This window comes from Heloderma suspectum, chromosome 6 (genome assembly GCF_057233095.1).
Source record: "Heloderma suspectum isolate Gila_16-S chromosome 6, 16-S_ref, whole genome shotgun sequence".
NCBI lineage: Eukaryota > Metazoa > Chordata > Lepidosauria > Squamata > Helodermatidae > Heloderma > Heloderma suspectum.
In genome coordinates, this window is record NC_139463.1 from 107,487,852 (window position 1) to 107,559,393 (window position 71,542).

The following is a 71,542-nucleotide window of genomic DNA, read 5'->3' on the forward strand; positions in this document are numbered from 1 at the left end:
TCCCCGATTAGTAGATGATAGGTCACTGGATGAAACCTCCTTCCCCTCTGAGTCCTCCTCTGAGTCATAGGGGGGAATCTAAGCCAGAGAACATGTGGATGGAAATTGATGTGTGGAAATGGAGGTAGTCTCAGAAGAGATGCGGAGACCTCCAAGACGTATAGTCTCAGGCAACTTTAACATGCATGCCAAGGCTGCCTTGTGTGGAGTGGTTCAGAACTTCATGGCCACCATGACAGCCATGGGCCTGTCACAAATAATATCTGGCCCAATACATGTGGCGGTGCACACATTGGGTTTGGTCATCTAAACTGGGATGGAAGAAAATGATATGTGGGTAGGGGATCTTATGATGACTCTAGGGATGTGGGAGAAATCCTCCACGGACCCCAATGAGGCTGGATTCAATGAGGCTGAATCCGGCCCTCTGAAGTCCATGCAGGATCGGAACTCCTACCTCCACCTCCCCTGTGAAGTCCTTGCCAGGGGATCCTGCCTGCTGCCAGCTCTGAAGCCCCAGCGATATGGCCACCATTGCTGTATCACTGGCTGGAATGACAAACTGCGCACAGAAATGGCGTCCAGCACAGCGGACTCCATTTGCGTCCATGCTCTTTGACGTGATAGGGAACGTAAATCTTTACGTAGCCTATCGCATGAAGGAACAGGGATGCAAAAGGCGTATAATCACTCCTAAATGTGCTCAGCCAAACAATAGAGTCATATTGGCTCCTTGGCATTCTGAGGAGCTGGGAAACAGCAAGGTCAATAAGTAGAATGCAGCTGGTGTAAAAACTGAAGCAAACATGACTAAAAATATGACCCTTTTAGGGCCTACTCCATGGATGTGACTTTGGTGTGTAGGGCGGAGTTTATTTCTTCCCCATCACTGTGTCTGCACAACATTTGCCAATAGAGCTGTTTCAGGTGGTCAGGAGTCTGCTTCGTATAGTTCAACACACACACACACACACACACAGAGGCCCATTGTGTTGCATTTGTAGATTGTAGATACAATTATTTATTGTATCTACAATATTTATTGTAGATAGTTTTGTAGATTTGTAGATACAATTATTTATATTTTCTCCAACTTGGATACCACCATTCTGAAAGAAATGGAGATGGATGTAGCCATGGCACCCGCTCGTCCTGTAGCTATGGATACTTCTCAGCTTGTGCAAGCTGCTTCGAGGACTGAGGCCTATCACTTGTCCTTTAGGTCTTTGCTCTTGCTGGCTAGACAGGTCTTCCAGGGCTGGGCGTACAACATGAATATCAGGAGTGGTCAATGCCTCATTAAGGGATACATAGTTACCGCATTCCTAAAGGAGGCAGTAGTAAAACCGCTGTTGAAAAAGCCCTGTCTAGATCCCTAGGCTATGAAGAATGATCACCCAGTTTTGAATCTACCATTTCTGAGCAAGATCTTGGAATGGATGGCTTCATGTGAGGGCCAGTGAGGTTTAGATGACACTGATTATTGAAATACATTCCAATCTAGCTTCCAGCCTCGTTTCAGAACAGTGTCTTTAGCTCCAGGGACCATAAGTTCTAGTAGCAGGGCTCAGTTAAAAGGTTGCCAATTTCAAAGGCAGGGAGAGATCTTAGAGCATCTTTATTAGTCAGTACTGGGATAGATGCACTAATGGGCTGACTCAGCTGAAGGCAGATTCAGGTGAGCTCGACCAGGCTAGGGATGTAGAATGGACTTCCACCATCCACCTTCTCTCCACTGGTCCTATGCCAATCTGTATCTATTCAGACAGTTAGACCAAGTCTCCAATCGACTGCTTCACCCCAACAGAGGTTTGTATCTTTCCTGCCCCAAGATTAAGCAGGGCAAGCCCTATATGGGGATAGGACCAACACATTTTATTTCCTTCTACTGGGACTTGAGGACTTGGAGAAAACAGATGATGTGCCCTGTAATTTTTAAAATGAATGTGTTAGGCACTGCTGATGTTGGAAGCCCCACAGGTAATCAGAGGTCCCCATGGGGAAAAAACAACAACTGATACCTCAAACAACCCATCTCTACTGTTAGATGTGACATTCAGTCTATAAAGACTCCTGTCTGAACAACTTGCTCCACCATTATCTGGGAGATTAAGTTGAGGCAGGCACAGCTCTGTCAACTGAAGCTTTTCTGTATCTTCTGCCAGGACTGATATTGATGATGATGGCAATAAGTGATCATGAACGGGTCCGGTTGGAGCTTTGTCCAAATCTGTCCATGTTCCATCTGATTTTGCTGCTGCTACTGTTATATTATTCTTCGAGCAGGAGTTTGAACTCCAGCTCCATACATAGCTGGAGGTCAACAGTCCAATCTCATTCATATAAACCTTCAGATGAGATGTTCATTGGCCAGTTTGTGTCCATGGCACTTGCTAACACTGTTATACAGGAGTTTATAAAACACCCAACTTATTCCACTGCAAGAAATGCTTAGTAAGTTCTTTCTTTCTTTCTTAATTCCTTCCTTCCTTCCTTCCTTCCTTTTACTCTCTCATATGAAAAGTTCTGTACAGGACCCAGTCATCATTCTTCACTTCAAAAATAAATTGCTACTGTTAAGCACCATCTTTTCTCTTTCTTCACTCTTCTTTTCTTTTTGAAGCCAGGATGGTGTTCATTCAGACTAATATTCTTCCACTCTACCCTGTACAACCAGAACAATTAGCAGGTCAAGGTTAGATCTGGTTCTTCCTTAAACTTTTCTATATCTCAACTGATGAAAATGTTTTTTGAGCTGTCTTGGGAGCAGAGGTCAGACATTCATCCATGTGGGAAGAATCCTTAAGTGCACACCCAAACTGTCCTAGATAGTACTTTTCTTTTCTGCAGGAGCACTGTTGGATGTGGGGTGGGCAAAACCTCCAGAGGTTGCCCTACCCCGCACTCGCCACTGCCGAATTTGCTGCATCCAAAATTATGGCATTTTTGCAGAGGAACAAGATGTGTTTCCCTGCATGTGCCTTGTTTCCAAGCAGAATCGTGTTCCCAAGAGCATGATTCATCTTGCAAACAAGCATGCTCCGTTGTGCCTTATTTCCCTGCAAATTACTTCAATTTCAGCAGTCTTGGAAGGGGAACACAGTCACATGCAGCCTGTATCCTGTGTGTTCACTAACCCCTGATTTAGGTAGAAACATAGTTACTTAGATGTTATGGAGCCAATGGCAGGATTCTTTTTGCTTTCTTTCTTTCTTTCTTTCTTTCTTTTTTTAAAGAAATCATGGTCAATTCAGACCTCCAGAGTCATCTGTCAATCTCTCCAAAGGCTGCCAGGGGTAACAAAAGAAAAAGCAACCCACCTACCCCTACCCATACACACACATGCAGACCCTCAGACCAAAAGAAACACACATCATTATTTTCCGTATTAATATGTAATTCATTAATGCAAAAGGAAAAATGGAGAAGATTCCGAAAGGAAAAAAGAAAGCAGAGTTCTACACTCTGTTTTACTATTTTAAAAGCCGTAAATGGCTGCAGTTAGGTTAAACTAAGACCTTTATGGCCACAAATGGCATAGTGGACGCCATTTGCTACTGCAACCCATCAGCCCAGCCAGTGATGCAGCAATAGCGGCCGCATCACTGGTGCTCTGGAGTCAGCTGGCGGGGATTATCCGGCTGGTGAGGATTCTTCCAGGAAGCAGAGGTAAGTCTTCTGATCCTCCACGTGCTCCGGAGGCCAGGGTCTTCTGAATCCAGCCTCATTGGGGTCCGTGGAGGATTTCTCCCCCATCCCTATCGTTAATGTTATTTATTATCCCATCATCGAACAGATGGTTCTTCATCCAGTTGCTTTGTTCCTGAGGTGCTTCTCTGACAATTCAGGGACTGTCATAGATCCTGAGTGTGGAAACCGCATTTCCTGGTCTTGAAGCCCTCATCAATTCTCCTCATGGGCACCTCCCCTCAGGGAATGGTGCCTCTCCTCGGACTCAGTGCCTGAGAACCAAAACCTTGCCTAATATAGCCTATTATAGCCTAATCAAAACAGGAGCCTGACATGCACAATGGGGTGATTTGTCTATCTCCGCACCCGATTAGTTTTGCCCCTGAGCTGCTAAGCATCTGTGGATCCTTTCCCGGCTCTCTTGACAGACCAGACAGCTCCCTCCCTCATAATAGCCATCAAACTGCACTTTTATTAAAGAGGGTCTCTGTTAACACTGCATTGTGGAGTAAGTGATCTTGGTTGGTAATGAACTGAGGGGGGGGGGACTGATTTGGGGAGGGTTATATTGGGCAGGATATTAATTTGTGGAAATAAATGATGATAGTACATTTGAGGTGATATGGGAGTCATGGAAGGGCAGGGATGTCTGAGAATTTCAACTCAGTTTGCACATCACTCAAAATGCCCTGTTGGTAGCTCTGAATGCAAACAGGAGTGCATGTCCTCTGAAAATGTTCACAGATTCCTGAACTTGTGCTTGCATTCACAAAATGTGCACTTGTAAAAAAATGCCTGTGTAAAAATGGGAAACTCTTGGTGAATGCACAACTTGAAAAATGCACAACTTCTGAAAAATGCACAACTTTCACCATTGAAATAAACAACAACAACAACAAATGGTCACAAATAAGAAGGGGAACAAGCTAAATCAAACTTGCAAGCAAAGTTTGGAGAATTTCAGTTTGGGGGCATCCCTGGGTCCTCCATCCCGACTGAAGGGGAAATGAATTGTTTTGAAGAGGAACAGTTTTGGGGTGCAAATGGAAGAATTTGGATTTTGATGGCTTGCCTTTGTAAAATTTAAATTCTTGTAAATCAGAATGTTCATATATGCATATAAATCAGCATATGCCAATTGTATGCAATACTTCTTCTCTGTGCTTGATCTTCTGGGTACCTAGCAATACCCCTGGAGACAAGCTGGGAGGAAAAGAGAGGTGGATGAGAAAGATTCCCAGGAGTTCACTCATTGGGCAGAAAGAGAGTGGGGCATTGGAAGAGCAAGGTGAGAAAAACTGACCTTTACTCTGCAAATTAGCCACATGGATCTAGTTATTAATTTCATTGTATGTTATGCTATATCTGCAAAGAGAGCTTCAGCTATTGGGCAGTACAGAAATGAAATGAAATGAAATGAATACATAAATACATAAAATTTCAGAGATACATTATATCTTCACAACAGTCCAGTACACTGCATTTGGTAGAGATTTTGGGGGTGTCTCCATGACAATGGAAGGAGAAGGAAGGAGTGGCTTACCCGCATTTTTCATGGAGCTGGTTTTGGTCCGGGCAGGGATCCACGAGTGCTTTGCGCCATTCGAAGTCATCTCAGAGAATATACTTCTGGGGGGCAGGGGGCTGGGGTGACTGTCATCTGATGGGCAGGGGCTGCTCAACCAATAAGAGAGGCTTCCCCCCTCCAGGTTTTCCCCCTCTTTCTTCTTCCTATTGTTTTGCTGATTATGCTTTATACTGATTTGGATTTTTATTCTGGTTGTATTAGTTATGGATTTCTTTATGCTGTGTGAAAGTCTGTGGTGAGAAGCAATGAATGAATGTTGTTTTTGTTAGGTATTATTATTATAATCTTCCTATTTAGTTAGATGAGTGAATCATAGTTCAAGATGCAACATACTTGATTTAATAATATATAACACTCTCATTGCAGCATGATCCCTAAAAACTACCAGCATGTGCTTGCCTTTACTTTTGCCATTCATGAGATCAAAAAGAATGTCGAATTTTTACCCAACGCCACACTCGATTCCAAGATTTATGACAGTGCATTTGATCCAGGGCGAAACTGCTGGGCCACTCTGGATCTTCTCTTCACAGGACAGAGGAATCCCATCAATTATAACTGTGGCAGGAAAGAGAAATTGATGGCTGTCGTTGGAGCACTCACCTCTCAAAACTCCATCCAGATGGCCGACATCTTCAATGCCTACAAGATGCCACAGGTATGTGTTCATGGTGAGATTAACGTCAGCACAGGGCAAGCTCCTGCTTGTATCAAAACTGGCTCCCTTCTGATCCTCCTGCCCCTGCTGCTGTAGTGGTAGCACAGCAGTGGGGCAGGAAGATGAGAGGGGACTGTTGCTCCCCTCTCATCCTCCATTGTGCGCACGGCAGGCAGCTGCTGTGTGTGAGACTTCCCTTCTCCTTCCACGGCCTGCACAGAAATGGCTGCTTCTCCCCCTCCTGGGGCCCAGGAAGAGGAGAAGGAGCCCTCGCACATGGTGGCAGTAGTACTCGCGGCAGGTCATGGAGGTGGAAACTCCTGCTGGTGCTGTCTGCTCCCTGCCGCAACCACCATGCGCAAACCCCTCACACTCTCCTTTCTGGTGTCGGGAGGGAGAGCACAAGAAGTTGGCACATGGGGGCGGCAGTGCTGCTGACATTGGCAGGGGGCGGCAGTGCAAATCCCTGCCACTCCTATCCACTGCTGCCACCATGTGCAAACGGCTCCTTCTCCCCCTCATCAGTCCTGGGAGGGGGAGAAGGAGCCATTTGTGCGCAGTGCCCATTTGCGCACAGGAGCAGTTTGCACACAGCGCATCTGGTGGGGAGCCTGTGGCTTGGCTCACTAAAGCAAGCTGAGCCAGGGCCTCGGGGGGAAGCCATCGAACCCCAAGAGGGCTTGATTTCCCCATGCTGGACACCCCTAAATGGGAATAGCAATGCTGAGCTACTCTGCAGGGCTGGAGTAACCCACACTCAGTTACAACCATGACTCCTGTAATATAGATGTAATAATGATGAACTTTATGAGCATTGCAATGCCAGTTAAAGAAAAATACTGTTTACAAACTCAGAAAAATATTAATTAATTATTAAGAGCTGAGTTCGAAAGAGCATGAACAGCTGTCCTTCCTCCAACATTTTATTTTGGGGGCGGGGGTAGACACACTACAGAGCTACACTAAAAGCCTGGATTTCCACATTGATCTTTTGAGGCAGTAATCACTTTTCCACAAGGAAAGACCCACCAAAAGGCTTTCCAATGAACCAGGAAGTCAATTCTGCAGACAGAGGGTGTGTCAGATGCTGCTATGACTTCATTCATTGGTTCAAACCAATGAAAGGTGGGAGGTGCTACATTTGCTTACAAACCAAAAGGGCAGAGAAGTGTCTATGCATATCGCAGGTTCTACAAGAGCAAGAGGCTTAGTTTTTAAAAACATGAAAGCTGGGAATCTGGAGATTATGGGTCATCGGGGTGGGCAGCGTCTGCCCCCCGCTGGCCCTTCCTGTGGATGCCCATGAAAGCTAGTTGCTTCAACATCCTGTTTAGAATCTACTCGCAGCCAGAGTATTGATAACACCAGGCGAGCTTGCTAAGAAATTTAAGATTAGACTGTTAGAGACCACAATGTTTAAGAGTAGATTATTATATTGAGTGAGGTCAAGATGTTGGCAAAGGTTTGGATGGAGTCAGTTTGAGTCAAGAACGATGTGATAGTTTTCTCCATCCTGAAGGTATTGTATCATTCCCATTAGCTCAGCTATGGCGCCTTTGATCCAGCACTGAGGGACAAAACTCGCTTTCCTTCTTTCTACCGGATGGTCCCAAGTGAAGGTCCTCAGTATGTCGGGATTGTTCAGCTACTCAAGCATTTCAGATGGAACTGGATCGGCCTCATTATTTCAGAGGATGACAGTGGGGAAACCTTCCTCCGAACGCTGAGACCAAGGCTCTTGGAGAACAATCTTTGCATTGCTTGGATGCAAATGATCCCAACAGTGACAAAATTTTTACCACATGAAATACTTCTACAAAAATTGAGACCAATTCAGTCAACTCTCACACTGAGTGAAATCAGTGTGATTCTTGTATATGGAGACAATCAGTCTCTGGAAGCTTTACGGCTAGTTTTATACTCTGAGGAAATTGGTTGTATGAATCCAACAGAGAGAGTGTGGATCATGACAGCTGAATGGGATTTCACTGCTTTAGCACCTGGGGGTAAATTCACCACTAAATCTTTCAATGGCACCTTGTCCTTCACCCTCCATACAAACGTGGTGCCAGGATTTCAAGATTTCGTGGAGATGATCAATCCTTTCCAGTCCACTTTTTATTTCATCCATCAGTTCTGGGCCAGTGCGTTTATCTGTTCCTTCCCTATGTATAATCTTTATGTCGCAAACAAGGGAAACTGCACTGGGAAGGAGAAGCTGGGGAGCCTCCCTGGATCTATGTTTGAAACAGGGATGTCTGGCCAGAGCTACAATATCTACAATGCTGTCTATGCTGTAGCACATGCTCTCCATGCCATGGATTCATCAAGAGACACGTACAAAACAACGGGAGATGGAAGAACATGGGATCTCCAGAAACTTCAGCCATGGCAGGTCATTGCACCTCCAGGATTGAAATGGCAAAACAGTATAATATACCATACCAGAATTAACTCAAAATACAAGAAAAGCAAAATCATAAATAAATTAGAAAAAGGACAACTACATTGGCAGGCTTAATTTCTTAGACCATGACTGAAAAGGGATGTCCAGCCCCTTTGAAACCCATGAAAGCTGTGTTCTGGCTGGAAGCGGCTGTGGCAGTCAGTAGGATTCCGATATAAGCTGTGCTTGTATGTCCATTATGGACTTGCACAGTCATGTCCAGAAAGTGAACCTGTTGTGTGGACTGGCTGAGATTTTGTCGTAAACAGTGCTTTTGCTGGTTTCCTCAGTTTGGGCAGGGGGCAGGAAGCATTGTATGCAAAACCCCAATCCAGGGTCACAACTAGGGATGGACGAAAGTCCCTTGCCTGTTCTCGAAGCTTGCTTCGCGGTGTGGGGGAGGCGCTTCAGTTCTCCCCCCAAATTTCAGGTAAGGGGGGGGAGGCGCCCCATCCCTCGCCTGCAAAATTCAGGCCGTGTAGAAGTGCCCCGTCTACGCAAATAGCGTTCCCTTATTTTCGCCATAGTCTACATAAATTTTTACGTAGACTAGACGTGCCAAAATAAGGAACGCAAATGGCGGCGCCCATGGGCTGCCGCCATTTGCGTACGTGCGTTTTTTGTGTTTTTTTTCAAAGTCACCCGTTATAGGCTACGTGACGATTTACGTAGCCTATCGCGGCTGACTTTGGAAATCTAGCCGTGATAGGCTACGTTACTCGTTACGTAGCCTATCACGGGGATGGTTTGTTTTTTTTTTTACTTTCCTTTTTTTTTTTTTTGCAATGGCGGCAGTGTCAGCCAGTCGGGAGACCGGCTGCCGCTCCCGCCCCCCACGAACCGCCGCCGAACCGCTGCCAGGACCCGCCGCCGAGATGGACATTCGGCTACGGTAAGTCCCATCCCGGGGGGGGGGCGGCGGGGCGGTGGAGAATTTCCCCACCAATTTCGGGGGGCCGAATGCATTGGCACTCGGCCCCCCGAAGTTTCGGGGAGAAATTCTCCCCCATCCCTAGTCACAACCCTCTGAAGGAGTCCATTCAGAATTCCTATTGTAGCATATTAGGATTCTTGTTTTGTATATTGTGGAGACCACAGGTGTTCTGAGAGTTATTCGGTTTGTGTTGGTGCTCTGATAGTTGACATCTTTCTTCCTACCTTGGATAGACATTTTAAAATGTTGGGAAAGTACAAACTCTTGTAGATTCATTTTTGGTAGTAATGATTCAGTGGCTAATAGGTAGTTAAAATCAGGTTTGCATAGCAGTGATATTAACCAGTTCCTTGCTTTTTGACCCCATTCCTTTTTTTTCTCCTTCCGTTTAGCTTCACTGGTTTCTCAGAAACACCCATTTTAACAACAGTGCTGGTGAAGAAATATTTTTCAATGATAATGGGGACCTGGCAGGGGGATATGATCTCATCAACTTGGTCACCTTCCCCAATGAATCCTTTCAGAGAGTCCAAGTTGGATGGATGGACCCCCAGGCTCCTGCAGGGAAAGAGTTCATTGTGAATGGAAGTGCTATAATGTGGAATCATAAATTCAGGCAGGTAAGCACAGTGATCAACATCGCCACCATATTTTATGCACATACTCTGGATATTGGCCTCAGGATCTTCTGCATTGGGATTTAGCAGCAAAACCTGGTGTCAAGGTTCATCTTATGACCTGGACCCCCAGAGCAACTCCTTCAGGATCTCTTGCCTCCCTAAGAGGCCCACCTTCCTTCTTTGCAACTTCCCTTTCCCAGTAACATGGGGTTTAAGCTGTAGACGTGGGGTGACTGACACTGTAGAACAGGAGTTTAAACACAACAGCTTACGAGTAGATTTAAAGCAAACAAATTACATCCAAAGGTATTTACACAATAGAGCTGAGTGATACAAACGGCATTAAAAGAGAATAAAAGTGGCAAAACACAAGTTCCTTTACCTTAGCTGTACTTAGACTTCTCCAGGCTGCTTCTTCCTGCTCCCTCTTCAGTCTCTGGTCTCCCAGACTCTGCTTCTACTGGCTCCTCACTCTCTTTTTATACCCCCTCCCTCAAAATCAAATGTATTGTTTCAACCATGAAGAAACGAAACTTCAGTGGAGAAATGAAACTGACACCTGACTGGAGAAATGAAACTAGTCCTCTCAGGGTTACCCCTCCCAACAGAAAACCCCAGACCTCTAGGCCTGACCTGGCTTCCTTTTCCCTCTGTAGGCCTCAGACCTTTGCACCTGGGCACAGCTAATATGATGGAGATCAGCTACTCAGCCTCTCCCTGCTGTTCCCCCCTTCCCACTTTTCTTTGGTACATGATCATCAGATGATGTATTCAATAAGCTTTCCAGGAGGGTGAAATATATGTAGGACCACAGGTCTCAAGATTGTCTGCTTCCTGTTTAGGACTGAGCAAATCTGTCTGTTTTGCTTTCTTTGTTTGTGTAAATCTCAAGGTCTTTCTCTCCCAATATGAGCTTCATGAATTGTAGTAAAGTCTTATCAAAAATTAACTGAAACAAAATTCTCACCCATCTACACCCACCAGATTGAATCAGCACAAGTATTCCCAGCATAAAGAGGATCATGACGTGCCTGCTTGCCGTATAGCTGCTTAGAGTAGCGATGGGCAAACTCACCAGTTCTTGGCTGACACACCCCTTACTAGGCCCCCACCAGCTGCCTAACCCTACTCGCCACACACGGCGAGCTCCTGAGCGGTCCATGGGCAGGTGGTGAGAGGCTCATGGCCACCCACTCCCTTATTGACCTGCCATTTTGAGTAAAATTGGCAGCTGGGCCTTTTCCATAAATAACCATTTACGCAAATGGTGGCCATAAGGTGGCCATTTACACAACATTACAGGTGTCAATGGTCCATTGACGCCTGTAACGTTGAGTAAATGGCCACTTTATGGCCACCATTTGCATAGATGGTTATTTACGAAAAAGGCCCAGCTGCCATTTTAACGCAAAATGACAGCTTGGTGAGGGAGCGGGTGGCCACGCACTTGCCTGACTGAGTTGGGCAGGCAAGGGCATCCACGGACCGGTGTTGGGGGGGGGCAAGCCAGTGAAAAATTGCTGAGCTTCAAACCCCCACCAGAACCCCTACCACCCCTAGTTTAAAATGTGGAGGAGAAGAAGGTGGCAACCCAATTAAGCACTAACATGGTTGAAGACATCGGGATTCATATCCAGACTTTTAAGAGCTCAGGACTCAGATCCCTGGGCTTGGGTGGGGAGTTTGCCAGTTTGGGTTCCTCCCCCATTTCATTTTTTAAAAATCTTAAATCCTTTTTGTCCTGAATATGGAGATCTTTGCAAAGTTTGAGAAGTTTTTCAAGTTTTTCTGATGTATTTACTATTTTATTATGTTTATGATACGGTAATCTATCCAACTGACTAAACTAATGATACAGTTCCCAGAGGCTGTACTTTTCCGTAATACTACCGTCTGATTGCACTGCTTTTTTCTCTCTCTCTCTGCACCAATGGGAAATTAGAAATCAATGGTAGGACTGCATGAATCTGATGAAGTGGACTTGTTAGTCTCTCACTCTGTAGAAGACTCTCTCTTTTGTTAACCACAAGAGACTATCAAGGCTACATTCACTAGAAACTAGGGATGGCAGAGGATTCCACAATGGATCTCGGTGAGGCCGAATGCCAGAAGGCCCCCTGAAATCTGTGGCAGAACGGCCTGCCACCTCCCCGCCCCCCCCCACTGATCCCCCCCCAGCACGAGACTTACCTGGGGCAGATCTTCTGGGCAGTGGTGGCGGCGGCGGCGGCGGCTAGTCTTCCGACCAGCTGCTGCTGCCACCATTTGTCTTGTAAAAAAACACACACCAAAAAAAGACAAAAAACACAAAAAACCACAAAAAAATAGGACGCGCTACGCTATTTTCATTCCCCTTTATTTTCACCATCATACTCTACATAAATATTTATGTAGATTAAGTGGGCAAAAATAAGGAACGCAAATGGCGGCGGCCATAGCCGCCACCATTTGGGTAGGGGTGCACGAAAGTCACTTACCTGGTCTCGCAGGTTTTCACAGTGGGGGGGAGGCGCTTTGCTGCTCTCCCCGCGAAGTTCAGGCCAGGGGGGGAGGCTTCCCGCCTCGCCCGGCCAAAATTCAGGCCGGGGGGGGAGGCTTCCCGCCTCGCCCGGCTGAAATTCAGGCCGGGGAGGAGGCGCCTCTCCTCGCCCAGCCGCGAAATACAAAGTTAAAAAAAAAAACGCCCCCGTGATAGGCTACGTTAATCGTCACTTAGCCTATCACGGCTAGATTTGCAAAGTCAGCTGTGATAGGCTACGTAAATTGTCACGTAGCCTATCACAGGTGACTTTAAAAAAAAAAAAGCACGTACGCAAATGGCGGCCCCCATAGGGAGCCGCCTTTCACGTTCCTTATTTGGTCGCCGTAGTCTACGTAATCTTTTTGTAGACTACAGCGACCAAATAAGGAACGTAAATGGCGGCCCCCTATGGGGGCCGCCATTAGATGTACGTGCTTTTTTTTTTTTTTTTTAAAGTCACCTGTGATAGGCTACGTTACAATTTACGTAGCCTGTCACGGCTGACTTTGCAAATCTAGCCGTGATAGGCTACGTTAATCGTCATGTAGCCTATCACGGGGGCGTTTTTTTTTCTTTTATTGGAATGGCGGCGGCGGCAGCCGGTCGAAAGATCGGCTGCCGCCCCCGCCCCTGACGAAGACCCGACGAACCGCCGCTGGGACCCGCCACCGGGAGGGACATTCGGGAAAGGTATGTCCCATCCCGGGGGTGGCGGGGGGGCAGAGAATTTCTCCCCGAAACTTCTTTGGGGGCCGAAGACGGCGCTCGGCCCCCCGAAGTTTCAGGGAGCAATTCTCCTCCATCCCTACATTTGGGTACGCAGTTTTTTGTTTTTGTTTTTACCCAGAGCCCTCTGCGGCCGGAAATGCGGCTGCGGACGGCTCTGGCCCAGCTGGGCCTGTCTGGCTGCTCCGCAAAGCTGCTACAGAGCACAGCCTACAGCGGAAGATTCCGGGGGGGAGGAACGGATCCTCCCCCCCTGGTGAGGATTCCGGGGGCAGGGACGGAACGCCTCCCCCCCACCATCAACATAATCCACAAAAGGTAAGTGACTTCCGTACATCCCTACTAGGAACTGATATATCTATTCCTGCTGTTTTTCCTTTTGCTGTAGTCTTCCGAACTTGGGTCCCTCCAGACGTTTTGTACTTCAGCTCCCATCATCTCTGACCATTGGCTAGAGTGGCTGCAGCTGATGGGAGCTGTAGGTCAAAACATCTGGGAGGACTAAGGTTAGGGAAGGCTGCATTGGGTGGGTGGTAGTGTGGATTGGGTCCAGTTAGTCGAATCCTTCCCAACTCCCCAAAAGCGAGTGTAGGAGAATGAGCAGGAATGAAATATCTGAGCTGTTCCTAGGGGTGGACGAAAGTCACTTACCTTTTCTCACAGCTTGTTCGCGGTGGGGGGGAGCGCTTCGCTGCTCCCCCCGCGAAATTCAGGCCGGGGGGGAGGCTTCCCGCCTCGCCCGGCTGAAATTCAGGCCGGGGAGGAGGCTTGCAGCCTCGCCCGGCCGCGAACGCAGAAGTAAAAAGAAAAAAAGAAAAACGCCCCCTGATAGGCTACATGACGATTCACGTAGCCTATCACGGCTAGATCTGCAAAGTCAGCTGTGATAGGCTACGTGAATCGTCACGTAGCCTATGACGGGGGACTTAAAAAAAAAAAAGGGGGACTTAAAAAAAAAAATAGCATTGCCCTTATTTTCGCCGTAGTCTACGTAAACATTTACATAGACTACAGCGACCAAATAAGGAACGGGAATGGCGGCTCCCTATGGGGGCCGCCAGTATCCGTACACACTTTTTTTTTTTTTTTTAAGTCACCCGTGATAGGCTATGTGACGATTGACGTAGCCTATCACGGCTGACTTTGCAAATCTAGCCGTGATAGGCTACGTGAATCGTCACGTAGCCTATCAGGGGACTTTTTTTTTTCTTTTATTGCAATGGCGGCGGCGGCAGCCCCGCCCCGCTCGAACACCCGACGAACCACCAGCTGGACCCGCCGCCGGGAGGGACATTCAGGGAAGGTAAGTCCTGTCCCGCGGGGGTGGGGGGGGCGGGGGGGTGCAGAGGATTTCTCCCGAAACTTGTTCGGGGGGCTGAACACGTTGGCGCTCGGCCCCCCGAAGTTTCGGGGAGAAATTCTCCGCCATCCCTACTGTTCACCCAATTGAGACAGTGGACAAGCAGTCTGTGGCAATGGCAGCAAGAAGCACCTTCATGAATGGACTGTGGTAAGCATTGTGCCTTTCTGATGCATTAATGTCTTGCCACATGCCCAAAGATGCTGACCTGACCAAAGTCCTGCGATCTTACCATTTTCTGAAGAAAAAGGGATGTAGGTGAGGATTGCATCTATCAGGAAAAGTTACTTTCATGCCAAATGGCTTTCCTTCTGCTTTCCATTAGACGCTGCCCACTTCCACCTGTGTCGAGAGCTGCCACCCGGGACAGAGCAGGTTCGTCCAGCAGGGGAAGCAAGTGTGTTGCTATGATTGTGTTGAGTGCCCCCAAGGGAGGATTTCCATTCAGATGGGTAAGTGAAGGAATCCCGAATGATTTGAAAATAACCCAGAAGTTTGTATTTCAGGTACATTTTAATTCCTATCATGGTTCTCTAAATAGGAATATATGAGTGTGTTTACTATGAACAGGGGTGGACAAAGGAAGAAGAAACTTTGTTCTATGAGCTCCCGTTAAACAATTCCAGCTAAATACAGGGAATCTTTGTGTTCTTTGGCCACTTACACATCTGAATTCTAGAGATAATCACACAAAAATTGAAAAGTTTCAGATTCATATGTATTTTAATTCCTACCCCTTTTCTTGAAAGACAAATATATTCCTGTGTTGAGTATGAACAGGGGTAGGAAGAGGAAATGCTGACAGAACCATTATCACTGATGCTGAAGAAAGAGGATTTGTTAAATGAGGTCAAATTAAGAGACCGCCGCTAAACACAGAGAATATGTTTTAATGTAAGGTTTTTGCTCAACACTTTCAGATGCAGACCAATGTGAGAAGTGCCAAGAAGATCAGTATCCAAACAAGAATCAGGACCAATGTATTCTTAAAGTCATAAGCTACCTATCTTATGAGGAGCCTTTGGGGGCAGTTCTCACCTCCTTGGCTCTTTTCATTTCTGTGATCACACTTTTGGTGTTGTGGACCTTCATTCGGCACCAAAATACACCCATTGTCAAAGCCAACAACTGGAGCATCACCTGTATCTTGGTCTCCTCCCTGCTGTTCTGCTTTCTCTGCTCCTTCTTATTCATTGGCCGGCCTGGGAAGGTGACCTGCCTTCTGAGGCAAACAGTGTTTGGCCTCATCTTCTCCATTGCTGTTGCTTGCGTGTTAGCAAAAACCATCACTGTGGTTTTGGCCTTTGTAGCTACAAAGCCTGGAAACAGGATGAGGAAATGGGTGGGGAAGAGACTTCCTGTATCAGTGATATTGTCTCTCTCTCTTATTCAAGCTGGCATTTGTTTTGTGTGGCTGGCAACTTCTCCCCCCTTCCCAGAGTTGGACATGCACTCCCAGGTCGACGCGATCCTAGTTCAGTGCAATGAAGGCTCAGCCCTCATGTTCTACATTGTCCTGGGCTACATGGGGTTTCTGGCCCTCATCAGCTTCACGGTGGCTTTCCTTGCCAGGAAGTTGCCTGATACTTTCAATGAAGCCAAGCTGATCAGTTTCAGCATGTTGGTCTTCTGCAGTGTTTGGGTGTCCTTTGTGCCAACCTACCTGAGCACCAAGGGGAAATACATGGTGGCCGTGGAGGTCTTCTCCATCTTGGCCTCCAGTGCTGGCTTACTGGGTTGCATCTTCCTCCCGAAACGCTACATTATTATATTCAGGCCTGAACTGAACACCAAGGAGCAATTAGTCAGGAAAAAAGAATAGTCCCAATTTGGGGGAGAAGTGACATCACCCTTGATTTGATTTCAGAGTGTTTTTGTCTTGAGCTATTTCCCAACCTGGTGTCACTAAAGTGGGGATAACACTGCTCCCCCACATTTTCAATACCAGTGGTGTCCTTTGAAGTTGGTGGGGGCCGTTTTGGTGATTTTCACGGGTGGTATTCAAACTCTATCCATTTCTGGCTCGTGGTGACTACCATTATCTAAGATCCATGTTAAGTGGCCTTGCAGACCAGTTGGCGCATGGATTGTTGAGGATTTCAGCATGGAGATGGGAGGATAACTGACAGGGGGTTGTTTGTTTGGGCTTGAAGTCATCTGTGGCTGACGATTAAGAGGGTTGGGATTTGTGGTACAAATCAAAGAATATCTGGTTTGGACCTTTCTTCTGCCATGAATTCACAAGGTCACCTTAGGCAAGCCACTCTTGCTTAGCCTCCATCTCCCCCCCACCCTTCCATCTGCAGTATGGGGGATAACAATACTGACATAGCTTATATATGGTTGTTGTAAGGATTACAACTAGGTCATTCACACAGAACACTTTTGAACCCCTAAAAGCTGGGCAAATGTTATGTATTACTGTTAAGGTCAGCAGAATGCCATGAGTTCCTTCCCAATACAGTGGGGAAGTTTTGTTCAGTGAGGATAATAACCAGACACTGAAACTGAGCCTTTTAGGGAGAAATCTTAAGCCCCCGAAGCATTGTCTGAGGGCCCATAGGATAGCTGGGATTCCCCCGTCTGAGGAGACTCTGACCTCAGAAATGGGAGTTGGACATCCCTCCCTGTGCTGCCCTGTCACAGCTGATCCAGGAGCCTGCCTTCGCTTGCCCTTGCTCATGTCCTCCCAGGCTCACCCTGACCTGTCTGGCAAGGGCCCGCATAATGCCTCTAGTATTGCACATGTTACACTTTCCTGGTCTCAAACTGCACATACTTAAATATGCACATTTTTAAGCCCCCTTTTTCACAAAAAAAGGATGGCAAAATGGTGGGCACTCACCAGACAGTCCTGGAGTGAGTGCGGGCGACTCATCAAGCTTGCAGGGGCAGCGTTTCAGCAGGCGCCCTGTGAACCTGAGCCGGGGTGGGTTCCTACATGCCTACCTGCAAAGGAGATTGGTTTCTTATGGATGTTTGCAGGTCCTTTACATGACGTTGTCAACCTCCAGTGCCTCTTCTGTGCTTCTGACCATTTGGTGTGGAGAATGTGGATATGCAGACATTTTTCTGCCTCTCTCAAAATACTAGAACCTGGGGTATCCCATGAAGCTGATTGGAGGAGATTCAGGAGAGATCACAGAAAATACTTCTTCATACAGCGCATAGATACACTATGAAATCCGCTACCTCAAGATGTAGTGATGGCCACCAATTTGGATGGCTTTAAGAGGGGATTAGATAAAAACCTGGAGGAGGAGGCTATCAATGGCTCCTCATCCTGATGTCTATGTGCTACCTCCAATGCCAGAGGCAGTAAGCTTATGCTTCTGAACTGTGATGCTGGAGGAAAATTCTGAGAGTGCCTTGGGCTGCAAGAAGATCAAACCAGTCCACACTCCAGGAAATAAAGACAGACTGCTCACTTGAGGGAATGATATTACAGGCAGAACTGAAGTACTTTGGCCACATAATGAGAAGACAGAAAACCCTGGAGAAGATGCTGATGCAAGGGACAGTGGAAGACAAAAGGAAGAGGGGCCGAACAAGAGCAAGATGGATGGATGATATTCTGGAGGTGACGGACTCCACCTTGGGGGAGCTGGGGGTGGCGATGGCCAACAGGAAGCTCTGGCGTGGGCTGGTCCATGAAGTCAGGAAGAGGCGGAAGCGACTGACCGAATAAACAACAACAAAGCTTATGTATACCAGTTGCTGGGGATCATGGGCAGGGTGGTGGTGTTGCACTCATGTCCTGCTTGTGGCTTTCCTGTGGGCAGCTGGTTGGCCACTGTGTGAACAGAAAGCTGGACTAGATGGACCCTTGGTCTGATCCAGAGTGGCTCTTCTTATGTTCTTATTTCTCTACCAAATGCACGAGGAGAAAGAATGCCCACAGCTGCTTATTCGCTGATATTTCTCCTTGATACCTTTCCTCCAGACTGACTCCTCCAGCCTTGGCTAGTTAACTCTGTTGAAGGCTCTCTGGAGTTTGCTCTTCAAGGGGCAATGTAGGAAGAGGATTCGGTCTCTTCTCTCCCCAACAAATGGGGAGAGCAGTAAGGCATATCTGATGCTTTCAAATAATAAAAGACAGTGTATGACTTTGCTTTACTTTCTTTTATGAATTTCTCCCATATTTTGTTTTGTCATTGATGAAGTAAACTATTAATAACAGAAATTGATGCATTTTGATTTTATTCTGCTGATTTGCTTATGTGTGTGTGGCCACTTTGGTTTGGGCAGGAGTTGGTTTTGATTTTTCAGAACTGGAAGAGACCATCTAGGCCATCATGTCCAACCCACTGCTCAGTGCAAGGATCCAAGAGGCTGTCTCCACCAGTGATTTACTCCAAGCCAGCTGTGTGTTGAGGTTCTTAGGGATACATGACATCATGGCCATCCAGCAGCCACCCTGAAGTTATCAGGGAAGAGCTGGATTTCCTGTGTCAGCTTAAAGTCCGATTCTTTTCCTTGTCAGGTTCTCCTCAGTATAGTTGCTGTGTGCCCCAAACCCCACCTTTACCTCAGATTAAGGATGGACGAAAGTCCCTTACCTGGTCCCGCAGCTTGCTTTGCGGTGGGGGGGAGGCACTTTGGTTCTCCCCCGAAGTTCTTGGCGGGGGGGAGGCAACCCACCCCTCCAAGCCGAAATTCAGGCCGGGGGGGAGGCGCCCCATCCCTCGCTGCCGAAATTCAGGCCAGGGGGGAGCACCCCGTCTCCCCAGCTGCGAAATAAAAAAGTAAATTAAAAAAAAAACACGTGATAGGCTACGTAACGATTTACGTAGCCTATCACGGCTAGATTTTCAAAGTCAGCCGTGATAGGCTACGTAAATCTTTACATAGCCTATCACGGGTGACTTTGGAAAAAAAAAACCCGTATGCAAATGGCGGCGCCCATGGGCACCACCATTTGCATTCCTTGTTTGGGCAGGGGTAGTCTACGTAAAGATTTACGTAGACTACGGCAAAAATGAGGGTTGCAAATAGCGTTGCCCTTATTTTCGCCATAGTCTACGTAAATCTTTATGTAGACTACCCGTGCCCAAATAAGGAATGCAAATGCAGTTTGCAAAACAGACGCAGCAGCTGGCCGTGGCTGGAACTCCAGCTGCGGACAGCCCTGGTCAGCGGCTCCGCAGAGCTGCCACTGAGCAGAGCCGGCCCAGGGAGGATGCCAGGGGGAGGGTCAGAGCACCTCCCCTCCACCGCGAATCAAAGCTGGAAAAAGGTAAGTGACTTTCGTACATCCGTTTTGACTACGCTAAAGCCTTTGATTGTGTGAATCGATTGGTTCAAAATTAGGAAAGGAGCATGACTAGAGATGGCCCCCCGAAATCTGTGGTGGAACGGCCTGTCCCCCCGCCCCCCCGCGGATCCTCCCCGGGATCGAGACTTACCTGGGGCGTATATTCCGGGTGGCGGCGGCAGCGGCAGGAGCGGCAACGGCTGGTCTTGGAGTTTAAATTTAACCCTTTAAAGGAGAAAGAAGAAGAAAAATTATTTTCCTTTGTTCTTTTCCTTTCTTTTCCTTTTCGTTATTGTTGTGTCCTCATAAGAATACTGCATTGTTGGGAAATTGTAGTTATTGATCAGGTTGTTGGTATTGTTTATTTCATTTATAAAGACAAAATAAATAAAAACTATTTAAAAGGGGGGGGTTCACAAGGTAAAGCCACTGTCTGAAGTAGATCTGGGAAAGTACAAGTTCAGAAGCCCACACAGGACTGCAAATACTGACCCAAGGGCTCAGGCTCAGGACCAGGGAAAGCGAACCTGCAGCCAAGGTAAAGAGGGCAGGCCACCAAATAGGGCATCAAATATTGCCTGCCCTAAGAAGAAGAGAAATAAGATGGAACAGCAGAACAGAGAAATCCTTAGGTAAGATATACTTTAAAGATGTGTTTCCTTTAATACATGAAAGAAAGAAAGAAAGAAAGAAAGAAAGAAAGAAAGAAAGAAAGAAAGAAAGAAAGGAGTTTTACTCTGAAAATATTGACACACAACACAGGTGCTGGGGCAGATACCTGGAACCTCAGGTCAAAAGCTACCAGGTACCTCCATGTTTTCATTATAGAGAAAGGAACTCAGAAGGAAACATAAGATTTGGGTTGCAAGTAATACTCCCTGCCTTCTGGAAACATGCAGAGGTATATAGCAATTCATCACTTCCTTAATTTAAAAAAAATATATATCACCCTCTTCCTCCCCCCCTTTTCCAAGACATCCAGTGGGGACAATTGTTTGGTTTTGTTTTTAAAGTGGTGATCTGTGGTTTGAACTGTGTTGCAATCTGCCCTGGAATCTATTACGATTAAGGGTGGTATATGAAGATTGCTAGCTCTTCCCCTCACTAAATACCGCATGTAAGCAAGCCAAGTTCAGCCATGAAGGGAGGAGAAGCAGGATTGGAGTTGGCATAAGGAAACCAAAGTGGCCACTGTCTGCTGGAATGTTTAGAGAGACCTCGTTACATCACACAGGCAGAGCCCAATGCTCAAACAGAGGAGAATAGTTTCTTATTAGTAGTAAGGAAATGTAGCCATAGCATTCTTCATTGTACAAAGTGTTCTCCAGTTCTCCTTTCCCCAACTAAAGCCGTTTGCATCTTGCTCCTAACTTACTTAAGTGCAGGAAGTTTATGGAGGAATTATGTCCCACTAAAAAGACAGCTTCGGCTATTGGGCGGTATAGAAATGAAATAAATAAATAAATTAAATAAATAAATAAAAACAACACAAGGTTCTTTTCTGTGTAACCAGCTTTCCTCAGATCCAGATGCCAGCACTGAAATGGCCTTTCCACCCTTCGGAGTCAGCTTTTAGCAGCTCTGTGCTTGCGCTGAAAATGGGCAAACAAAAGAGAGCATGGAGAGAAAAAAGGAGAAGGGAGGGAGTAGGCACGTCTCCTTAGAGGAACAGACTGAGCAATACTTTATTCATTCCAGATGCCTTCAAACCCATTTCAGTCCGACTTTTCTGCTGACAAGGAAATACAAAGTACAGCAGAGGCTGGGAGGAGGGGAGGAGGAGAGACCACTCTTCTTCCTTCTTGTCTCTGCCCTCACCCCCTCGGTGCAACCTCAGATTATTATTATTAGTATTATTATTATTATTATTATTATTATTAAATTTATTAATTGCCCATCTGGCTGGTCACCCAGCCACTCTGGGCGATGTACAACATACAATAAAACAGCTTAAAACAATAAAATTCTACAATAAAAACATTTCTAAAATACCCTAACCCACCCCAAATGCCTGCCTGAACAACCACATTTTTAATGCACGATGGAAGCTAATTAAAGAGGGGGCATGACCGAGTTCCTTAGGGAGGGAGTTCCACAGAGTGGGGGCCACCACAGAGAAGGCCCTCTCCCTCGTCCCCACCAGTCTAGCTGTCTTGGCTGATGGGACAGAGAGAAGGCCATCCGAGGCTGATCTTGTTGAGCGGCCTGTCTGGTGCTGCTGGAGGCACTCCTTGAGATAGACTGGGCCGGAACCATGCAGGGTTTTAAAGGTCAAAACCAACACCTTGAATTTGGCCTGGAAAACAACTGGTAACCAGTGCAACTCCTTCAGCACTGGAGTGATGTGATCTCGCCGGCGGCTGCCTTTAATCAGGCGAGCCGCCGCGTTCTGTACCAGCTGCAGCTTCCGAACCGTCTTCCAGGGTAACCCCAAGTAGAGTGGATTACAGTAGTCTAAACAAGAGGAGACCAGGGCATGTACTACCGATGGGAGAAGATGGTCGGGAAGGAAGGGGAGCAGCCGCCATATCAGATGGAGTTGATACAGCGCTGTCCGGCTCACAGCTGAAACCTGAGTCTCCATGGACAGCTGGGAGTCCAAAATGACCCCCAGGCTGCAGACCTGGTCTTTCAAGGGTAGCCGTACCCCATTCAACACCAGGTCAACATCCCCTAGCCTCTTTTTGTCTTCCACCAAAAGTACCTCGGTCTTGTCAGGGTTCAGCTTCAGCTTATTCCTCCCCATCCAGCCACTCACCGTCTCCAGACATTTGGACAGGGATTCTATGGCCAACCTTGGTGAAGATTTGAATGAGAGGTAGAGCTGCGTGTTATCCGCATATTGATGACACTGCACCTCAAACCTCCTGATGATAGCCTCCAGCAGCTTCACATAGATGTTAAATAGCATCGGGGAGAGGATGGAACCCTGTGGCACCCCACAAGTGAGTGGCCAAGGGTCTGAACACTCCTCTCCTAGTGCCACCCTCCGGTACCTACCGGAGATGAAGGACCGGAACCACCGCAATATGGTGTCTCCAATGCCCAACCCCTCCAGGCAGTCCAGGAGGATACCATGGTCAACGGTATCAAAAGCCGCTGAGAGGTTGAGGAGAAGAAGGAAGGAGCATTCACCCCTATCCAGAGCCCTCCTCATATCATCTACCAAGGCGACCCAGGCCGTTTCTGTCCCATGCCCAAGCCTGAAGCCCGACTGAAATGGGTCTAGATAATCAGTTTCTTCCAAGTGTGCCTTCAACTGCACCGCCACCACCCGCTCAATCACCTTGCCCAAGAATGGCAGATTTGTAGGGATGGCGGAGAATTTCTCCCTGAAACTTCGGGGGGCCGAGCGCCAACGTGTTCGGCCCCCCGAACAAGTTTTGGGGAGAAATCCTCCGCACCCCTCTGCACCCCGCACCCCCCCCCCCGGGACGGGACTTACCTTCCCTGAATGTCCCTCCCGGCGGTGGGTCCGGCTGGCGGTTCGTCGGGTGTTCGAGCGGGGCGGCCATTGCAATAAAAGAAAAAAAAAACATCCCCTGATAGGCTACGTGACGATTCACGTAGCCTATCACGGCTAGATTTGCAAAGTCAGCCGTGATAGGCTACGTCAATCGTCACGTAGCCTATCACGGGTGACTTAAAAAAAAAAAAAAAGTTTGTACGGATAATGGTGGCCCCCATAGGGAGCCACCATTCCCATTCCTTATTTGGTCTCTGTAGTCTACGTAAATGTTTACATAGACTACGGCGAAAATAAGGGCAACGCTATGGATTGGAGTTGGAGCAGCAGCCTCGGCCAGCCAGGTCTCCGTAATACATGCCAGGTCTGCACCCTCATCCAGGATCATGTCATGGATGAGGGAGGTTTTCTGGGTAACAGACCTGGCATTGCAGAGCAGCAAACGAAGGCCAGAAGATGGGGTCACACCTCCCGCAACCATCCTTTGGCTCTGGACAGGCCCGGAGCAGGGGACAGATATTACACATCTCTCCTTGTTCCCCTTACCTGGCATGGCCTGCCCCTAGCGCTCCGCCAGTGCCTGCTGCCCAGCCTCGGTATGTTCTGTCCCCCAACACTCCCCCCACTGCCTCCATCAGGTGGACACATGCCCACTCGCTCCCACCTATCAAGCAGGCTACCCACCCTGAAACACACAACAAAATCCCCCCAAAAAAAACAAAACAAACAAACAAAACAATTAAAATCCCCTTAAAAATAATGCCAGGCAGGAGTCCATGATAGGGAAGGCCTGGTGGTGGTGGTGGTGGTGGTGGCGGCCGTAGCAGCGGCCGTGGCAGCAACAGCAGCAGGCCCACCTCTTCCCCGATGGTGGCTTCTCCTGCAGGCCCTGGCTCTCCCAGGCCACCTCAGCCAGCCAGCTTATGTAGCCCCTCCAGGGAGGGGCAGGTGGAACAGCACAGCTGGCTCAGTACCTGGGGGCCTGGTCCTGCAGAGACTGGCGGTCTGCCAGTCAGAAGTCTACAGGGAAGGCCTGGTGGTGGCGGTGGCGGCGGCGGCAGCAGCAGCAGCAGCAGCAGGCCCAGCAGCAGCAGGCACGCCTCTTCCCTGGTGGTGGTGGTGGCTTCTCCTGCAGGCCCTGGCTCTCAGAAGATGCCTCAGAACGGTGCCTCATGCCTAGATCTACTCTTGTGCAACTGGGTCATCTTATCCATGTTTACTCAGGATTCAACTGCATTGAACAACACGCCATGTACTTCTGACTAAAAGTGAATCCAGTCAGCTATTGGGGCTTCTGAGAAATAGGAGGGGAGTACTAGCATGTTTGGGACAGCTCCAGGTTTTGCAGACGTACAACAAACCTTTCGGGGGCAAAACAATGTAGGGATGTCAGAGAATTCTGCCACGGACTGAAATGGGATTGAACACCCTTCAGTCCGTGCCACGGAATCCTCTGCGGAACCACGAGGTCCTGCGGAGCCAGCAGTCATACGGCTTTTTTTTCATCGTCTGCAAAGAGTCGCAAAATTTTCATAAATAAAAACGCAGTGTAGTATATTCCAATAATAAATACGTAAGGTTAAATGAATTGTGCTCACTGCCTTGTTTGCGGGTGTTCTTTTTAAACTGAAATCCTCTGTCTCCGTTTTCTTTCAGCCAAAACACTTCTTCTTCCTAGGGGCTTCCCAAAAGAAGGCTGTCTTAGGTGTGCCTGAGCAATAAACTCTTTGTTTAAAGCAACGCTGTTTTAAAGAAAGAAAAAACCTTTTAAAATGACCATGCCACACCCGGACCGGCAAGAAGGCATAGGAATGTGAATTTTCAGGGATGTAGACTCATAAACTGGGGGTCTTCCTGGTAAAAAGAGATGGTTGGAGATGGTGGCATTCATATCTGATGCACATACTGGAATATGGACCTCAGAGGAACAGGTGGTTTGTCTTGTCTTTTCTTGAGCTGATATACAGAGATTCGGAGACAGGGAGGAATCCAGAAGTACAACAGGAACCAGCAGCCGTTTCATAGAATTTATGGTCATGGCAAGTACATCTTGTCATTCCATGTGTTCCACACGGCTGTGATTCATCGCCATCACCTGCTGGCATGTTCTGAGGCTTGGCATCTCCTCCAGGACATCCAGCCACATTTGTGTGTAAGATCCCATGGTGTCCAGCTGGTCTACCTGTATATTAAGCACCTGTGTCTAAAGGATACTCTCAGAAACATACCAGCAGAAGGAGACACTTGGCCCACTACTCTGTGTGACAGAATTAAATTACGTCTGGTAAGAGGAAGGTTTCTTGTGCAAAGGTGTGAACTCTCTCCAACATTCTATTGAGGAGAATAACAGGTGGAAACGCATTGCGCTTCTCGTTCCTAAACTATTTTGCATCCTGAGAACCTGTTTCTCACCTTTGTAACTTACTTTGGATGCTCATCTCCCTCCGCTTTTTCCTTTATTAACATACAGACAGGATGGTGTGTTTGAGCTGAGTGGTTAAGAGCCTTTTTTGTATTTCCATTTAAAAAATGTGATCAAACAAACAACAACAAAGATCAGTTGAACCCTGATGACCACTTCATCATTAGGTTTAGTCAAGAGTCTAGTCCAGGGGTGTAAAGAAATGCTGTTGGTTCAAGGGCTGAATTCAATTTTGGAGAAGTTCTTTTGTTCCAGTGATGAGTGAGGTCTAAAGCAAAAGGGATGCAGCCCAAAGCACAAAACTACCAGCATACTTTAGCTTGCAATGCTTACTGCCAGTAAGTAAATCCTAGGAGAGGCATTTCAAGTTTTTAGAATGGGGAAAAATGTGCAAAAGGCTGGAAACGAACAAACCATCTGTGGTGGGGGGATTGGTGGTGTTGGCCAGGTGAAGGCTCAGCTTGGGGCTCCAGGAGTGCTGGATTTGTTTGGTTTTAATTTTTGTGAACCGCCCAGAGAGCTTCGGCTATTGGGTGGCATAGAAATGAAATAAATAAATAAATAAATAAATAAATAAATAAATTGTTGACCAAATATCCCATTCAGCAGTTGGTCTGGTTTGTCTTTTCCTGTTAAGAGTGCTAAGCCAAAATCCTAAATAAGTGACCACAGCATTGATAGTTGGAGGTTGGTTGGAGTGGTATCAGTTGAACTCCTTACCAACCTGGGACAATTCCATCTCCTAACAAAGGCCACCTCAGTGACTGTTGTGAAGGTAAGACAATGTAATTAGGCCATTTTGAGCTTATTGGAGGAAGGATGGGATATATATGTGATAAATAAGTAGTGCAATATGTTGGTGGGGAAAACAAGTAATGAATTCTACCCCCCCCCATACACACACACACACACACATGATTTTCTTTTTCATTTGTTCAGAGATAATTAGGAAGAGACACAGCGAGCCATGGCTGCAAAGAGGCTTTGTCTATTATGGCTGCTACTGGTGTTCACTTGGATGATGGTAGGGATGGAAGCTTTCCATGGTTATGAATACTTCAAACTACATCATGTCGATTTTCCAAAGACAAATGCCCGGAATGACAATGTCTACTGCAGGATGATTCTGACGAAGAGATGCATTGCCTTTGGAATCTTTCACACGTACATCATTCATGCCTCAGAAGAGCAGCTTCAAGACATCTGCACCATGGATGGCAAACCAGTCACTAGGGACCATCAAAACTCATCTCCCCTTTCACGGACTTCCTGTTACGATGGCTCATGACCTCACTTTCTCTGGTGAAGGCATCACTGGAATAATTGAAGTTCGGTGTAAGAATGGAAAACCAGTTGGATTTCTGAGATTTCGTAGATTTGTTCGGCTCCCAAGTCGCTGAATGTCTCAGGCAAAAACGTAGGCCTAGGTTGTAAAAGATCTGGAATGTTAATGAATTTAGATCTGCCTTAGATGACCTTCAGTCTAACTAGAGATTAAAATGTCCACCCTGCTCCCATTGGGCTTCCCTCCTCCCTCCTCTGATCCTTCGCCTCACTTTGCATGATTTCCTTGCTTGCTACTTTTCCTGCTGTACGGCTGCAGCTGCTTCTTGACATCCTGCTGCCTTTCTGGCTCTCCCCATGGTGACTCAGATAAGCATACCTGGAACACTCTGATCAGCTTGTGAAAACACACCTGACAATTACATCACTACCTCCAGCCTAGATTGCATAGCTCAAGGGGGTGGGGAAAGAAGTTGGTGTCTGCATAATTTAGCAACCACATCTGGACATTTGGGCTACAATCCTGTCACCATAAGTTTAGTTTCCCTATGTGCATTTTAAAATTATATTGCTTGTCTTTGGCTGGAGGAGGCTTCAGTTATATGAGGCCTCACCTCCAGTGGGACTGCCCAGTCATGGATTTGCCACTGCAAGAAGAACTAGGCCTCTATGTAAATACGGCAATTTCTTGTAGTTCTTGAGATAACAGACCTTCTAGGATGTGTGACAAAGGAACTCTCGTTGCATTGTGTTCAGGGGTGGAAACAGCAGTTGTGGTCCTGCACCCCTCTATGTAGTCTGCTGATATTGTCCTGCCTTGGCTCAAAGTTCCCAGGGGAGCCACCCTGAAGCAGTTGCACTTACTGGAAGGACAAGGCAGAGTCAGGTCCAGCTATGCAGGATGGCAGGACAGGGTCTTTCAGCACCCTGGCCAGATCTATGCTGGCTGGAACTCACTAAGGAACAGCTGTTGTCTCAGCAACATGCAGAGGCCTTCTGAAACCATCTGGACCTGTGTTAACTCTGCCTGCTCTAAGGAGCGGTCTGCTTATTAAAGGACCATTTTCTGATTCTGCAGCTGCTGGCTCCTACTGGCAATGAGGACTGTATTGGAGGGGTGCCCTCTGAATCTGTGTAGTGTACTAAAGGTACATCCTCTGGCCTGGAAGATCCCCGATTAGTAGATGAGAGGTAACTGGATGAAACCTCCTTCCCCTCTGAGTCCTCCTGTGAGTCATAGGGGGGAATCTAAGCCAGAGAACATGTGGATTAGGGATGTACGAAAGTGACTTACCTTTCTGCGGATTATGTTGAAGGTGGGGGGGAGGCGCTCCGTTTCTCCCCCCCAGAATCCTCGCCGGCCGGCTGTGCTCCGCCGCTGGCTGCTCAAACATCCAGCCGCTGGCTAGCAGGGACAGAAATGGCAGCGGCCGTAGCCACCGCCATTTCCGTCCCTGCAGTCAGCCGTGATAGGCTACGTAAATGTTTACATAGCCTATCATGACTGATTTAAAACAAAAAACAAAAACGCGCATACGCAAATTGCGGCAGCCATGGCCACCGCCATTTGCATTCTTTATTTTAGCACATCTTCTTCTACGTAAACATTTACGTAGACTAAGACGGCAAAAATAAGGGGAACGCAAATAGCGTAGCATCTACGCTATTTGCGTTCCCCTTATTTTCACCGTCTTAGTCTATGTAAATGTTTATGTAGACTAAGATGTGCCAAAATAAGGAACGCAAATGGCGGCGGCTGTGGCCACCGCCATTTGGGTACGCGCATTTTTTTTTTTTAAGTCAGCCGTCGTAGGCTACGTAAATCTTTCATGGTGTTTTTTTTTAAATCTAGCCGTGATAGGCTACAGAAATCTTTACGTAGCCTATTACATGGTTGTTTTATTAAACCTGGAAATGGTTTAATAAAACAAACGCAGCCGCCCCCACCAGAAAGTTCCGCCCCAGGTAAGTCTCATCCTGGGGGTGGAGGTGGTGGCGGGCCGTTCCGCCACCAATTTCGGGGGGGCCGAATGCACTGGCATTCGGCCTCCCCAAGATCCGTGGTGGAACTTTCATACATCCCTAATGTGGATGGAAATCGATGTGTGGAAATGGAGGTAGTCTCAGAGGAGATGTAGAGACCTCCAAGACTTATAGACTCAGACAACTTTAGCATGCATGCCAAGGCTGCTTGTGTGGAGTGGTTCAGAACTTCATGGCCACCATGACAGCCATGGGCCTGTCTCAAATAATATCTTGTCCAATACATGTGGCATAGCACACATTGGGTTTGGTCATCTAAACTGGAATGGAAGAAAATGATATGTGGGTAGGGGACCCTATGATGACTCCAGGGTTGTTGGAAAAATCCTCCACGGACCCCAAAGAGGCCGGATTCTATTGAATCCAGCCCTCTGAAGTCCGTGGAGGATCGGTTTTCCTACCTAAGCCTCCTCCGTGAAATCCTCGCCGGCAGATCCTGCCTGCCACCTGCTCTGAAGCCCCAGCAATATGGCCACCATTGCTGTATTGCTGGCTGGACTGATGGACTGCACACGCAAATGGCGTCCAGCATAGCGGACACCATTTGCATCCCTGCTGTTTGACGTGCTAGGGTACGTAAATCTTTACATAGCCTATCGCATGAAGGAACAGGGACGCAAATGGCGTATGATCACTCCTAAATGTGCTCAGCCAAACAATAGAGCCATATTGGCTCCTTGGTATTCTGAGAAGCTGGGAAACAGCAAAGTCAACAAGTAGAATGCAGCTGGTGTAAAACCCGAAGCAAATATGACTAAAAATATGACCCTTTTAGGGCCTATTCCATGGATGTGACTTTGAGGAGGGGAGTTTATTTCTTCCCCATCACTGTGTCTGCACAACATTTGCCAATAGAGCTGTTTCAGGTGGTCAGGAGTCTGCTTCGTATAGTTCAACACACACACACACACACACACACAGGCCCATTGTGTTACATTTGTAGATACAATTATTTATATTTTCTCCAACTTGGATACCACCATTCTGAAAGAAATGGAGATGGATGTAGCCATGGCACCCGCTTGTCCTGTAGCTATGGATACTTCTCAGCTTGTGCAAGCTGCTTCGAGGACTGAGGCCTATCACTTGGCCTTTAGGTCCTTGCTCTTGCTGGCTAGACAGGTCTTCCAGGGCTGGGCATACAACATGAATATCAGGAGTGGTCAATGACTCATTAAGGGATACATAGTTACAGCATTCCTAAAGGAGGCAGTAGTAAAACCACTGTTGAAAAAGCCCTGTCTAGATCCCTAGGCTATGAAGAATGATCACCCAGTTTTGAATCTACCATTTCTGAGCAAGATCTCTCCACTGGTCCTATGCCAATCTTTATCCATTCAGACAATTAGGCCAAGTCTCCAATCGACTGCTTCACCCCAACAGAGGTTTGTATCTTTCCTGCCCCAAGATTAAGCAGGGCAAGCCCTATATGGGGATAGGACCAACACATTTTATTTCCTTGTACTGGGACTTGAGGACTTGGAGAAATCAGATGATGTGCCCTGTAATTTTTAAAATTAATGTGTTAGGCACTGCTGATGTTGGAAGCCCCACAGGTAATCAGAGGTCCCCATGGGGAAAAAACAACAACTGATACCTCAAACAACCCATCTCTACTGTTAGATGCAACATTCAGTCTATAAAGACTCCTGTCTGAACAACTTGCTCCACCATAATCTGGGAGATTAATTTGAGGCAGGCACAGCTCTGTCAACTGAAGCTTTTCTGTATCTTCTGCCAGGACTGATATTGAGGATGATGGCAATAAGTTATCATGAACGGGTCCGGTTGGAGCTTTGTCCAAATCTGTCCACGTTTCATCTGATTTTGCTGCTGCTACTGTTATATTATTCTTCGAGCAGGAGTTTGAACTCCAGCTCCATACATAGCTGGAACTCAACAGTCCAATCTCATTCATATAAACCTTCAGATGAGATGTTCATTGGCCAATTTGTGTCCATGGCACTTGCTCACACTGTTACACAGGAGTTTACAAAACACCCCAGTTATTCCACTGCAAGAAATGCTTAGTAAGTTCTTTCTTTCTTCCTTTCTTCCTTTCTTTTACTCTCTCATATGAAAAGTTCTGTACTGGACCCAGTGATCGTTCTTCACTTCAAAAAATAAATTGCTACCTTTAAGCACCATCGTTTTGCTTTCTTCACTCTTCTTTTCTTTTTCAAGCCAGGATAGTGTTCATTCAGACTAATATTCTTCCACTCTACCCTGTACAACCAGAACAATTAGCAGGTCAAGGTCAGATCTGGTTCTTCCTTAAACTTTTCTAAGTTATCTCAATTGACGAAAATGTTTTTTGAGCTGTCTTGGGAGCAGAGGTCAGACATTCTTCCATGTGGGAAGAATCCTTAAGTGCACATCCAAACTGCCCTGTACAGTACTTTTCTTTTTTGCAGGAGCACTGTTGGACGTGGGGTGGGCAAACTTCCAGGGGTTGTCCTACCCCGCACTCACCACTGCCGAATTTGCCGCATCCAAACTTATGGCATTTTTGCAGAGGAACAAGGTGTGTTTCCCTGCATGTGCCTTGTTTCCAAGCAGAATCGTGTTTCCAAGAGCATGATTCATCTTGCAAACAAGCATGCTCCATTGTGCCTTATTTCCCTGCAAATTACTGCAATTTCAGCAGTCTTGGAAGGGGAACACAGTGTGTGTGTTGCAAAATAAAGCCGGGGGGGGGGGAATAAAGCTATTTGTGTTGCCCTTATTTTCGCCGTAGTCTACGTAAAGATTTATGTAGACTACAGCGACCAAATAAGGAACGTGAATGGCGGCTCCCTATGGGGTCCGCCATATGCGTACGTGCTTTATTTTTTTTTTAAAGTCACCCGTGATAGGCTACGTGACGATTTACGTAGCCTATCATGGCTGACTTTGCAGATCTAGCCGTGATAGGCTATGTTAATCGTCATGTAGCCTATCACGGGGGCGTTTTGTTTTGTTTTTAACTTTTGAATTCGCGGCCGGGCGAGGCGAGGCGCCTCCTCCCCAGCCTGAATTTCGGCTGGGCGAGGCGGGAAGCCTTCCCCCCCGGCCTGAACTTCGGGGGGAGCAGCGAAGCGCCTCCCCCCCACCGCGAAAAAGCTGCGAGACCAGGTAAGTGGCTTTCGTGCACCCCTAGAGAAAAACTGACATTTACCCTGCAAATGTGAGCCACATGGATCTAGTCATTAATTTCATTGTATGTTATGCTACATCTGCAAAGTGAGCTTTGGCTATTGGGCAGTACAGAAATGAAATGAAATGAAATGAAATGAAATGAAATGAAATGAAATGATGAATGAATGAATGAATGAATGAATAAATAAATAAATAAATAAATAAATAAAATTTCAGAGATACATTATATCTTCACAACAGTCCAGTACACTGCATTAGAAAAAGAGATTATGGGGGTGTCTCCATGACAATGGAAGGAGAAGGAAAGAGTGGCTTACCCGCATTTTCATGGAGCTGATTTTGGTCCGGGCAGGGATCCACAAGTGCTTTGCGCCATTCAAAGTCATCTCACAGAACATACTTCTGTGGGGCGGGGGGCTGGGGTGACTGTCATCTGACTGGCAGGGGCTGCTCAACCAATAAGAGAGGCTTCCCCCCTCCAGGCTCTCCCCCCTTTCTTCTTCCTATTGTTTTGCTGATTATGCTTTATACTGATTTGGATTTTTACTCTGGTTCTATTAGTTATGGATTTCTTTATCTCTGTGTGTAAGTCTGTGGTGAGAAGCAATGAATGAATGTTGTTGTTGTTAGATATTATTATTATTATAATCTTCCTATTTAGTTAGATGAGTGAATCATAATGCAAGATGCAACATATTTGATTTAATAATATATAACCCTCTCATTGCAGCATGATCCCTAAAAACTACCAGCATGTGCTTGCGTTTAATTTTGCCATTCATGAGATCAACAAGAATGCTGAATTTTTACCCAACGCCACACTCGATTCCAAGATTTATGACAGTGCATTTGATCCAGGGCGAAACTGCTGGGCCACTCTGGATCTTCTCTTCCCAGGACAGAGGAATCCCATCAATTATAACTGTGGCAGGAAAGAGAAATTGATGGCTGTCATTGGAGCACTCACCTCTCAAAACTCCATCCAGATGGCCGACATCTTCAATGCCTACAAGATGCCACAGGTATGTGTTCATGGTGAGATTAACGTCAGCACAGGGCAAGCACCTGCTTGTATCAAAACTGGCTCCCTTCTGATCCTCCTGCCCCACCTGCTGTAGTGGTGGCACAGCACTGGGGCAGGAAGATGAGAGGGGACTGTTGCTCCCCTCTCATCCTCCATTTGCGCATGGCAGGCAGCTGCTGTGTGTGAGACGTCCCTTCTCCTTCCACGGCCTGTGCACAAATGGCTGCTTCTCCCCCTCCTGGGGCCCAGGAAGAGGAGAAGGAGCCCTCACACGTGGTGACCATGGTACTCGTGGCAGGTCACGGAGGTGGAAACTCCTGCTGGTGCTGCCCGCTCCCTGCCGCAACCACCATGCGCAAAACCCTCACACTCTCCTTTCTGGTGTCGGGAGCACAAGAGGTTTGCCCATGGAGGCGGCAGTGCTGCTGACATTGGCAGGGGGCGGCAGTGCGAATCCCTGCCACTGCCATCCACCGACTACCCCTGGCACTGCTGCCGCCATGTGCAAATGGCTCCTTCTCCCCCTCCTCAGTCCTCGGAGGGGGAGAAGGAGCCATTTGTGCAGTGCCCATTTGTGCACAGGAGCTATTTGCACACAGGGCATCTGGTGGGGAGCCTGTGGCTTTGCTCACTAAAGCTAGCTGAGCCAGGGCCTCGGGGGGAAGCCATCGAATCTGAAGAGGGCTTGATTTCCCCATGCTGGACACCCCGATATGGGAATAGCAACACTGAGCTACTCTGCAGGGCTCAAGTAACCCACACTGAGTTACAGCCATGACTCCCGTAATTTAGATATCATAATGATGAAATTTATGAGCATTGCAATGCCAGTTTAAAAAAATACTGTTTACCATCTCAAAGAAATATTAATTAATTATTAAGACCTGAGTTCGAAAGATCATGAACTGCTGTCCTTCCTCCGCTCCAACATTTTATTTGGGGGGGGGGGTAGACACACTACAGAGCTACACTAAATGCCTGGATTCCTGCATTGATCTTTTGAGGCAGTATTCACTTTTCCACAAGGAAAGACCCACCAAAAGGCTTTCCAATGAACCAGGAAGTTAATTCTGCAGACAGTGGGTGTGTCAAACGCTGCTATGACTTCATTCATTGGCTCAAACCGATGAAAGGTGGGAGGTGCTATATTTGCTTACAAACCAAATGGGCAGAGAAGTGTCTATGCATATCTCAGGTTCTACATGAGCAAGAGGCTTGCTTTTTAAAAACATGAAAGCTGGGAATCTGGAGATTATGGGTCATTGGGGTGGGCGGCGACTGCCCCCCATTGGCCCGTCTTGTGGATGCCCATGAAAGCTAGTTGATTCAACATCCTGTTTAGAATCTACTCGCAGCCTGAGTATTGATAACACCAGACGTGTTTGCTAGGAAATTTAAGATTAGACTGTTAGAGACAACAATGTTTAAGAGTAGATTATTATATTGAGCGAGGTCAAGATGTTAGCAAAGGTTTGGAAGGAGTCAGTTTGGGTGAAGAACGATGTGATGGTTTTTTCATTCCTGAAGGTATCATATCATTCCCATTAGCTCAGCTATGGTGCCTTTGATCCAGCACTGAGGGACAAAACTCGCTTTCCTTCATTCTACCGGATGGTCCCAAATGAAGATCCTCAGTACGTTGGGATTGTTGGGCTACTCAAGCATTTCAGATGGAACTGGATCGGCCTTATTGTTTCAGAGGATGACAGTGGGGAAACCTTCCTCCGAACGCTGAGACCAAGGCACTTGGAAAACAATCTTTGCATTGCTTGGATGCACATGATCCCAAGAGTGACAACATATTTACCACATAAAATAATTCAAAAAAAATTGGGACCAATTCAATCAACTCTCACACGGAGTAAAATCAATGTGATTCTTGTGTATGGAGACGGTCAGTCTCTGGAGGCGTTACGGCTAGTTTTATACTCCAATGAAGTTCTTCAGACGTATCCTATAGAGAGGGTATGGATCACAACAGCTGAATGGGATTTCACTGCCTTAGCACCTGGGAGTGAATTCACCACTAAATCTTTCAATGGCACCTTGTCCTTCACCCTCCATACAAACGTGGTGCCAGGATTTCAAGATTTTGTGGAGATGATCAATCCTTTCCAGTCCACTTTTTATTTCATCCATCAATTCTGGGCCAGTGCGTTTATCTGTTCCTTCCCTACGTATAACCTTTATGTCGCAAACAAGAGAAACTGCACTGGGAAGGAGAAGCTGGGGAGTCTTCCTGGATCTATGTTTGAAACAGGGATGTCTGGCCAGAGCTACAATATCTACAATGCTGTCTATGCTGTAGCACATGCTCTCCATGCCATGGATTCATCAAGAGACATGTACAAAACAAGGGGAGATGGAAGAACATGGGATCTCCAGAAACTTCAGCCATGGCAGGTCATTGCACCTCCAGGACTGAAATGGCAAAACATTATAATATACCATACCAGAATTAACTCGAAATACAAGAAATGCCAAATCGTAGATAAATCAACAGTAGAAAAGGGACAACCATGTTGGCAGACTTAATTTCTTAGACCATGACTGAAAAGGAATGTCCAGCCCCTTTGAAACCCATAAAAGCTGTGTTCTGGCTGGAAGCGGCTGTGGCAGTCAGTAGGTTTCCAATATAAGCTGTGCTTGTATGTCCATTATGGACTTGCACAGTCATGTCCAGAAAGTGAACCTGTTGTGTGGACTGGCTGAGATTTTGTCGTAAACAATGCTTTTGCTGAGTGCCTCGGTTTGGGCAGGGGGCAGGAAGCATTGTATGCAAAACCCCAATCCAGGGTCACAACCCTCTGAAGGAGTCCATTCAGAATTCCTATTGTAGAATATTAGGATTCTTGTTTTGTATATTGTGGAGACCTCAGGTGTTCTGGGAGTTCGTCGGTTTGTGTTGGTGCTCTGATTAATGTTAGTTGACATCTTTCTTCCTACCTTGCATAGACATTTTAAAATGTTGGGAAAGTACAAACTCTTGTAGATTCATTTTTGGTGGTAATGATTCAGTGGCTAAAGGTAGTGAAAGTCAGGTTTGCATAGCAGTGATATTAACCATTTCCTTGCCGTTTGACCCCATTCCTTTTTTTTCTCCTTCCCTTTAGCTTCACGGGTTTCTGAGAAACATCCATTTTAACAACAGTGCTGGTGAAGAAATATTTTTCAATGATAATGGGGACCTGGCAGGGGGATATGATCTCATCAACTTGGTCACCTTCCCCAATGAATCCTTTCAGAGAGTCCAAGTTGGAAGGATGGACCCCCAGGCTCCTGCAGGGAAAGAGTTCATTGTGAATGGAAGTGCTATTATGTGGAATCATAAATTCAGGCAGGTAAGCACAGTGATCAACATCGCCACCATATTTTATGCACAGACTCTGGATATTGGCATCAGGATCTTCTGCACTGGGATTTAGCAGCAAAACCTGGTGTCAAGGTTCCTCTTATGACCTGGACCCCCAGAGCAACTCCTTTCGTCCTCCTTAACTCCTTAAGTCCCTTTCGTACATCCCTTTTGTTGTTGTTGTTGTTCAGTCGTTCAGTCATGTCCGACTCTTCATGACCCCATGGACCATAGCACACCAGGCCTTCCTGTCCTGCGCACTCTCCCGGAGCATGCTTAAGTTCATATTCATTGCATCGGTGATGCTATCTAGCTATCTCATTCTCTGCCGTCCCCTCCTCCTTTTGCCTTCAGTCTTTCCCAGAATCAGGGTCTTTTCCAGATAGTTTTCTCTTCGCATTAGGTGGCCAAAATATTTGAGCTTCAGCTTCAGTATCTGTCCCTCCAATGAGCACTCAGGGTTGATTTCCTTTAGGATGGACTGATTTGACCTCCTTGCAGTCCAGGGGACTTGTAAGAGTCTCCTCCAGCACCACAGTTCAAAAGCATCAATTCTTGGGTACTCAGCCTTCCTTATAGTCCAGCTCTCACAGCCATACATTACTACTGGGAAAAACATAGCTTTGATTAGACGGACCTTTGTTGGCAAGCTGATGTCTCTGCTTCTTACTATGCTGTCTAGGTTTGCCATAGCTTTCCTCCCAAGGAGCAAGCGTCTTTTAATTTCATGGCTACAGTCACCGTCTGCAGTGATCTTGGAGCCCAAGAAAGTAAAATCTGTCACTGCTTCCATTTCTTCCCCTTCTATATGCCAGGAAGTGATAGGGCCAGATGCCATGATCTTCCTTTTTTTAATGTTGAGTGTCAAACCAGCTTTTGCACTCTCTTCTTTCACCCTCAACAAGAGGCTCTTGAGATCCTCTTTGCTTTCTGCCATTAGGGTGGTATCGTCTGCATATCGGAGGTTGTTGATAATTCTCCCAGCATTCTTAATTCCGACCTGTGATTCATCCAACCTGGCATTTCTCATGATGTACTCTGCATATAAGTTAAATAAGCAGGGTGACAATATGCAGCCTTGTCGTACTCCTTTCCCAATTTTGAACCAATCGGTTGTTCCATGTCTGGTTCTTACTGTTGCTTCTTGACCCTCGTACAGGTTTCTCAGGAGACAGGTAAGGTGGTCTGGTACTCCCATCACTTTCAGAATTTGCCAGAGTTTGTTGTGATCCACACAATCAAAGGCTTTAGCGTAGTCAGTGAAGCAGAAATAGACATTTTTCTGGAATTCTCTTGCTTTCTCCATGATGCAGCGAATGTTGGCAATTTGATCTCTAGTTCCTCTGCCTCTTCGAAACCCAGCTTGTACTTCTGGTAGTTCTCGGTTCGCATACTGCTGAAGCCTAGCTTGTAGGATTTTGAGCATCACCTTGCTGGCATGTGAAATGAGCGCAATTGTGCAGTAGTTTGAACACTCTTTGGCATTGCCCTTCTTTGGAATTGGAATGTAAACTGACCTTTTCCAGTCTTGCGGCCATTGTTGAGTGTTCCAAATTTGTTGGCATATTGAATGTAGCACTTTAACAGCATCATCTTTTAGGATTTTAAATAGCTCAGCTGGAATATTACTGTCATCTCCGCTAGCTTTGTTGTTACTAATGCTTCCTAAGGCCCACTTGACTTCACTCTCGAAGTTGTCCGGCTCAAGTTCAGTGACCGCACTATCATGGCTATCAAGGACATTACCATCATGGCTATCAAGGACATTAAGATCTTTCCTGTATAGTTCTTCTGTGTACTCTTTCCACCTCTTCTTAATCTCATCTGCTTCTGTGAGGTCCATGCCTTCTTTGTCCTTTATCATGCCCTTCTTTGCACAAAACGTTCCTTTGAGATCTCCAATTTTCTTGAAGAGATCTCTAGTCTTTCCCATTTGGTTTTTTTCCTCATTTTCTTTGCATTGTTCATTTAAGAAGGCCTTCTTGTCTCTCCTTGCTATTCTCTGGAACTCTGCATTCAGTTGGATATATCTTCCCCTTTCTCCCTTGCTTTTTGCTTCCCTTCTTTCCTCAGCTACTTGTAAAGCCTCATCAGACAGCCACTTGGCTTTCTTGCATTTCTTTTTCTTTGGGATGGATTTTGTTGCTGTTCGTACATCCCTACCCCTAGTTTAAAATGTGGAGAAGAAGGCGGCGGCAACCCAGTTAAGCACTAACATGGTTGAAGACATTGGGATACATATCCAGACATTTAAGAGCTCAGGACTCAGATCCCTGGGCTTGGGTGGGGAGTTTGTCAGTTTGGGTTCCTCCCCCATTCCATTTTTTAAAAATCTTAAATCCTTTTTGTCCCAAATATGGAGATCTTTGCAAAGTTTGGTAAATTTTTATCCACACTGCACTGAAATGAATTTCTCATCCATCCCTACCCTATATTTACAGGGAGATTTATTTATCCAGAAGGCTACACAAGTACACTAGCACCTTATTAGGATTTCATGTCACAAACCATATGGTATCTTTTAGTAATGTGGATTTTGCTATGGTAGCTGCTGACATGCCAGTATAAGCTATCTCCATGTAGGCAAGTTACCACTTTTTAAAATCCTCTTTCAAGTTTTTCTGATTTATTTATTTTTTTATGATATTTATGGTAAGGTAATCTATCCAACTGACTAAACTAATGATGCAATTCCCAGAGGCTGTACTTTTCCGTTATAATACCATCTGATTGCACTGCTTTTCTCTCTCTCTCTCTCTGCACCAATGTAGGGATGGCCGTGAATTTCTCCACGAATCTCGGGGAGGCCGAATGCGTTGGCATTCGGCCCCCCAAAATTGTTGGTGAAATTCTCCGCCCCCCCGCCCCCCCTCCGGGATGGGACTTACCTCCCTCGAATGTCCCTCTCAGCGGCGGGTCCCGGCGGCGTCTCGGCGGCATTTCGGCAGGGGCGGGGGCGGCGGCTGGTCTTCCGACTGGCTGCCGCCACCGCCATTACAAAGTGAATGAAAAAAAAAACACACACACACCCGTGATAGGCTACGTAACGATTAACATAGCCTATCCCGGCTAGATTTCCAATGTCATCCGTGATAGGCTATGTTAATCGTTACGTAGCCTATCACAGTTGACTTTGGGGGGAAAAAAAGCACGTACACAAATGCGTTCCTTTTTTTTTTTTTTTGCGTTCCTTATTTGGGCCCGGGTAGTCTACGTAAAGATTTATGTAGACTACGGCGAAAATAAGGGCAACGCTATTAAAACTGGACACAGTACTCCAGATGAGGCCTAACCAGTGCTGAGTAGAGGGGAACTAGTACTTCCCGGGATTTGGAAGCTATGCTTCTATTAATGCAGCCCAAAAGAGCATTGGCCTTTTTGCAGCCACATCACACTGTTGGCTCATATTCAGCTTGTGATCGACAACAATTCCAGGATCCTTCTCTCTTGTAGTGTGGTTGAGCCACGTATCCCTCATCTTGTAACTGTGCATTTGGTTTCTTTTTCCTAAGTGCAGAACTTGGCATTGATCCCTGTTAAATGGCATTCTGTTGTTTTCTGCCCAGAGCTCCAGTCTATCCAGATCACTTTGAATTTTGTTTCTGTCTTCCCAAGTATTAGCTATCCCGCCCAATTTTGTGTCATTTGCAAGTTTGATCAGCATTCCCCGCACCTCCTCCTCCAAGTCATTAATACAAATGTTGAAGAGCACTGGGCCCAAGACTGAGCCCTGCGGTAGCCCACTTGTTACCTCTCCCCAGTTTTAGAAGGTCCCATTGATAAGCACTCTTTGAGTCCGATTCTGTAGCCAACTGTGGATCCACCGGATCGTTGTTTCATCTAGCCCATTTTGAGCTAGTTTGCTCATCAGGATATCATGGGGCACTTTGTCAAAAGCTTTGCTGAAGTCGAGGTATATGATGTCCACAGCATTCCGACGGTCTACAAGGGAGGTTACTTGATCAAAAAATGAGATCAGATTTGTCTGGCAGGACTTGTTTTTGACAAATCCATGTTGGCTTTGAGTAATCACGGCATTGTTGTCAAGGTGCTTCCAGATGGATTGCTTTTAGGGATGGCGGAGAATTTCTCCCCGAAACTTCAGGGGGCCGAGCGCCAACGTGTTCGGCCCCCCGAACAAGTTTCTGGGAGAAATCCTCCGCCCCCCCCGCCCCCCGCCCCCCCCCCCGGGACGGGACTTACCTTCCCTGAATGTCCCTCCCGGCGGCGGGTCTGGCTGGCGGTTCGTCCGGTGTTCGAGCAGGGAGGGAGTGGCAGCCGGTCTTTCGAACGGCTGCCGCCCCCGCCATTGCAATGAAAGGAAAAAAAAACAACACGTCCCCTGATAGGCTACGTGACGATTCACGTAGCCTATCACGGCAAGATTTGCAAAGTCAGCCGTGATAGGCTACGTGAATCGTCATGTAGCCTATCACGGGTGACTAAAAAAAAAAAAAAAGTGCGTACGGCTAATGGTGGCCCCCATAGGGAGCCGCGATTCGGGTTCCTTATTTGGTCCCTGTAGTCTACGTAAAGATTTAGGTAGACTACTGCAAAAATAAGGGCAACGCTAGAAGAAAAAGAGATGTAGCTGAGGATTGCACCTATCAGGAAAAGTTACTTGCATGCCAAATGGCTTTCCTTCTGCTTTCCATTAGACACTGCCCACTTCCACCTGTGTCGAGAGCTGCCACCCGGGACAGAGCAGGTTCGTCCAGCAGGGGAAGCAAGTGTGTTGCTATGATTGTGTTGAGTGCCCCCAAGGAAGGATTTCCATCCAGATGGGTAAGTGCAGGAATCCCGAGTGATTTGAAAATAACCCAGAAGTTTGTATTTCAGGTATATTTTAATTCCTATCATGGTTCTCTAAATAGGAATATATGAGTGTGTTTACTATGAACAGCGGTGGACAAAGGAAGAAGAAACTTTGTTCTATGAGCTCCAGTTAAACAATTCCAGCTAAATTCAGGGAATCTTTGTATTCTTTGGCCACTTACCCATCTGAATTCTAGAGATAATCACACAAAAATCGAAGAGTTTCAGGTTCATATGTATTTTAATTCCTAGCACTTTTCTTGAAATACAAATATATTACTGTGTTGAGTATGAACAGGGCCAGGAAGAGGAAATGCAGACAGAACCATTATCACTGATGCTGAAGAAAGTGGATTTGTTAAATGAGGTCAAATTAAAGGACTGCAGCTAAACACAGAGAATATGTTTTAATATAAAGCTTTTGCTCAACACTTTCAGATGCAGATCAATGTGAGAAGTGCCAAGAAGATCAGTATCCGAACAAGAATCAGGACCAATGTATTCTTAAAGTCATAAGCTACCTATCTTATGAGGAGCCTTTGGGAGCAGTTCTCACCTCCTTGGCTCTTTTCATTTCTGTGATCACACTTTTGGTGTTGTGGACCTTCATTCGGCACCAAAATACACCCATTGTCAAAGCCAACAACTGGAGCATCACCTGTATCTTGGTCTCCTCCCTGCTGTTCTGCTTTCTCTGCTCCTTCTTATTCATTGGCCAGCCTGGGAAGGTGACCTGCCTTCTGAGGCAAACAGTGTTTGGCCTCATCTTCTCCATTGCTGTGGCTTGTGTGTTAGCAAAAACCATCACTGTGGTTTTGGCCTTTGTAGCTACAAAGCCTGGAAACAGGGTGAGGAAATGGGTGGGGAAGAGACTTCCTGTATCAGTGATATTGTCTCTCTCTCTTATTCAAGCTGGCATTTGTTTTGTGTGGCTGGCAACTTCTCCCCCCTTCCCAGAGTTGGACATGCACTCCCAGGTTGACGCGATCCTAGTTCAATGCAATGAAGGCTCAGCCCTCATGTTCTACATTGTCCTGGGCTACATGGGGTTTCTGGCCCTCATCAGTTTCACGGTGGCTTTCCTTGCCAGGAAGTTGCCTGATACTTTCAATGAAGCCAAGCTGATCAGTTTCAGCATGTTGGTCTTCTGCAGTGTTTGGGTGTCCTTTGTGCCAACCTACCTGAGCACCAAGGGGAAATACATGGTGGCCGTGGAGGTCTTCTCCATCTTGGCCTCCAGTGCTGGCTTACTGGGTTGCATCTTCCTCCCGAAATGCTACATTATTATATTCAGGCCTGAACTGAACACCAAGGAGCAATTAGTCAGGAAAAAAGAATAGTCCCAGCTTGGGGGAGAACTGACATCACCTTTGATTTCAGAGTGTCTTTTTCTTGAGCTATTTCCCAACCTGGTGTAACTGAAGTGGGGATAACACTGCTCCCCCACATTTGCAATGCCAGTGGTGTCCTTTGAAGTTGGTGGGGGCATTTTTGGTGATTTTCACGGGTGGTATTCAAACTCTATCCATTTCTGGCTCGTGGTGGCTACCATTATCTAAGATCCATGTTAAGTGGCCTTGCAGACCAGTTGGCGCATGGATTGTTGAGGACTTCAGCATGGAGATGGGAGGATAATTGACAGGGGGTTGCTTGTTTGGGCTTGAAGTCATCTGTGGCTGACGATTAAGAGGGTTGGGATTTGTGGGCTGGTTTAGTTTCGTGTCTATGAAACTGAGGTACAAATCAAGAAATATCTGTTTAAGAGCAATCTTAGGCTCCCGAAGCATTGTCTGTGGGCCCATAGGAGAGTTGAGATTCCCCCCTCAGAGGAGACTCTGACCCCAGAAGCGGGAGTTGGACATCCCTCCCTGTGCTGCCTAGGGATGGCGGAGAATTTCTCCCCGAAACTTCGGGGGGCCGAGCGCCAATGTGTTCGGCCCCCCGAACAAGTTTCGGGGAGAAATCCTCCACACCCCCCCACACCCCGCACCCCCCCCCGGGACGGGACTTAACTTCCCTGAATGTCCCTCCCGGCGGCGGGTCCGGCTGGCAGTTCGTCCGGTGTTCGAGCGGGGCGGCTGCCGCCCCCGCCATTGCAATCAAAGAAAAAAAAAAAACGTCCCCTGATAGGCTACATGATGATTCACGTAGCCTATCACGGCTAGATTTGCAAAGTCAGCCGTGATAGGCTATGTGAATCGTCACGTAGCCTATCACGGGTGACTTTAAAAAAAAAAAAAAGCACGTACGCATATGGCGGTCCCCATAGGGAGCCGCCATTCGCGTTCCTTATTTGGTCGCTGTAGTCTACGTAAATCTTTACGTAGACTACGGCGAAAATAAGGGCAACACAAATAGCTTTATTTCCCCCCCCCCCGGCTTTATTTTGCAACACACACACTGTATTCCCCTTCCAAGACTGCTGAAATTGCAGTAATTTGCAGGGAAATAAGGCACAATGGAGCATGCTTGTTTGCAAGATGAATCATGCTCTTGGAAACACGATTCTGCTTGGAAACAAGGCACATGCAGGGAAACACACCTTGTTCCTCTGCAAAAATGCCATTATTTAATAATGCCATTATTAGACGATTCACGTAGCCTATCATGGCTAGATCTGGAAAGTCAGCTGTGATAGGCTATGTGAATCATCACGTAGCCTATCACGGGTGACTTTAAAAAAAAAAAAATGCGTACGCGAATGGCGGCCCCCATAGGGAGCCGCCATTCGCGTTCCTTATTTGGTGGCTGTAGTCTACGTAAATCTTTACGTAGACTACGGCGAAAATAAGGGCAACGCTATTTGCGTTGCCCTTATTTTCGCCGTAGTCTACGTAAAGATTTACGTAGACTACAGCCACCAAATAAGGAACGCGAATGGCGGCTCCCTATGGGGGCCGCCATTCGCGTACGCATTTTTTTTTTTAAAGTCACCCGTGATAGGCTACGTGACGATTCACGTAGCCTATCACAGCTGACTTTCCAGATCTAGCCATGATAGGCTACGTGAATCGTCACGTAGCCTATCAGGGGACTTTTTTTGTTTTTGTTTTTACTTTCGTGTTCGCGGCCGGGCGAGTTGGGAAGCCTCCTCCCCGGCCTGAATTTCGGCCGGGCGAGGCGGGAAGCCTCCCCCCCAGCCTGAATTTCGGCCGGGCGAGGCGGGAAGCCTCCCCCCCCCCGGCCTGAACTTCACGGGGGGAGCAGCGAAGCGCTCCCCCCCACCGCGAACAAGCTGCGAGAAAAGGTAAGTGACTTTCATCCACCCCTAGTGCTGCCCTGTCACAGCTGGTCCAGGAGCCTGCCCTCGCTTGCCCTTGCTCATGTCCTCCCAGACTCACCCTGACCTGTCTGGCAAGGGCCCGCATAATGCCTCTAGTATTGCACATGTTACACTTTCCTGGTCTCAAACTGCACATACTTAAATATGCGCATTTTTAAGCCCCCTTTTTCGCAAAACGCAAAAGAGGGCAGCGTTTCAGCAGGTGCCCGGAGAACCTGAGCTGGGGTGGGTTCCTACATGCCTATCTGCAAAGGAGATTGGTTATTGATGGATGTTTGCGGGTCCTTTACATGATGTTGTCAACCTCCAGTGCCTCTTCTGTGCAAACTACTTAACTTTGTGTTCCTTATTTGGTCCCGGTAGTCTACGTAAAGATTTACGTAGACTACGGCCAAAATAAGGGCAACGCTATTTGCATTGCCCTTATTTTCTCCGTAGTCTATAAGGAACGCATTTGCCACCATTTGCGAACGCGCTTTTTTTTTTTTGTCCAAAGTCACCCGTGATAGGCTACATAACGATTTATGTAGCCTATCATGGTGGACTTTGGAAATCTAGCCGTGATAGGCTACGTTGATCGTTACGTAGCCTATCACGGGGTTTGTTTGTTTGTTTGTTTTACTTTATTTTGTAATGGCAACGGCGGCAGCCGGTCAGAAGACCGGCTGCCATCCCCGCCCCCGACAAAACGCCACCGAACCGCTGCCGGGACCTGCCGCTGGGAGGGACATTCGCAGGAGGTAAGTCCCATCCCGGGGGGGGGGCGGGGGGTGGAGAATTTCACCAATTTCGGGGGGCCGAATGCGTTGGCATTCGGCTTCCCAGAGATTCGGGGAGAAATTCTCCACCATCCCTACCTACCTCACATCGATCAGCCAAGGCAGCCAGAGAAAGGCCTCTGAGGATGATGGAAGGGTCAGGGCAGATATTTATGGAAGTAGACAGTCCTTCCAGTTACCTGGCGCTACGCTGTTTAAGAGCTTTGTAGGTTAATACCAGCACTTTGAATTGGGCCTGGAAATGGACTAGCACCCAGTATAGATCATAAAGCACTGGCATTATATGATCATATTGGCCAGTCCCTGTTAACATTTTCACTGCCATATTTTGGACCTGAAGCGAAGGAAAAGAAAACAGGAAAGAAAGCACCAATGGCCTCAGATCCAGATGCCAGCCCTGAAATGGCCTTTCCACCCTTCGTAGTCAGCTCTGTGCTTGTGCTGAAAATGGGCAAACAAAAGAGAGCACGGAGAGAAAAAAGGAGAAGGGAAGGAGTAGGCACGTCTCCTTAGAGGAACAGGCTGAGCAATACTTAATTCATTCGAGATGAATCTTCAAACCCATTTCAGTCTGACTTTTCTGCTGTCAAGGAAATACAAAGTACAGCAGAGGCTGGGAGGAGGGGAGGAGGAGAGGCCACTCTTCTTCCTTCTTGGCTCTGCCCTCACCCCCTCGGTGCAACCTCAGATGCCTCAGAACGGTACCTCATGCCTAGGTCTAGTCTTGTGCAACTGGGTCATCTTATCCATGCTTACTCAGGATTCAACTGCATTGAACAACACGCCATGTACTTCTGACTAAAAGTGAATCCAGTCAGCTCTTGGGGCCTCTGAGACATAGGAGGGGAGTACTAGCATGTTTGGGACAGCTCCAGGTTTTGCAGACATACATAGGGGTGAACGAAAGTCACTTACCTTTTCTCGCAGCTTTTTCGCGGTGGGGGGGAGTGCTTCGCTGCTCCCCCCACGAAGTTCAGGCTGGGGGGGGGAGGCTTCCCGCCTCGCCCGGCCGAAATCCAGGCCGGGGGGGGAGGCTTTCCGCCTCGCCCGGCCGAAATTCAGGACGGGGAGGAGGCTTCCCGCCTGGCCCGGCCGCGAACACGAAAGTAAAAACAAAAACAAAAAAAGTCCCCTGATGGGCTACGTGACGATTCACATAGCCTATCACGGCTAGATCTGGAAAGTCAGCCGTGATAGGCTACGTGAATCGTCACGTAGCCTATCACGGGTGACTTTAAAAAAAAAAACAAAAAAGCGCGTACGCGAATGGTGGCCCCTATAGGGAGCCACCATTCGCGTTCCTTATTTAGTTGCTGTAGTCTACGTCAATGTTTACGTAGACTACGGCGAAAATAAGGGCAACGCAAATAGCGTTGCCCTTATTTTCGCCGTAGTCTATGTAAACATTGACGTAGACTACAGCGACCAAATAAGGAAGGGGAATGGCGGCTCCCTATGGGGGCCGCCATTATCCGTACACACTTTTTTTTTTTTAAAGTCACCCATGATAGGCTACGTGACGATTCACGTAGCCTATCACGGCTGACTTTGCAAATCTTGCCGTGATAGGCTACGTGAATCGTCACGTAGCCTATCAGGGGACTTTTTTTTTTTCTTTCATTGCAATGGCGGGGGCGGCAGCTGGTCGAAAGACCGCCCCGCTCGAACACCGGACGAACCGCCAGCCGGACCCGCCGCTGGGAGGGACATTCAGGGAAGGTAAGTCCCGTCCCGGGGGGGGCGGGGGGCGGGGGGGCGGAGGATTTCTCCCCGAAACTTGTTTGGGGGGCCGAACACGTTGGCGCTCGGCCCCCCGAAGTTTCGGGGAGAAATTCTCCGCCATCCCTAGACATACAATAAACCTTTCGGGGGCAAAACTCCTATGTAGGGATGTCAGAGAATTCTGCCACGGACTGAAATGGGATCGAACTCCCTTCAGTCCGTGCCACAGAATCCTCTGCGGAACGGCGACACGAGGTCCTGCGGAGCCAGCAGTCATGCAGCTTTTTTTTCATTGTCCGCAAAGAGTCACAAAATTTTCATAAATAAAAACGCAGTGTAGTATATTCCGATAATAAATACCTAAGGTTTTTTTTAAAAAATGAATTGTGCTCACTGCCTTGTTTGCGGGTGTTCTTTTTAAATTGAAATCCTCTGTCTCCATTTACTTTCAGCCAAAACACTGAAAACAGCCAAAACACTTCCTCTTCCAAAACACTTTGGAAGTGTTTCCAAAACACTTTCAGCCAAAACACTTCCTCTTCCTAGGGGCTTCCCCAAAGAATGCTGTCTTAGGTGTGCGTGAGCAATAAACTCTTTGTTTAAAGCAACGCTGTTTTAAAGAAAGAAAAAACCTTTTTAAACTGACCATGCCACTCCTGGACCGGCAAGAGGGCAAAGGGATGTGAATTTTCAGGGATGTAGACTCATAAACTGGAGGTCTTCCTGGTAAACAGAGATGGTTGGAGATGGTGGCATTCATATCTGATGCACATGCTGGTGGAATATGGACCTCAGAGGAACAGGTGGTTTGCCTTGTCTTTTCTTGATCTCATATACAGAGATTCGGAGACAGGGAGGAATCCAGAAGTACAACAGGAACCAGCAGCCATTTCATAGAATTTATGGTCATGACAAGTACGTCTTGTCATTCCATGTGGTCCACACAGCTGTGATTCATCGCCATCACCTGCTGGCATGTTCTGAGGCTTGGCATCTCCTCCAGGACATCCGGCCTCATTTGTGTGTAAGATCCCATGGTGTCCAGCTGGTCTACCTGTATATTAAGCACCTGTGTCTAAAGGATACTCTCAGAAACATACCAGCAGAAGAAGGCACTTGGCCCACTACTCTGTGTGACAGAACTATATTACATCTGGTAAGAAGAAGGTTTCTTGTGCAAAGGTGTGAACTCTCTCCAACATTCTGTTGGGGAGAATAACAGGTGGAAACGCATTGGGCTTTTTGTTACTGAACTATTTTGCATCCTGAGAACCTGTTTCTCACCTTTGTGACTTACTTTGGATGCTCATCTCCAATAGCATTACTATTATCAGTCAAATTAAAACAACAAAGCGTCTGATGTACTTTACAGCCTAAATGATGGAGGAGAAAAAGATAAAAAAAAAAAAAACAACCCAGTTTGCAGGTATATCTCTTGGCAAACAAAAATGTTCTACTCCCGTGATGTTAGCTAGGTGAAGCCAGTAATTATCAGCGAATCGCTGGGACAGACTTCCCCCTTCAGGGGCAGACCCCCCTTTAGTACACATTATTTTAAAAACACAACACTACACTACTACTACTACAACCCGCATGTTTGGTTTTCTTTGGGATCTGACCGTACGCCAGGCAGCTGTCACCTGGCTAGCTGCAGTAGGGTCTAGTCCCCTTCTTCAATTCGCTCCAGTTGCAGGTCTGACCGTACGCCGGGTGGGTGGTCTCCAGGTGCGCCCACAGTAGGGCCTAGCCTGAGCTTTTTTACTGTTTGGTTTAGGGGTGCACGAAAGCCACTTACCTGGTCTCGCATCTTGCTTCACGGTGGGGGGGAGGCGCTTCGCTGCTACACCCGAAGTTCAGGCCGGGGGGGGGAGGCTTCCCTCCTCGCCCGGCAGAAATTCAGGCCGGGGAGGAGGCGCCTCGCCTCGCCCGGCCGCGAAATAAAAAGTAAAACAAAAAACAAAAAACCGCCCCCGTGATAGGCTACGTGACAATTAACGTAGCCTATCACGGCTAGATCTGCAAAGTCAGCCGTGATAGGCTACGTTAATCGTCACGTAGCCTATCACGGGTGACTTTAAAAAAAAAAAAGCACGTACGCAAATGGTGGCCCCCATAGGGAGCTGCCATTAGCGTTCCTTATTTGGTCGCTGTAGTCTACGTAAATCTTTACGTAGACTACGGCGAAAATAAGGGCAACGCAAATAGCGTTTCCCTTATTTTCACCGTAGTCTACGTAATCTTTACATAGACTACAGCGACCAAATAAGGAACGCGAATGGCGGCTCCCTATGGGGGCCGCCATTAGCCGTATGCGCTTTTTTTTTTTTAAGTCACCCGTGATAGGCTACATGATGATTTACGTAGCCTATCATGGCTGACTTTGCAAATCTAGCCATGATAGGCTACGTTAATCATCACGTAGCCTATCATGGGGGCGTTGTTGTTTTTTTACTTTTATTGGAATGGCGGTGGGGGCAGCCGGTCGAAAGACCGGCTGCCGCCTCTGCCCCTGTCGAAGACCTGTCGAACCGCCTCCGGGACCCGCTGCCAGGAGGGACATTCGGGAAAGGTAAGTCCCATCCCGGGGGGGGCGGGGGGGAGAATTTCTACCCGAAACTACTTCGGGGGGCCGAACACGTTGGCACTCGGCCCCCCAAAGTTTCGGGGAGAAATTCTCCCCCATCCCTAGTTTCTTTAGAATGACTTTTAAAGGATTTTTAGCTACAGTCTACTTTCCCCTTTGCTTTCTTGACTCGTGTCCGATGTATCCAGGCAGGGTTTAATTCCAGCTACCTTTACGGCTGTGGGGGTGGAAAGTATGACAGTTTTGGGTCTTCTCCACCTGGGAGTTAAAGGGTTATTTTTTCCACTCTTTAACCCATACTTCATCTCCTGGTTGGAAAGGATGAACTTCTGTGACAGGAATTGGGGCCTATTTTCTAAGACAAAGTGACACTGGGCTTGAAGAACTTTGCCCAGTGTTTGGACTTCTTGTTTAAGGCTAACGTTTGCTTGCTCTTGATGCCGCTCCAGTGTCAATCATGAAGTCAATGTCATGGCCCCTCACAGTGGCAGTGACTAGGGGCTTCCCGGGGCCGAGATTAAGGGGCCCCCGGTTTGTCTTATTTAAGACTTTTGGCTTTAGCCACTTTAATGAAGGGGGCTTCTTTATACATTTTTATAGACCCCTGCTTTTGCCAGTTTGGTTGCCAACCATGCTGTCTCCTCCCTCGCCCGTTCTGGCCCCTTTGGTTTTCTCTTTTGTGTATTTGATTTATTGCACACTGATTCTTTCTTAAGAATCCTCTGCCTCTGCTGGGTCTTCCTCTATTTCCTCGTCCACGTCTTCTTGGGCCTCTGGTTCGAGGGGGGTATACTGGTGATAGGCATTTAAAAGATGCTCCAAGTAGGCTCTGGGGGCCTCGGTGGCACCTTGCAGCACTTTAGACACCTTGGTCATATTAACTGACTTTTTCATACCTGCCCTCATGGCTTTTAACAGCAGGGTTTGATACTGGGTGAGGCGCTCTAGCCCCACTTGTGTGTTGGGATTCCAGAGAGGGTGTTTTTTTTTTTTTTACTTACAAGGAGACTTTATTGGGTAACTTACAGCACACAGGCGTACCTAATGGTTGGATCAGACAGCTTCTCTGAACCACGAGCCATTGGGCTAAATGGGTTTTATACCATACATGTTACCCATGAGGCAGCACAACACTAGCAAGCATTTTCAGCATAGGCTAGAAGTGTTTGGTTCTCAGGCACAGCCTCCTGTAAACAAACTTCGCTTCCCAGGCAGAGTGCTTGATAACACTTTCATTCATTAGCATGGAACGTGCTATACCATGCTATCTGCCCTTTGAATCATTTTCATATGCTCAGAAGGCTTAGAGGCTTACTAGCAAGGGAATTGCAACAATAATGAACTTAAGCAAGCACTGTGGAACTCTAGGCCCCTCTTACACTGCAAATGACTTGGCTACGCTCCTGGGCCCAATACATTTTACCCTCAGATGATTCAAGGCCACTAGCAGTCTTGCCCAGAGGGCCAGATCTTTTTGCTCTGCTGTTTTATCACTAGGGGGTTGACATCTACTTTAATGTACACTTTAAATGCGATAGCCATATAAGCAAGCACACAAAGTTACAAAGCAGCCAATAACAGTAAGAATTATTGCAACTACTCACTTTTATCACCCCCTGATCTCTTGAAACTCATTTGAAATTAGGTCGAAGAGGGACTCCCCTCTTAGGTGCTGTGTTTTTTTCACTTTGCACATACAGAACCTTGTTGCTGTGATTCATCACACTTTGCATGTATGTAACAGCCCAAAGGCAGGCTATTACTTCTTCCCCCTGTTTGGGAAGAGAAATCTCTCTCTCTCTCTCTCTTTCTTGCTTTCTCTTTCTTGCTGATCTGCCTGTATTGCAGATCATGTTTCAAACTTTCTATATAAAACTCTCCGCTCCATGCACTAGCCTTGTTTCTTTATTTGTCTTTTTTTCAAGTTAAACTCACTGACTTAAACCTTTCTGCCCTACACTAGTCCCAATGACGCACATTTGGGATAGGCTCTTCTTAAGCTCCAGGCATAATCAGCTGCTTCCAATTTACCCTGGGGGCAACTATGGCCACACTTCTTCTCTACAAATGTTCTTTCTCTTTGCTTCTTGCCTTCTCTGTCTTCTTTTTTTCTCCCTTCTGTATGTGTCTGCCACTTTCTCTATTTCTCTGTCTTTTTCTACTTGTCTCTGTCTTTCTCTACTTGTCTCTGTCTTTGCCCTTGTCAACCACTGGGAACCACACTCAGTATCATTTGGAGTTGCAACTAACAGTAAAAACATCTGCAAATATCACATATATTTTATGATATCTAAGAAATCATAAAATACACACAACAAACTTTTTTTTTGCAATTTAACACAATGAATGGAAAACACTTCTTGCATGGTAAGGCATGATGGAGCAGATCCAGCAACTATACTGCTCCTCTGGCTGCATGCTCAGGGCTCATCAAAATCAAGGGATGGGCATACTCACACACGCAAAGAGTTCTAGGTCACCATTTTTGCATCAGCAACTCTATGCTGCATGAGTTCTAGCAGAAGGAAATCTAAAAGTCATAGATCAAACTCAGCCTGTTGTACACTGAGCTGACTACAAACACAGACACACAGTCTACAGCAATGAGAGTTCAAGTTTATGAAAAGCCTCACAGCACTGTGAAAAGGGGGGGAAGCTCTCGGGGCTATCTATCGCTAGACAAGCTTGCCAGGGATTTGTAATATCTCCCCCCCCCCACACACACACACACACACACACACACACCCCTCTTCTCTTCTCTTTCAACCTGGTACACGAAAGCAAAGTGCTGAAACTCAGGATGCTGGGGGGTGATGGGCATCACCTTATACTTGCATTTTTCAGGCCGCCATTAATCTTTTTCGGGGAGGCGGTGGGGTGATTTGCAGGACTTCAAAGGCAAGCTTCCCAGTTTGTTTGTATTTGTAAATCCCAAGCTCAAAACAGGACACGATGAGGTACAGGGCAGCCAAATCTTTGCTTTGGCATGGGCAACAAATAACTCAGGTCAGCTTTCTTTGCTGGGGTCTCAAACAGGAAAACAGTCTTAATTTAAAGTTGTAACATCACTGACAGCGTCAGCCAGCCAGCTACACAGATTTCACTGTTTTTTAAGACAGTTACTCCAATATCTTCTTTTCTTTTCAATCAGGTTGGGTCTCCCAGCTTACACAGTTCATTGCAGCTTTCAGGAGCATGGTAGTAGCGCGATTTTGGCTTGGCCAAATGATGAAGACGGACACAAAGAGGGAAGGGAATTGGTCAGCGAGTAAGGGGTCTCACTGACCGACACAAGAGGACTTCTTACACCACGTGCTTTGCTACTGGCCTGGGCACCCGGACGGTCAACGGCGTGCTATAGAAACCGCAGTAGCCACTCACACAATCTTCTATCACTTCATTTATACGTTTCTGCCGCCCACTATCCCACTTTTTCCACTAGAGTGAAGCAGTTTCCTCAGCGCCTTGCTGAGTACTAGTGCCTGCTCGGGGAGTGATCAAGTCCCCCTTCCACCCCAACTGGGTGGGTTCCCCTTGTATACGTATACTTACACTGGCCTTTCTCCCGAAGGCGGGGCCCACTTTCAACTTCATATACTTGCCTTTCTCCTGAAGGCCTCTAATGTGGGTTTCAACTCAATTGCAGCTGCAATATGGGCAGGGCTCAAGTTCCTTCCTCCGCTTTCCGAGGTTGTCTTGACGCTCGCTGCCGTTCGGGCGGTCCCGGCTCAGGCTTTCTCCCGTTCACCTGACAAAAAGTTCGGTGGCGCCAAGAAAGGGAGGCATGCGCTGAGCTCTCCCTCCCGGCATGGCGACTAAGAGCAAGCAACTGCCACCTCTCTGTCTCAGTGCCTGCCACAATCCGAGTCACGGCACCATTTATGTTGCAGGAATCAGAGTCAGAGAGACCACAGAGTGAAGGAAAAAAGAGTTTTTCTTTATTAACGCGTGGGCTTTATGGCTGGAATCACTTCCAAAGAGCCAAAAGCCCTGAGGTACATCAGCAAATTGTTTTTATAGACATTATGACACATAGGAAAAAGCTCCCCCTCTCTTTTCTGTGTGGTTTTGCAGTATTCAGCATGTCCTCTTCTAGCACCATTGTTTATAGCACAGGAAATGGGTTATAGGGCATGATAAGCAGAGAACAGCAGAGAACATGATATACAACCCTATGCTGACCTTAGCCTTGTTGACAAGATAAGACATTCCTGTGTCTCGTCAGCTTACAAACATATATTTAAGGGAGCAAGAGCTCAGCAAGAACGTGAGGCATGAGGCTACTTAGTCTGACCCTCTACATTGCTACTACATTTCCATTTAAAAATGCAATCAAACAAACAACGACAAAAATCAGTTGAACCCTGATGACCACTTCATCATTAGGTTTAGTCAGGAGTCTAGTCCACGGGTGTAAAGAAATGCTGTTGGTTCAAGGGCTGAATTCAATTTTGGAGAAGTTCTTTTGTTCCAGTGATGAGTGAGGTCTAAAGCAAAAGGGATGGAGCCCAAAACACAAAACTACCAGCATACTTTAGCTTGCAACGCTTACTGCCAGTAATTAAATCCTAGGAGAGGCATTTCTGCTTTCTGCTTCATTGCCTATGCTAAAGCCTTTGATTGTGTGGATCACAACAAACTCTGGCAAATTCTGAAAGACATCGGGGTACCAGACCACCTTACCTGTCTCCTGAGAAACCTGTACGAGGGTCAAGAAGCAACAGTAAGAACCGGACATGGAACAACCGATTGGTTCAAAATTGGGAAAGGAGTACGACAAGGCTGCATATTGTCACCCTGCTTATTTAACTTATATGCAGAGTACATCATGAGAAATGCCGGGTTGGATGAATCAGAGATCGGAATTAAGATTGCCCTGAGTTGGACACGACTGAACGATTCAATCAGCAATCATCTGATTGAATCATCAGTCGTTTCATGACTGAAACGATTCAATCAGCAATCATCTGCACGCCAGGCATTCCTGTCCTCTGCTCTCTCCCGGAGTGTGCTCAAGACAAGTTCAAGTTCAAGTTTTCGTTCCTTATTTTGGCACGTCTTAGTCTACGTAAACATTTACGTAGACTAAGTCGGCGAAAATAAGGGGAACACAAATAGTGTAGCGTCTACGCTATTTGCGTTCCCCTTATTTTCGCCATCTTCGCCATCAAAAGAAGGAACGCAAATGGCAGCGGCCATGGCCGCCGCCATTTGCGTACGCACGTTTGTTTGTTTTTTAAAGTCAACCGTGATAGTCTACGTAAACATTTATGTAGCCTATCATGGTTTTTTAAAAAAAACCTAGCTGTGATAGGCTACGTATATTTTTACATAGCCTATCACTTTTTCTTTTTTTTTTAAACTGGAAATGGCAGCGGCAGCAGCCGGTCGGAAGACTGGCCGCCGCAGCCGCTACCGCCGAACTGCCGCCAAACCGCCGCGGGAGCCACCGGCGGAGCTGCCGCCGCCCGGAAGATCTGCCCCAGGTAAGTCTCGTCCTGGGGGGGATCCGCGGGGTGCAGGGGGGTGGCAGGCCATTCCGCCACAGATTTCAGGGGGCCTCAAAATCCTACAAGCTAGGCTTCAGCAGTATGTGAACTGAGAACTACCAGCAGAGGAACTAGAGATCAAATTGCCAACGTTCGCTGGATCATGGAAAAAGCAAGAGAATTCCAGAAAAAACATCTATTTCTGCTTCAATGACTACTAGGGATGGTGGAGAATTCTGGCATGGATTTCAGTGAGGCCGAATGCCAATGCATTCGGCCTCCCAAAACCTGTGGCGGAACGGCCTCCCACACCCTGAACAACCGACGGAATCCCCCCTGGGACGAAGCTTACCTGGGACAGATGTTCTGGTGGCGGTGGCTCTGGCGGCAGTGGCGGCGGCAGCTGCTGGTCTCTCAGCCAGCTGCTGCAGCCACAAATGATAGCTGCGTAAGTATTTACATAGCCTATCATGGCAAAGAGCAGGGGCGCAAACAGCGGCCGTTTGCGCTGCTGCTCTTTCCGTGATAGGCTATGTAAGTATTTTGCATAGCTGCCTTTACCGTGATAGGCTACGTAAATATTTACGTAGCCTATCACAGAAAGAGCAGCAGCGCAAACGGCGTAGCGGCCACCGTTTGCACCCCTGCTCTTTGCCATGATAGGCTAAGTAAGTATTTATGTATCACGGCAGCCTGGCAGGACGCAATTTGAGACGCAGCAGCTGGCCGTGGCTGGAACTCCGGCTGCGGACAGCCCTGGTCAGCGGCTCCGCGCAGCCACCGCCGCGCAGAGCCGGCCCAGGGAGGATGCCAGGGGGAGGGTCAGAGCGCCTCCCCTCCACCGCGAAGCAAAGCTGGAAAAAGGTAAGTGACTTTCGTACATCCGTTTTGACTATGCTAAAGCCTTTGATTGTGTGAATCGATTGGTTCAAAATTGGGAAAGGAGTATGACTAGAGATGGCCCCCCGAAATCTGTGGTGGAACGGCCTGTCCCCCCGCCCCCCCGCAGATCCTCTCCGGGATCAAGATTTACCTGGGGCGTATCTTCCGGGTGGCGGCGGCAGCAGCGGCTGCGGCTGGTATTGGAGTTTAAATTTAACCCTTTAAAGGAGGAGAAAGAAGAAGAAAAAATTTCTTTTCCTTTGTTCTTTTCCTTTCTCTTCCTTTTCGTTATTGTTGTGTCCTCATAAGAATACTTCATTGTTGGGAAATTGTAGTTATTGATCAGGTTGTTGGTATTGTTTATTTCATTTATAAAGATAAAATAAATAAAAACTATTTAAAAGGGGGGGTTCACAAGGTAAAGCCACTGTCTGAAGTAGGTCTGGGAAAGTACAAGTTCAGAAGCCCACACAGGACTGCAAATACTGACCCAAGGGCTCAGGCTCAGGACCAGGAAAAGTGAACCAGCAGCCAAGGTAAAGAGGGCAGGCCACCAAATAGGGCATCAAATATTGTCTGCCCTAAGAAGAAGAGAAATAAGAAGGAACAGCAGAACAGAGAAATCCTTAGGTAAGATATACTTTAAAGTAGGGATGGCGTAGAATTTCTCCCCGAAACTTCGGGGGGCCAAGCGCCAACGTGTTCGGCCCCCCAAAGAAGTTTCATGGAGAAATGCCCCGCACCCCCCCGCACCCCGCACCCCGCACCCCCCCCGGATGTGACTTACCTTTCCCGAATGTCCCTCCCGGCGGCGGGTCCCGGCGGCGGTTCTTCGGGTCTTTGTCAGGGGCAGGGGTGGCAGCCGGTCTTTCGACCGTCTGCCGCCACCGCCATTCCAATAAAAGTTAAAAAAAAACGCCCCCGTGATAGGCTACGTGACAATTAACATAGCCTATCATGGCTAGATTTGCAAAGTCAGCCGTGATAGGCTACGTAAATCGTCACGTAGTCTATCACGGGTGACTTTAAAAAAAAAAACAAAAAGCGCGTACGGCTAATGGCGGCCCCCATAGGGAGCCGCCACTCACGTTCCTTATTTGGTCACTGAAGTCTACGTAAAGATTACGTAGACTACGGCGAAAATAAGGGCAACGCTATTTGCGTACGCGCTTTTTTTTTTTTTAAGTCACCCGTGATAGGCTACGTGACGATTTACGTAGCCTATCACGGCTGACTTTGCAGATCTAGCCGTGATAGGCTAAGTTGATCGTCACGTAGCCTATCACAGGGGCGTTTTTTTTTTTTTTTAACTTTTGAGTTCGCGGCCGGGCGAGGCAAGGCGCCTCCTCCCCGGCCTGAATTTCGGCCGGGCGAAGCAGGAAGCCTCCCCCCCAGCCTGAATTTCGGCCAGGCGAGGCGGGAAGCCTCCCCCCCCGGCCTGAACTTCGGGGGGAGAGCAGTGAAGCGCCACCCCCCCACCGCGAAAAGCTGCGAGACCAGATAAGTGGCTTTCGTGCACTCCTACTTTAAAGATATGTTTCCTTTAATACATGAAAGAAAGAAAGAAAGAAAGAAAGAAAGAAAGAAAGAAAGAAAGAAAGGAGTTTTCTCTGAAAATATTGACACACAACACAGGTGCTGGGGGAGATACCTGGAACCTCAGGTCAAAAGGTACCAGGTACCACCATGTTTTCATTATACAGAAAGGTACTCAGAAGGAAACATAAGATTTGGGTTGCAAGTAATACTCCCTGCCTTCTGGAAACATGCAGAGGTATATAGCAATTCATCACTTCCTTAATTAAAAAAAATATATCTATCACCCTCTCCCTCCCCATTCCAAGACATCCAGTGGGGACAATTGTTTGGTTTTGTTTTTAAAGTGGTGATCTGTGGTTTGAACTGTGTTGCAATCTACCCTAGAATCTATTACGATTAAGGGTGGTATATGAAGATTGCTAGCTCTTCCCCTCACTAAATACCGCATGCAAGCAAGCCAAGTTCAGCCATGAAGGGAGGAGAAGCAGGATTGGAGTTGGCATAAGGAAACCAAAGTGGCCACTGTCAGCTGGAATGTTTAGAGAGACCTCGTTACATCACACAGGCAGAGCCCAATGCTCAAACAGAGGAGAATAGTTTCTTATTAGTAGTAAGGAAATGTAGCCATAGTACTTCATTGTACAAAGTGTTCTCCAGTTCTCCTTTCCCCAACTAAAGCCGTTTGCATCTGCTCCTAACTTACTTAAATGTAGGGATGGCGGAGAATTTCTCACCGAACCTTCGGGGGGCCGAGCGCCAACGTGTTTGGCCCCCCAAAGAAGTTTCAGGGAGAAATGCTCCACACTCCCCCGGACCGCGCACCCCGCACCCCCCCCCCCGGGATGTGACTTACCTTTCCCGAATGTCCCTCCCGGCGGCGGGTCCCGGCGGCGGTTCTTCGGGTCTTTGTCAGGGGCGGGGGCGGCAGCCGGTCTTTCGACCGGCTGCCGCCGCCGCCATTCCAATAAAAGTTAAAAAAAAAACCGCCCCCGTGATAGGCTACGTGACAATTAACGTAGCCTATCACGGCTAGATCTGCAAAGTCAGCTGTGATAGGTACGTAAATCATCACGTAGCCTATCACGGGGGCGTTTTTTTAAAAAAACTTAATTTCGCAGCCGGGCGAGGCAAGGCGCCTCCTCCCCAGCCAGAATTTCGGCCGGGCGAGGCGGGAAGCCTCCCCCCCCCACCTGAACTTCGGCCGGGCGAGGCGGCAAGCCTCCCCCCGTGCCTGAACTTCGCGGGGAGAGCAGCGAAGCGCCTCCCCCCCACCGCGAAAAGCTGCGAGACCAGGTAAGTGACTTTCGTGCACCCCTACTTAAATGCAGGAAGTTTATGGAGGAATTATGTCCCACTAAAAACAACTCAAGGTTCTTTTCTGTGTAACCAGCTTTCCTTAGATCCAGATGCCAGCAACGCAAATAGCGTTGCCCTTATTTTCGCCGTAGTCTACGTAAATCTTTACGTAGACTACAGCGACCAAATAAGGAACGGGAATGGCGGCTCCCTATGGGGGCCGCCATTATCCGTACGTGCTTTTTTTTTTTTTTTAAGTCACCCGTGATAGGCTACGTGACGATTGACGTAGCCTATTACGGCTGACTTTGCAAATCTAGCCGTGATAGGCTACGTTAATCGTCACGTAGCCTATCACGGGGGCGTTTTTTTTTTCTTTTATTGCAATGGTGGCGGCGGCAGCCGGTCGAATGATCAGCTGCCGACCCCGCCCAGGACGAACACCCGCCAAACCGCCGGCCAGACCCGCCACTGGGAGGGACATTCGGCAAAGGTAAGTCCCATCCCGGGGGGGGTGCGGGGGGTGGGGGGGTACGGATAATTTCTCCCGAAACTTGTTCGGGGGGCCGACACATTGGTGCTCGGCCCCCTGAAGTTTCGGGGAGAAATTCTCCGCCATCCCTACTGTACACGCACATCAGAGACCACCTCAAGCACCTCGGCCAGGGAGTCAGTCGTGCAGCGGGGTGGACGGTACATGAGCAGAATCCCCAGACTGCCCTTCGGGCCCAACCTCCAGTACATGCACTCAGCAACCTTGGTCTGCTGGAGAAGGGGTCTGGTGAAGACCAAGGACTCTCGGTAGATAACAGCCACTCCCCCTCCCCAATCCCCAGCCCTCAGCTGCTGTGCATACGAAAATCCAGCTGGACACATGGCTGCAAGGGTTGGAGCAGCAGCCTTGGCCAGCCAGGTCTCCGTAATACATGCCAGGTCTGCACCCTCATCCAGGATCATGTCATGGATGAGGGAGGTTTTCTGGGTAACAGACCTGGCATTGCAGAGCAGCAAATGAAGGCCAGAAGATGGGGTCACGCCTCCCCCAACCATCCTTTGGCTCTGGACAGGCCCGGAGCAGGGGACAGATATTACACATCTCTCCCTTGTTCCCCTTACCTGGCATGGCCTGCCCCTAGCGCTCCGCCAGCGCCTGCCGCCCAGCCTCGGAATCTTCTGGCCCCCAACACTCCCCCCACTGCCTCCATCAGGTGGACACATGCCCCCTCGCTCCCGCCTATCAGGCAGGCTACCCACCCCGAAAAACACAACAAAATCCCCCCCAAAAAAACAAAATAAACAAAACAATTAAAATCCCCTTAAAAATGCCAGGCAGGAGTCCACAGGGAAGGCCTGGTGGTGGTGGCGACGGCGGGCCCGCCTCTTCCCCGGTGGTGGTGGTGGTGGTGGTGGCTTCTCCTGCAGGCCCTGGCTCTCCCAGGCCACCTCAGCCAGCCAGCTTATGTAGCCCCTCCAGGGAGGGGCAGGTGGAGCAGCACAGCTGGCTCAGTACCTGGGGGCCTGGTCCTGCAGAGACTGGCGGTCTGCAAGTCAGAAGTCTACAGGGAAGGCCTGGTGGTGGCGGTGGCGGCGGTGGCAGCGGCGGCAGCAGCAGCAGCAGCAGGCCCAGCAGCAGCAGGCACGCCTCTTCCCTGGTGGTGGCTTCTCCTGCAGGCCCTGGCTCTCAGAAGATGCCTCAGAACGGTGCCTCATGCCTAGATCTACTCTTGTGCAACTGGGTCATCTTATCCATGTTTACTCAGGATTCAACTGCATTGAACAACACGCCATGTACTTCTGACTAAAAGTGAATCCAGTCAGCTATTGGGGCTTCTGAGAAATAGGAGGGGAGTACTAGCATGTTTGGGACAGCTCCAGGTTTTGCAGAAGTACAACAAACCTTTCGGGGGCAAAACAATGTAGGGATGTCAGAGAATTCTGCCACGGACTGAAATGGGATTGAACACCCTTCAGTCCGTGCCACGGAATCCTCTGCGGAACCACGAGGTCCTGCGGAGCCAGCAGTCATACGGCTTTTTTTTCATCGTCTGCAAAGAGTCGCGAAATTTTCATAAATAAAAACGCAGTGTAGTATATTCCAATAATAAATACGTAAGGTTAAATGAATTGTGCTCACTGCCTTGTTTGCGGGTGTTCTTTTTAAATTGAAATCCTCTGTCTCCATTTACTCTCAGCCAAAACACTTCCTCTTCCTAGGGGCTTCCCAAAAGAAGGCTGTCTTAGGTGTGCCTGAACAATAAACTCTTTGTTTAAAGCAACGCTGTTTTAAAGAAAGAAAAAACCTTTTAAACTGACCATGCCACTCCTGGACCGGCAAGAGGGCATAGGAATGTGAATTTTCAGGGATGTAGACTCATAAACTGGGGGTCTTCCTGGTAAACAGAGATGGTTGGAGATGGTGGCATTCATATCTGATGCACATGATACTCACATCAGCTGGAACATGGACCTCAGATGAACAGGTGGTTTGTCTTGTCTTGTCTTCAGCTCATATACAGAGATTCGGAGACAGGGAGGAATCCAGAAGTACAACAGGAACCAGCAGCCATTTCATAGAATTTATGGTCATGGCAAGTACATCTTGTCATTCCATGTGCTCCACACAGCTGTGATTCATCGCCATCACCTGCTGGCATGTTCTGAGGCTTGGCATCTCCTCCAGGACATCCGGCCTCATTTGTGTGTAAGATCCCATGGTGTCCAGCTGGTCTACCTGTATATTAAGCGCCTGTGTCTAAAGGATACTCTCAGAAACATACCAGCAGAAGGGGACACTTGGCCCACTACTCTGTGTGACAGAATTATATTACGTCTGGTAAGAGGAAGGTTTCTTGTGCAAAGGCGTGAACTATCTCCAACATTCTATTGAGGTGAATAACAGGTGGAAACGCATTGGGCTTTTTGTTACTGAACTATTTTGCATCCTGAGAACCCATTTCTCACCTTTGTAACTTACTTTGGATGCTCATCTCCCTCCGCTTTTTCCTTTATTAACATACAGACAGGATGGTGTGTTCGAGCTGAGTGGTTAAGAGCCTTTTTTGTATTTCCATTTAAAAAATGCGATCAAACAAACAACAACAAAGATCAGTTGAACCCTGATGACCACTTCATCATTAGGTTTAGTCAAGAGTCTAGTCCAGGGGTGTAAAGAAATGCTGTTGGTTCAAGGGCTGAATTCAATTTTGGAGAAGTTCTTTTGTTCCAGTGACGAGTGAGGTCTAAAGCAAAAGGGATGCAGCCCAAAACACAAAACTACCAGCATACTTTAGCTTGCAATGCTTACTGCCAGTAAGTAAATCCTAGGAGAGGCATTTCAAGTTTTTAGAATGGGCAAAAACGTGCAAAAGGCTGAAAACGAACAAACCATCTGTGGTGGGGAGATTGGTGGTGTTGGCCAGGTGAAGGGGCATAGCTGCCTGGGCAACCCTGAAGGCTCAGCTTGGGTCTCCAGGAGTGCTGGATTTGTTTGGTTTTAATTTTTGTGAACCGCCCAGAGAGCTTCGGGTATTGGGCAGCATAGAAATGAAATAAATAAATAAATAAATAAATAAATTGTTGACCAAATATCCCATTCAGCAGTTGGTCCGGTTTGACTTTTCCTGTTAAGAGTGCTAAGCCAAAATCCTAAATAAGTGACCACAGCATTGATAGTTGGAGGTTGGTTGGAGTGATATCAGTTGAACTCCTTACCAACCTGGGACAATTCCATCTCCAAACAAAGGCCACCTCAGTGACTGTTGTGAAGGTAAAACAATGTAATTAGGCCATTTTGAGCTTATTGGAGGAAGGATGGGATATATATGTGATAAATAAGTAGTGCAATATGTTGGTGGGGAAAACAAGTAATGAATTCTACCCCGCCCCCCATGTGCACACACACACACACACACACACACACATGATTTTCTTTTTCATTTGTTCAGAGATAATTAGGAAGAAACACAGCGAGCCATGGCTGCAAAGAGGCTTTGTCTATTATGGCTGCTACTGGTGTTCCCTTGGATGATGGTAGGGATGGAAGCTTTCCATGGTTATGAATACTTCAAACTACATCATGTCGATTTTCCAAAGACAAATGCCCGGAATGACAATGTCTACTGCAGGATGATTCTGACCAAGAGATGCATTGCCTTTGGAATCTTTCACACTTACATCATTCATGCCTCAGAAGAGCAGCTTCAAGACATCTGCACCATGGATGGCAAACCAGTCACTAGGGACCATCAAAACTCATCTCCCCTTTCACTGACTTCCTGTTATGATGGCTCATGACCTCACTTTCTCTGGTGAAGGCATCACTGGAGTAATTGAAGTTCAGTGTAAGAATGGAAAACCAGTTGGATTTCTGGGATTTCGTAGATTTGTTTGGCTCCCAAGTCGCTGAATGTCTCAGGCAAAAACGTAGGCCTAGGTTGTAAAAGATCTGGAATGTTAATGAATTTAGATCTGCCTTAGATGACCTTCAGTCTGTCTAGAGATTAAAATGTCCACCCTGCTCCCTTTGGGCTTCCCTCCTCCCTCCTCTGATCCTTCGCCTCACTTTGCATGATTTCCTTGCTTGCTACTTTTCCTGCTGTACGGCTGCAGCTGCTTCTTGACATCCTGCTGCCTTTCTGGCTCTCCCCATGGTGACTCAGATAAGCATACCTGGAACACTCTGATCAGCTTGTGAAAACACACCTGACAATTACATCACTACCTCCAGCCTAGATTGCATAGCTCAAGGGGGTGGGGAAAGAAGTTGGTGTCTGCATAATTTAGCAACCACATCTGGCAAAGCTCAGGACTTCTGGGCCTTTGAAGGGTCCACTTAAAGGAGCCCCATACTTGGCCAAAACCCGAACCCTCCTCCTGCAGCCTTTAGTTAGCAAGCATTTAATTAGGTAGCAGGTACATGTACTGGATGGTTTTCTTCTGTATCTGAGATCATGGATCATTCTGGCTTTGATAAAATAAAACTTGTCCTTGTTTAAGCATGAAAAGATGTGCTTCGTTATTCAAAGAAAACCTCTGACCTCATTGCGCAAAATCTTCTCAATGGGCGGGGGATAAAGGAAGGGGAGTCTAGATGTCTCTTTGGTGATAGTCCTGCTTCTGTAACCAGAAGAAAAAGAAGAAAAAATCACAACCTCCCCTTCGTGCGTTCAGAACCCTAATCTCCTTGTGCACCAAATACCAGATGAGGTGGCAAACCTCTGTGTCTGGACTGTACAATTTGGGATTGCAGGTGGAGGCTGACATAACTGACTAACCTTCCATTCTACATTATTCCCCCCAACATGAAAAATAACTTGTTACATTGACATTTGGGCTACAATCCTGTCACCATAAGTTTAGTTTTCCTATGTGCATTTTAAAATTATATTGCTTGTCTTTGGCTGGAGGAGGCTTCAGTTATATGAGGCCTCACCTCCAGTGGGACTGCCCAGTCATGGATTTGCTATGGCGAGAAGAACTAGGCCTGTATGTAAATACGGCAATTCCTTGTAGTAATTGAGATAACAGACCTTCTAGGATCTGTGACAACGGAACTCTCGTTGCATTGTGTTCAGGGGTGGAAACAGCAGTTGTGGTCCTGCACCCCTCTATGTAGTCTGCTGATATTGTCCTGCCTTGGCTCAAAGTTCCCACGGGAGCCACCCTGAAGCAGTTTCACTTACTGGAAAGACAAGGCAGAGTCAGGTCCAGCTATGCAGGATGGCAGGACAGGGTCTTTCAGCACCCTGGCCAGATCTATGCTGGCTGGAACTCACTAAGTAACAGCTGTTGTCTCAGCAACATGCAGAGGCCTTCTGAAACCGTCTGGACCTGTGTTAACTCTGCCTGCTCTAAGGAGCGGTCTGCTTATTAAAGGACCATTTTCTGAGTCTGCAGCTGCTGGCTCCTACTGGCAATGAGGACTGTATTGGAGGGGTGCCCTCTGAATCTGCGTAGTGTACTAAAGGTACATCCTCTGGCCTGGAAGATCCCCGATTAGTAGATGATAGGTGACTGGATGAAACCTCCTTCCCCTCTGAGTCCTCCTGTGAGTCATAGGGGGGAATCTAAGCCAGAGAACATGTGGATTAGGGATGTACGAAAGTGACTTACCATTCTGCGGATTATGTTGATGGTGGGGGGGAGGCGCTCCGTTTCTCCCCCCCAGAATCCTGGCCTGCCAGCTGTGCTCTGCCGCTGGCTGCTCAAACATCCAGCCTCTTGTTAGCAGGGACACAAATGGCAGCAGGCCGTAGCCGCCGCCATTTCCGTCCCTGCAGTCAGCCGTAATAGGCTACGTAAATGTTTAAATAGCCTATCATGGCTGATTTAAAACAAAAACGCGCATACCGAAATTGCGGCAGCCATGGCCACCGCCATTTGCATTCTTTATTTTAGCACATCTTATTCTATGTAAACATTTACGTAGACTAAGACGGCGAAAATAAGGGGAACGCAAATAGCGTAGCATCTACGCTATTTGCGTTCCCCTTATTTTCGCCGTCTTAGTCTATGTAAATGTTTATGTAGACTAAGACGTGCCAAAATAAGGAATGCAAATGGCAGCAGCTGTGGCCACCGCCATTTGTGTACGGGCGTGTTTTTTTTTAAGTCAGCCGTGATAGGCTACGTAAATCTTTCACGGTGTTTTTTTCAAATCTAGCCGTGATAGGCTACAGAAATCTTTACGTAGCCTATTACGGGTGTTTTTTTTTAACCTGGAAATGGTGGCGGCGGTGGCCGTTCGGAAGACCGGCCGCCGCAGCCGCCGCCGCAGCCGCCCCCACCAGAAAGTTTCGCCCCAGGTAAGTCTCGTCCTGGGGGTGGAGGGGGTGGCGGGCCGTTCCGCCACCAATTTCGGGGGGCCGAATGTGCTGGCATTCAGCCTCCCCAAGATCCGTGGCAGAACTTTCATACATCCCTAATGTGGATGGAAATCGATGTGTGGAAATGGAGGTAGTCTCAGAGGAGATGTGGAGACCTCCAAGACTTATAGTCTCAGGCAACTTTAGCATGCATGCCAAGGCTGCCTTGTGTGGAGTGGTTCAGAACTTCATGGCCACCATGACAGCCATGGGCCTGTCTCAAATAATATCTGGCCCAATACATGTGGCATAGCACACATTGGGTTTGGGCATCTAAACTGGAATGGAAGAAAATGATATGTGGGTATGGGACCCTATGATGACTCCAGGGTTGTTGGAAAAATCCTCCACGGACCCCAAAGAGGCCGGATTCTATTGAATCCGGCCCTCTGAAGTCTGTGGAAGATCGGTTCTCCTACCTAAGTCTTCCCCGTGAAGTCCTCGCTGACAGATCCTGCCTGCCACCTGCTCCGAAGCCCCAGCAATATGGCTACCATTGCTGTATTGCTGGCTGGACTGATGGACTGCACACGCAAATGGCGTCCAGCATAGCGGACACCATTTGCATCCCTGCTCTTTGACGTGATAGGGTACATAAATCTTTACATAGCCTATCTCATGAAGGAACAGGGACGCAAATGGCGTATGATTACTCCTAAATGTGCTCAGCCAAACAATAGAGTCATATTGGCTCCTTGGTATTCTGAGGAGCTGGGAAACAGCAAAGTCAACAAGTAGAATGCAGCTGGTGTAAAAACCGAAGCAAATATGACTACAAATATGACCCTTTTAGGGCCTACTCTGTGGATGTGACTTTGGTTTGTAGGGGGGAGTTTATTTCTTCCCCATCACTGTGTCTGCACAACATTTGCCAATAGAGCTGTTTCAGGTGGTCAGGAGTCTGCTTCGTATAGTTCAACACACACACACACACACACACACAGGCCCATTGTGTTACATTTGTAGATACAATTATTTATATTTTCTCGTACTTGGATACCACCATTCTGAAAGAAATGGAGATGGATGTAGCCATGGCACCCTCTTGTCCTGTAGTTATGGATACTTCTCAGCTTGTGCAAGCTGCTTCGAGGACTGAGGCCTATCACTTGGACTTTAGGTCCTTGCTCTTGCTGGCTAGAGAGATCTTCCAGGGCTGGGCATACAACATGAATATCAGGAGTGGTCAATGACTCATTAAGGGATACATAGTTACAGCATTCCTAAAGGAGGCAGTAGTAAAACCACTGTTGAAAAAGGCCTGTCTAGATCCCTTAGGCTGTGAAGAATGATCACCCAGTTTTGAATCTACCATTTCTGAGCAAGATCTTGGAATGGATGGCATCATGTGAGGGCAGGTGAGATTTAGATGACACTGATTATTGAGATACATTCCAGTCTAGCTTCCAGCCTCGTTTCAGAACAGTGTCCTTAGCTCCAGGGACCATAAGTTCTAGTAGCAGGGCTCAGTTAAAAGGAAGCCAATTTCAATGGCAGGGAGAGATCTTAGAGCATCTTGACTAGTCAGTCCTGGGATAGATGCACTAATGGGCTGACTCAGCTGAAGGCAGATTGAGATGAGCTTGACCAGGCTAGGGATGTAGAATGGACTTCCGCCATCCACCTTCTCTCCACTGGTCCTATGCCAATCTGTATCCATTCAGACAATTAGGCCAAGTCTCCAATCGACTGCTTCACCCCAACAGAGGTTTGTATCTTTCCTGCCCCAAGATTAAGCAGGGCAAGCCCTATATGGGGATAGGACCAACACATTTTATTTCCTTGCACTGGGACTTGAGGACTTGGAGAAATCAGATGATGTGCCCTGTAATTTTTAAAATGAATGTGTTTGGCACTGCTGATGTTGGAAGCCCCACAGGTAATCAGAGGTCCTCATGGGAAAAAAAAAAACAACTGATACCTCAAACAGCCCATCTCTACTGTTAGATGCAACATTCAGTCTATAAAGACTCCTGTCTGAACAACTTGCTCCACCATAATCTGGGAGATTAATTTGAGGCAGGCACAGCTCTGTCAACTGAAGCTTTTCTGTATCTTCTGCCAGGACTGATATTGAGGATGATGGCAATAAGTGATCATGAACGGGTCCGGTTGGAGCTTTGTCCAAATCTGTACACATTCCATCTGATTTTGCTGCTGCTACTGTTATATTATTCTTCGAGCAGGAGTTTGAACTCCAGCTCCATACATAGCTGGAACTCAACAGTCCAATCTCATTCATATAAACCTTCAGATGAGATGTTCATTGGCCAATTTGTGTCCATGGTACTTGCTCACACTGTTACACAGGAGTTTACAAAACACCCCAGTTATTCCACTGCAAGAAATGCTTAGTAAGTTCTTTCTTTCTTCCTTTCTTCCTTTCTTTTACTCTCTCATATGAAAAGTTCTGTACTGGACCCAGTGATCGTTCTTCACTTCAAAAAATAAATTGCTACCTTTAAGCACCATCGTTTTGCTTTCTTCACTCTTCTTTTCTTTTTCAAGCCAGGATGGTGTTCATTCAGACTAATATTCTTCCACTCTACCCTGTACAACCAGAACAATTAGCAGGTCAAGGTCAGATCTGGTTCTTCCTTAAACTTTTCTATATCTCAATTGACGAAAATGTTTTTTGAGCTGGCTTGGGAGCAGAGGTCAGACATTCTTCCATGTGGGAAGAATCCTTAAGTGCACATCCAAACTGCCCTGTACAGTACTTTTCTTTTTTGCAGGAACACTGTTGGACGTGGGGTGGGCAAACCTCCAGGGGTTGTCCTACCCCGCACTCGCCACTGCCGCATCCAAACTTATGGCATTTTTGCAGAGGAACAAGATGTGTTTCCCTGCATGTGCCTTGTTTCCAAGCAGGATCGTGTTTCCAAGAGCATGATTCATCTTGCAAACAAGCATGCTCCATTGTGCCTTATTTCCCTGCAAATTACTGCAATTTCAGCAGTCTTGGAAGGGGAACACAGTGTGTGTGTTGCAAAATAAAGCCGGGGGAAATGGACACATACAGCCTGTAGCCTGTGTGTTCACTAACCCCTGATTTAGGTAGAAACATAGTCAGATGTTATGGAGCCAATGATAGGATTCCTCTTTCTTTCTTTCTTTCTTTCTTTCTTTTAAGAAATCATTGTGAATTCAGACTTCCAGAGTCATCTGTCAATCTCTCCAAAGGCTTCCAGGGGTAACAAAAGAAAAAGCAACCCACCTGCCCCTACCCATACACACACATGCAGACCCTCAGACCAAAAGAAACACACATGATTATTTTCCTTATTAATATGTAATTCATTAATGCAAAAGGAAAAATGGAGAAGATTCCGAAAGGAAACAAGAAAGCAGAGTTCTACACTCTCTTTTATTATTCTAAAAGCCATAAATGGCTGCAGTTAGCTTAAACTAAGACCTTTATGGCCGCAAATGGCATAGTGGATGCCATTTGCATCTGCAATCAATCCGCCCAGCCAGCAATGCAACAATAGCAGCCGCATCACTGGCGCTCCGTAGTCAGCTGGTGGGGAGGGTCCGGGAGACGAGGATTCTTCCAGGAGGCCAAGGTAAGTCTTCTGATCCTCCACGCGCTCCGGAGGCCAGGGTCTTCTGAATCCAGCCTCACTGGGGTCTGTGGAGGATTTCTCCCCCATCCCTATCGTTAACGTTATTTATTATCCCATCATCAAACAGATGGTTCTTCATCCAGTTGCTTTGTTCCTGAGGTGGTTCTCTGACAATCCAGGGACTGTCATGGACCCTGAGTGTGGAAACAGCTTTTCCTGGTCTTGAAGCCCTCATCAATTCTCCTCATGGGCACCCCCCCTCAGGGAATGGTGCCTCTCCTTGGACACACACTCAGTGCCTGAGAACCAAAAGCTTGTACATTATAGCCTAATCAAAACAGGAGCCTGACATGCACAAGGGGGTGATTTGTCCATCTCCACACCCCATTAGTTTTGCCCCTGAGCTGCTAAGCATCTGTGGATGCTTTCCCTGCCCTTTTGACAGACCAGACAGCTCCGTCCCTCATAACAGCCATCAAACTGCAGTTTTATTAAAGAGGGTCTCTGTTAACACTGCATTGTGGAGTAAGTGATCTTGGTTGGTAATGAAGTGAGGGGGGACTGATTTGGGGAGGGTTATATTGGGCCGGATATGAATTGGTGGAAATAAATGATGATAGTACGTTTGAGGTGATATGGGAGTCATGGAAGGGCAGGGATGTCTGAGAATTTCATTTCAGTTTGCACATCACTCATAATGCCCTGTTCGTAACCCTGAATGCAAACAGGAGTGCATGTTCTCTGAAAATGTTCACAGATTCCTGAACTTGTGCTTGCTCACAAAATGTGCACTTTAAAAAAAAATGCCTGTTTAAAAACAGGAATCTCTTGGTAAATGCACAACTTGAGAAATGCACAACTTCTGAAAAATGAACAACTTTCCCCATTCAAATGAACAACAACAACAAATGGTCACAAATAAGAAGGGGAACAAGCTAAATCAAACTTGCATGCAAAGTTTGGAGAATTTCAGTTTGGGGGCATCCCTGGGTCTTCCATCCCTACTGAAGGGGAATTGAATTGTTTTGAAGAGGAACAGGTTTGGGGTGCAAATGGAAAAATTTTGATTGTGATGGCTTGCCTTTGTAAAATTTAAATTCTAGTAAATCAAAATGTTCATATATGCATATAAATCAGCATATGTCAATTGTATGCAATAGTTTTTGTCTGGGCTTGATCTTCTGGGTACCTAGCAATACCCCTGGAGACAAGCAGGGAGGAAAAGAGAGGTGGATGAGAAAGATTCCAAGTAGTTCACTCATTGGGCAGAAAGAGAGGGGGGCATTGGAAGAGCAAGGTGAGAAAAATAGGGTTAGGGGAGAATTTCTCCCCGAAACTTCGGGGGGCTGAGTGCCAACGTGTTCGGACCCCCGAAGTAGTTTTCAGGAGAAATTCTCCTCACCCCCCACGCCCCCCGCACACCCCCGGGACGGGACTTACCTTTCCCGAATGTCCCTCCCGGCGGCGGGTCCCGGCAGCGGTTCGTCAGGTCTTCGACAGGGGCAGAGGCGGCAGCTGGTCTTTTGACCGGCTGGCTCCGCCGCCATTCCAATAAAACTAAAAAAAAAAAAACGCCCCCGTGATTACGTAGACTACGGCGTTGTCTATTTGCTATTTCTGTTGCCCTTATTTTCGCCGTAGTCTACGTATGGCCCCCTATGGGTGCCGCCATTTGCGTACGTGCTTTTTTTTTTTTTAAAGTCACCCGTGATAGGCTATGTGACGATTAACGTAGCCTATCACTGCTGACTTTGCAGATCTAGCCATGATAGGCTACGTTAATCGTCACGTAGCCTATCACGGGGGCGTTTTTTTTTTTACTTTTTATTTCGCGGCCGGATGAGGAGAGGCGCCTCCTCCCTGGCCTGAATTTTGGCCGGGAGAGGTGGGAAGCCTCCCCCCCGGCCTGAATTTCGGCCGGGCGAGGCGGGAAGCCTCCCCCCCCGGCCTGAACTTCGGGGGGAGCAGCGAAGCGCCTCCCCCCCCCCGCGAACAAGCTGCGAGACCAGGTAAGTGGCTTTCTTGCTCCCCTAGAGAAAAACTGACATTTACCCTGCAAATGTGAGCCACATGGATCTAGTCATTAATTTCATTGTATGTTATGCTACATCTGCAAAGTGAGCTTTGGCTATTGGGCAGTACAGAAATGAAATGAAATGAAATGAAATGAAATGAAATGAAATGAAATGAAATGAAAT

General features: G+C 47.3%; 2 protein-coding genes across 2 annotated transcripts; both read left to right on the forward strand.

Moving 5' to 3' along the window:
- The first annotated feature begins 2,353 nt into the window (after window positions 1–2,353).
- On the forward strand, window positions 2,354–16,365 carry LOC146342346 (vomeronasal type-2 receptor 26-like). Its single transcript, XM_084808504.1, has 6 exons — window positions 2,354–2,454; window positions 5,645–5,936; window positions 7,477–8,331; window positions 9,709–9,936; window positions 14,869–14,995; window positions 15,464–16,365. Exons 1-6 carry the CDS (start codon window positions 2,360–2,362, stop codon window positions 16,363–16,365), a joined length of 2,499 nt encoding a protein of 832 aa, XP_084664630.1. The 5' UTR covers window positions 2,354–2,359.
- A 14,576-nt stretch (window positions 16,366–30,941) lies between these two features.
- Window positions 30,942–42,681, forward strand: LOC146342347 (vomeronasal type-2 receptor 26-like). The gene is made up of 6 exons (XM_084808507.1): window positions 30,942–31,042; window positions 32,881–33,172; window positions 34,723–35,577; window positions 36,288–36,515; window positions 41,185–41,311; window positions 41,780–42,681. The coding sequence occupies exons 1-6, from the start codon at window positions 30,948–30,950 to the stop codon at window positions 42,679–42,681; spliced, it is 2,499 nt and encodes an 832-aa protein (XP_084664633.1). The 5' UTR covers window positions 30,942–30,947.
- The last annotated feature ends 28,861 nt before the right edge of the window (window positions 42,682–71,542 follow it).

Excerpts from the sequence above, each read along its gene's own strand:
- LOC146342347 (XM_084808507.1), top strand. The coding sequence starts at position 30,948 with ATGTTCATTGGCCAATTTGTGTCCATGGCACTTGCTCACACTGTTACA. Across the intron at positions 31,043-32,880 it reads TCCACTGCAAGAAATGCTTA|CATGATCCCTAAAAACTACC; the intron begins GTAAGTTCTTTC and ends CTCTCATTGCAG. Across the intron at positions 41,312-41,779 it reads AAGGATTTCCATCCAGATGG|ATGCAGATCAATGTGAGAAG; the intron begins GTAAGTGCAGGA and ends CAACACTTTCAG.
- LOC146342346 (XM_084808504.1), top strand. The coding sequence starts at position 2,360 with ATGTTCATTGGCCAGTTTGTGTCCATGGCACTTGCTAACACTGTTATA. Across the intron at positions 9,937-14,868 it reads GGAATCATAAATTCAGGCAG|ACGCTGCCCACTTCCACCTG; the intron begins GTAAGCACAGTG and ends GCTTTCCATTAG. Across the intron at positions 14,996-15,463 it reads GAGGATTTCCATTCAGATGG|ATGCAGACCAATGTGAGAAG; the intron begins GTAAGTGAAGGA and ends CAACACTTTCAG.